Genomic DNA, 71,881 nt, shown 5'->3' with positions numbered 1-71,881 from the left:
TAGGTATTTAGGAACATAGGACTCAGGAATCTTAGGACGCCGTGAGATTGTGAAACCTACACATAACCTCCCCTCACTTTATCCCTCTCTAATATTAGGAACCCTTCCCACTTATATATCAAGATTAAAACACAAAATAACATCGACCTTTAATCGCCAGGAATGGCACCTAAGAGAAAAGTCAGGAGCACCGGGACACCCCTCTCAAGAAATCTTGACTCAGGCCCTACAACGCCTGACCCAAATTGCCCAGCACTAAGTACTATCGTACCCCAACCTCTGCCGACAGACGAGAACTTGGAAATCCACCACCAAGTCTCGGCACATCGACACCCACCCTCTCGGGAGACGAAGACCCACAACCCTCGAGGAATGGATTGAGACATTCGACAAGGTGTTCAGACGACCCAATGCCCCGAACGCCACCGGTCAGGATAGCCTCCTTCTATTTCAAGCACGAGGCCGACGACTGGTGGGCCCGCGAGGGGCCTAAGTACGAGCAAGACCCCGAATTCAACTGGGAGGACTTAAAGACGCGGTTACGAGAACAGTTCTACCCCAACCACCTGAAGGCCGCCATGTGCGAGGAATTCCTCAATCTAAGACAGGGGACGGCCCCGGTCTCAGAATACTACGACGATTCTGCCGACTGGCTCGCCTCGCCCCGAGATAGTACCCACCGAAGGGATCAAAGTCAGGAAGTTCCTAACGGGCCTTAAGCCCGAACATCAGAGGTCCTTGGCCGCCAAGAACCGAAGACCCTCGGAGAGGCCTATGCCAAGGCATGTCAGCTACAACAGGTAGCGGACCGCCTCCAGGGATGCAACTGGGGTATAAAAGGAAACCCGAAGGAAGTCGTCCTATTCTCGCCAAGGAAGCTAAGAACCCCAAAACCGCCCCACTTGACCAAACCATCACGCCGACTACCCGGGGAAAAATCCTCACCCTAAGCAAGGCCAGGATCGGAGATAGCAACGTAGTCTCCGGAACCTTCCTAGTGCACGCCACCCCAGCTGTCATATTATTCGACTCAGGGCTACCAACTCATTCATAGCAACCGAGTTCGCCGCCCAGCTCGGTCTTAACGCCACCACCAAGGTACGACTCCAAGTCAAGGTGGCCTCAGGCGAGGTCATAAAATGTGATCGCATGTACGAGCATGTAATGATCACCATTCAGGGAGTGGAATTTCCCGACCTGATCCAGTTTCAATTGGATGGGATGCAAGTAATCTTGGGCATGGATTGGCTAGGAAGTTCCAAGCGCAAATCCTGTGCGGAGAGCAGAAAGTGGTCCTACGAGGGCCAAACGGTAAGAGGGTGTCGTACCGCAGTGCCCGCCAGGATCCAGGGATCAAGCTGATAAACATGATGAAAATTAAGAAGTATCTGGGCCAAGGAAACGAGGCTTCTTATGCTCAGTCGAAGACCTCAACGCCAAAACGCCCGAACCACAAGCCATCCCAGTGGTGAACGAGTTCACCGACGTCTTCCCAGACGAGATTCCCGGGGCACCCCGACCAGAGAGGTCGAGTTCACCATAGACCTCATGCCGGGCGCCGCCCCGATCTCTAAACCACCCTACCGGCTAGCACCAAAGGAAATGAAGGAACTGAAAACACAACTCCAAGAACTGCTAGACAAGGGTTTACATCCGGCCCAGCACCTCCCATGGGAGCACGGTACTATTCATTAAGAAAAAGGATGGGAGCATGCGCTGGTGCATCGACTACCGGGAACTCAACCAAGTTACTATAAAGAACAGGTACCCCCTTCCCCGAATAGATGACTTATTTGACCAACTCAAAGGGGCAGGGGTATTCTCGAAGATCGACCTAAGATCCGGGTATCACCAGAATCCAAGTGGCCAAACCGGACATCCAGAAAACGGCCTTCCGGACACGCTACGGCCACTACGAGTTTACCGTAATGCCCTTTCGGCCTCACTAACGCGCCTGCCATATTCATGGACCTCATGAATCGAGTATTCCGACCTCACCTGATGACTTCGTCATCGTGTTCATTGACGACATCCTAGTCTACTCCCGAAATAAAGAAGAACATGAGAAGCACCTACGCATATCTCTGCAAACCTTAGGGAGAACCAACTCTACGCTAAATTCTCCAAGTGCGAATTCTGGCAAGACAGCGTAGCCTTCTTGGGCCACGTGATAACCAAGGAAGGGATTAGGTGGACCCCGCTAAGGTTCGCGCCGTTAAAGAATGGACCACGCCGAACTCACTCTCGGAAGTCCGAAGCTTCTTAGGTCTAGCGGCTACTACAGGAATTCGTACCCGACTTCACCAAGATAGCCCAACCCTCATTAAGCTCATGAAAAAGGAAACCCCCTTCCGTTGGGACAACGGCTGCATCTCGGCCTTCCAAGCATTAAAGGATAAACTAACCACTGCACCCGTGCTAGCCATACCCTCCGGATCGGAAGGGTTTGAAGTCTACAGCGACGCATCCAAGAAGGGGTTAGGATGCGTACTAATGCAAAATGGCAAGGTAATAGCTTACGCATCCAGGCAACTCAAAACCACGAAGAAAATTACCCCACCCATGACCTCGAGCTAGCCGCTATCGTATTCGCACTGAAATTTGGAGGCACTACCTGTATGGAGTACAATGCAAGATCTACACCGACCATAAGAGCCTGAGTACATTTTTACTCAAAAGGACTTAAACATGAGACAACGAAGATGGCTGGAACTCATAAAGGACTACGACCTAGACATTCAATACCACGAGGGAAAAGCCAACGTGGTGGCGGATGCCCTAAGCCGAAAGACAAATCATTCTCTTAACAACCACGTGGGTCCTACCCGACCATCTGTACAGGGACTTCCAAAGCTTACACTTGGAAATAATAGAGCAGGGACAAACTCGCCCCAATGCCTATCTACTCAACACACAGGCCGTGCCCACCCTCTTCGAGGAAATCAAATCAGGACAACAACAGGACCCGGAACTAGATAAAATCCGCCGCGACCTGACTCGAGGGAAAGAGGGCCCCTTCGAAGCACACCCAGACGGCAGCCTCCGCTACAAAGGGAGGTGGTGTGTACCCTCAACGCACCCCCACTTGAAACAGCAGATCTTGGGGGAAGGACACAACTCCCCTTACTCCGTCCACGCCAGGCGGTGACAAATTATACCAAGACATAAAGAAATCATTTTGGTGGCCGAATATGAAAAAGGAAGTCGCAGACTTTGTGGCCAAGTGCCTGAATTGCCAAAAGGTAAAGCCGAACGATGCAAACCCAAGGGACTCGTACACCCCTTGAAATACCACAAGGAAAATGGGATTCCATATCCATGGACTTCGGTCGGAGGACTACCCCCAACGAAAACCGGTAAGGGATAAAATCTGGGTCATAGTGGATCGACTCACCAAGACAGCGCGGTTCATTGCCATGAAAGAAACATGGACGATGACGCACTAGCCCAAGCTTACGTAAACCGGGTAGTGAAATACCACGGAGTTCCCCGGAACATTGTGTCCGACCGGAGGATTCCAGGTTCCTCTCGCAATTCTGGAAATCACTACAAGCGGCGTTGGGGACGCAACTAAAGCTAAGCACAGCCTTTCACCCCACCACAGACGGCCAAACCGAAAGAACCATCCAAACCCTCGAAGACATGCTAAGAGCCTGCGCGCTCGACTTCCGAGGGACGTGGAAGAACACCTAGACCTCATCGAGTTCTCGTACAACAACAGCTACCACGCGAGCATTCGCATGGCACCATATGAAGCACTGTATGGTCAGAGATGTAGAACCCCATTATGCTGGGAAGATATGGTCAACCCGGTAACACTGGGCCCCCAATACCTACAAGACACCATAGCTAAGGTCAACACATCCAGGAAAGGATGAAGGCCGCCCAAGACCGCCAGAAGTCGTACGCCGACCTAAAAAGGAAGCAAGCCGAATTCAGCCGCGGGGACAAGATCTGGCTAAGGATCTCGGCCCACACGAGGGGTAATGAGATTCGGGAGAAAAGGAAAACTCAGCCCCCGGTTCATCGGCCCGTACGAAATCGTGGAGAGAATCGGAGACTTGGCCTACCGTCTCGCCTTACCCGTCGAGCTAGAACGAGTACACAACGTGTTCCACGTATCTCAGCTAAAGAAATACATACACGATCCAAGCCACGTACTCCAACACGAGACCGTGGACCTCGACGAGTCACTAGTATACGAAGAGAAACCCGTAAGAATACTGGACACCAAAACAAGAAATACCCGGAACCGAGTCGTGGAAATGGTGAAGGTTCTCTGGACCAACCACGGGACCGGAGGAAGCCACATGGGAACTTAAGGACACAATGAAGGAGCGATACCCCGAGCTGTTCACTCCAGGTAACTAAGGGAAAACTTTCCTTTCTTTTTGTCACCAGGGCCAAGCTTCGGGGACGAAGCTTCCTGTTAAGGGGGGGAGAGTGTAACACCCCGTGTTACGGATCCTAAAACCAACTGATTAATTAATTAATTAATTAATAACCCAGGAGAAAGAATAAACTATAATGGTTAATTAGGGAAAAAGGCCACCATAGCCCATGGGCCCAATTATATAAACCCAACCCCTAAACCCAATAGGAATAAACTCTAAATAAACCCTTGGATCTATAAATAGGGAACTTAGGGAGCACCTAGAACCCCCTCCCACACGCCTAAACGCTCCATCGCCCCAGGAGAGCTCCAAGAATTCCCTTAGAAGAAATCAAGAAAGCAAGAAAGCTTAAAGAAAGATCCTTCATAGCCAAGGAATTAATTAAGGCTAAGAGGTAACCCATGTCTCAACAAAACCTATTTTCATAGCTATGATTTCCCCTTAGGGTTTCCCCCATATTGTTGTAAATGGCGATTGATGATGATTATTATTGATGTCGATCTAATGATTCCATGAGGAATCTTGATAATCTTGATATTGGGAGTTTCTTGATAATTATGATGTTCTTGATGATTAATTGGGGTTTTGATGATTATGTGTTGATCTTGATGATTATGATGCTTTTGATGATTAATTGGTATCCTTGATGATTATGTGTTGTTCCTACCGAATCTTGCAATTAGAAGACGAATTGTATCCTTGTTAATATAAAAGTGATTAGAACCCTAGGTTGTATCGTATGATATTATTCTTGGATTATCGGGTGGGGAAATCGCATGTTTGGGTGTTGATTATGTTTAGAAAAGCATGATAGGTTAGGTGTCGTTCGTTCCTCGTATTTGATCCGTTAATTGTCTACATGTTGTCGTTAATTGCGTTGTAAAGTGTCTAAGCATGGTTTCGGGTTCCACAACGGTTCCCGGGGCGAAAAGTGATGAAAAGAGTCAGTGGGGGGGTAGGTGGGGGTAGGGGACCCGCCACCTACCCGTGGCAACTCCGGGCAGTTCCGGCAGCGGGCAGCCGGCGGGCGGGCAGTTGCCCGCCGGGCACCCGCTGCCCGGAACAGTGATGGCCGGCGGGCAGCCGGCGGGTGGACCCCCACCCACCGGCTACCCGCTGGAATCTTCCCACCCTCGGGACCCCGGCTTCCCCGTTTGATGTTTCCCCGATCCCCATGGTGTCCCAACGGACCCCGTTTGTCGTGCCTATGTCTAGTTTGGTATTTCGGGTACCGTTCGTAGGTTTATGAGTCGATTATATTGCATGCTAGTTGAATTGGTATCCCGTTGACCTAGGTGGAAGAAGTATGAACCCCTTAGGACTATTCTTAGTTGGTGATGGTTCACGCATAGGTTTATTTATACGTTTATTCCCCTTCCCAATGTGTAATGTGGGTTGTATGTGCTTGCTATGTGTTATGTGTGCGTGTTGCCCCAATTCGGTTGCGATCGGATTGGTTATTCCTGAGCTGCGGTTCAGAAGCCGGCTACAGTCAGATGGGAATTCCTGGCTGCAGTCGGATGACGGTATCCTGGGTTGCGGTCCAGAAGCTGGTTGTAGTCAGATGGGAATTCCTGGCTGCAATCAGATGACATTTTCCCGAGCTGCGGTTCGGAGGCTGGCTGTAGTCAGATGGGAATTCCTGGCTACAGTCAGATTACACATTCTTATGAGCTGCGGTTCATCGGTCGGTTGCGATCGACCCCTCCGTGTTGCGATACGGGGCAGGGTGCTGCGGGGCCGTATATGCGCTGACCCTCATGTATGGGCATGCGATTGGTCCTGTGGCGCCAACAAAGTGTGTTATGTGTTGTGACATGGACGAGTTGTGATTACGAGTGTCTTGGGGGATGTGACTATGGGATTTATATTGGGGATTGTTCATGTTGGGTTATGATCATTGTTTATGCTTTGCCTTATCTGTTGTGAACTGCATATGCTCGTTATAACTGTTGCTTGTGTCTGGCCTTATCTGTCGAGTCGTTCCCGGTTTTAAAGCTAGAGTTCGTAGGATATATCTTCATGCTCAAAATGGTTTTCGTATATCTATATATATCTCTATATGTATTGTATTTCAACGCGTTGGAGTGGGTTACCAGCATCTCTCGCTGAACAGATATATTTGGCTTTCAAGCACAGAAGAATAAGTCACTGGAGAGCGCTAGTACTCGGAACGTAGAAGTAGTTAGTTCCCTTTCGGCCTGCGTGCCATATTATGCATTTACATTATTGAGGATATTAGTTAGTTAGCCTGTGCACCTGGGTTCTCCAGCTCAGGTGTGGCATAGCACCCCGTACACTTGTATTATGTTTTGGGATTTAATGAGATAATACCTTTATTTTATAAGTTTTAAATGTCTTGAAAATCTGGGGTGTTACAGAATACTTTTGTAATTTCAAGCTATTCTGTAAATTTATTCTACACTTAACAACTACACAACTCTTTAAGGGATTCTATTGTATTGAAATAAATTAAAGCATAACACTTAGCATCAACACAAACTTTTCAAGTAATGAATTATATTCCACTCAAATAAATTAAAGCATAACACTTAATCTCAGTATTCATAAACTTATTCAAGTATAGAATCTCATACTAACAAGTAGAGTTATAACACACTTAAACCTTTTTTACTTCTAAAATAATTACAGTTAAAAAAATTAAAATTTTTGTAGGCTTATTGTTTAGAAAAAAAATTAATATGACTACACTATAATTAAACAGTTTTTCCTTTGACTAAAGGAACTTATAATAAAAGTCCACAGAGAGTTTTTTGATTCAAATAAATAATTTGAAACAAATATTTCTAAACTAATTGTTTAGGCTTTAAAAAAATAATTTGAATTTTTTTCGCACAAAGAAAAATTTTATGACTGAGATTAATAGTGAAACTGTAAATTGAATAAGTAAAAAAAAAAAAAAAAGTAAACTTTGCAGTAAGAAAATGTCATAATTCTAAGGTCTACCTGCATCGAAATATATATGTAGGATCTGCTTGCTTGCATTGAAATATATATATATATATATATATATATATATATATATATATATATATGTATTCAAGAGGTATGTTCTGAACTTGCATGTAGATCCGTGAATTCATTGCTCAATGAATTGAAATTGTAAATCTCAAATCCATGCCTGACCAGGTCAAAATCCAGATCTGTTATTTTTTATCAAGACTCTTTATCGTGATTATTATCGCCATTAATGATACAAAATCGTGATATAAGCTATCATAAATCCAAAATGGAAATTTTAGTGGAAGAAATTAGGGTAGAAGCAAGTGTTGGACATAGTAGATCAGAGATCCGCATATCGTCACTGTCGAGAAAGAATATGAAGAGTCGGGTTGCTTTGGAAAGTTCTAAGGTTAGATAGGTTTATATATCACGATTATTGTGTCAGGTTTTGGGTCATGAATAATACACTACATTGGGCCTGAAATATTGTTTGATATCAGTTTTCAATTTTTGGGTCTAACAAATTATATAATGTAAATAATAGGCTTGAATATATATATATATATATATCTCTTATTATAATAAAGCAGTAACTTTCTGCTTAAAAAATTCTCCCGCCCACACAAAACGATGTCACTTTAGGTAAATAAATATCTGTGTACCAGGACTATGTGGTCCAATGGTACCCGGGTTGGACTTCCATTTGGAAGATTATGAGTTCGAGCCTCAGTGGAGGCGTTATTGGTTCTTTGTGTTTCAGTAGGTTGAGAAAGTATATGAACAGATACTACAATGTAATAGAGCCAGTAACTTTCAAAAAAAAAAATAAAAGTATCTGTGTAGAATTTATTGTGTTTACATGACTTTTCGGCCCTTTTCGGCTTCCAATACCCTATTTTCGGTTACCAAGTAAAATAATTAGATACAGATATACGCATACATAAAATGCTTCGAAAAAATAATCTTTTGAATGTAATCTTGGGTCTTTGAAACGTTTCCAGCAGCCTTCATAGTTCCAAGACAATATTCAAAATTGAAAAACAAATTTCAGCCTCTATATAAAGCTCCCTTCATATCAATATTCACTCACAAGTTCACATATCTCCAGTTCGAACAACCTGCAAATTAGAAACAAAGAACCAAAATCTGGGCAAAGATTAGAGAATGTTTGGTTATGATTGGCCTTCAGCATACTGACTCGGACTCAGATTTGGTAATAGTTGTTTATTTTTATCTTCTGTTATATTGATGTAATTTCTTTGTTTTTGTTTTTTATTTTGGATTTTATCATGTTTATAGGTAAAATAGAGTGAAATCTATCCAGTTAGTTCACTGCAATGCAGGAACTCTTAATAGATGGAAAGGAAGCATCAACCATGTTGAGTGAATGAGTAAAATCATTCTGCACCTGGTGTTGATCAAGAAAGGGATCCTATTTAAAAAATGATAGAAGAATCTGAAGATAATCAGACATGGTAATACTATAATCCTACCATGTATTAAATTTCCTGTGCATATTTCAAATGTATTATTTCTTATACCTTTTTATCTACAATTTTATATGAAATAAGTTTTGAAGAAAAACAGGATGTACACTGTTAAAAGCAAACAGGATGTACACTGTTAAAAGCAAACTTAGGATTTTGTCCTATTTTGATGCCTACTATTTTTGTTATATGTTTTGTTATGATATTTTTCTTTCTATTTTTCTATGTGTTTAACAATGGTTTCAGGATTGTAATGTTGTGATGGAGCAGTGAATTGTAACTCATAAGTCACTAATGTGAGTTAGAATGTATCTAGATGTATGTGACTCACATTCTATCTAATTAACTGATAAATATGAAACATATAACTCAGAAGCTAAAGACAACTATATCAAAAACTTAACAATCTTCAAAATCAAAATAGGAATTAACTTAGGTAAAAAAAAAACTTAGGAAATTCGAATCAACTTGATTGCAAAAATTGGAATCAAATGTTAAAGATGAGTAAAAAAATCAAAAGAATCAAACATAGAAAATTGGAATCAACTTGAGTGCAAAAAGTAGCAGATTTGAAGAATAATAAATCAAAGAAGGCATCACAAACTTAAACATCTTAAGAATCAATAGTAGGCATTAATTTAGGTACGGACAATTTAAAAAATATGTTAAAGATGAATAAATTGATCCTTTATATACTTCAAAAATTGATTTTAATCATCAAAGATTAGAAATAGGGCTACAGATTAAAAATGACATGCTATGTTGTCATGGAAGATGATGATTGATGAGGTTAACATAAGGATTTCAGCTTCTTTTTTTTTTTTTATAGAAAAAAAAAAAAAAAAAACTTTAGTTTCAATCAGTTGAGCATTGAGGTTGAAAAAATACATGTCTCACTTGCAAACAAATAAAAATCAACTTTGAGAAAACAAAATTATGAAATTACAGAGTGAACTATCAGGCACTCCTATAGACCAACAGCATAACACCAATACAAGCAACACTTATGCCTCTAAGGTAAAAGTAAATCACTGCTCTCCTTCTAATCCAATACTACAATTCAACATCCTATTTAAATATGCAGGTCTCAAGAGAAAAAAGGAATGTAACCAAGTAACAAAAGAAGCTATCAAACCCACAATTAAAATGGTAGGTTTCTAAGTCAAGATTTTCCCCACAAAAATGAAAAACAGGGAAAACAATTAGATTTACACTAATCTGATTGTATCTATACACAATTGATCCAGGAATCATTAATTAGTGATCCCCATTCCCCAGATTGATCTATCACTACCAGCTACTCCAAAAGTTGTATTGAAGCAGAGCCAGATTAGAAAAAAATACATGTGTCACTTGCAAACAAATAAAAATCAACTTTGAGAAAAAAAATTATTAAATTACAGATTGCATTTAGGCAATTAGTTAATTACCATTCAGTGTAATCTAAAGATCATTTTGAATAAAACAAACCAATTAAAGTATCAAAATGACATTAGAATACTATTTTCATCATATGCCAAAGCAAACACACTCAGTTAACATATCAAGAATTATCCATAGAAGGAATATCAAATGGTCAAGGAAATCCATCAAATGGTCAAGGAAAACGAACTGCAGTGCTAACAATGTTTGTATATAGCTACTAAGTTTGTATACAGCTACTGTGTTTGTATTCGAAATAAGACTGTATTAATACTGTGTATTCAAATTGTAAATTATTTATAGTCTATTGGAATAACACAGATTGAGGTTGTGCAGATAAACAAATAAAAAAATTGTCTATGGACAATACATTTAAGAAAACCAAAACCACACAAATGTACATAGTCTGATTGGATACAAAATAGCATATACAATATTGGATTAAAAAAAAAAAAAAAGATCATGTTATTTAAAGATCATGGCCTGATTTCACATTACAATTCAGGCTTCAAGTAGACACATATAATCTACCTAAACCTGAAAATTCAAAACAACACATTTCTTTAAACATATCTAACAATTTAGATTAAAATATAGAGATCATTTAGTATAATATATAGAGATTTGAAGCATATACTAAAATATAGAGATTTTAGTAACACAGATTCAAGTATATACAATAAATTAGTTAATAAATCAGCACAATAAAAAATGAATTACTAAAGCAAAATCTGTTTAACCTAATCATTCCAGCAAAATATTAGGTTTCATATAGTATATACACTATTGGATACACTATTCAATCGAGTATATACACTATTGGATAAAAATTTAAAAAATCAAGTATATACACTATTGGATAAAAATTTAAAAGATCCTGTTATTTAAAGATCATAGTCTGATTTCACAGAAAATTCAGACTTGACATACAAACATATAAGGCAACTAAACCTAAAAATTAACAACAACACATTTCTTTTCACATAAACAATTTGGATTCAAATATAGAGATCATTTACTAAAAAATTTACTCTGACTTTTGAGTGTACAATAAGGGCATCAGAAATAAAGCTTCTTCATTTGCCAAATGCTTAAAAAATGTGTTAGTCACAACTGTAACAATAAGTAAAACAAAAAAAAAAACAAAAAAAAAAATCAGGGGAACTTGTGTATTCAATTACAGAAAAAGTAGATTGCATTGTACCAAAAAAAAAAAAAAAAAAAAAAAAAAAAAAACTGAACGGTCATAATCATTATTTTTCATACTGTTAATTTCTGTAAAAAACATTGATGCAACCAATAAAACAGTAAGGTTATAGAAACTCTTCATACTCAAAATACAATCACAACACATAATTGAAAAATACAAAACTTCATATCACAAATGAGAAAATTACTTTCTTCTACAATAATAGGGAGCAAAAGGAAGCAAATAGTCGACAGCAAAGGTACCATAAACACATTACAAGATTAAATTTGAAGTTTACCTCATATCTTTTAATTCACTGCACAAATTTTTATTCGGTTTACGTAATCTGATGCATGTTTAGCTTCCACATTTTCTGTTTTCCGACTCAAACCTACGCTCGGCGAAATAAAACTTCACAGATCGGAAAACCTAACTTAGGGTTTTTAGTAGTGAAACATAGTGAATAAATAGCGTAGATCAACAGCTGTAGGATACATCCAGATCATATTGATCTGGAATTAAGAACGGACAACTGATTCAAGAACGTATACTATGAGATCGGACACACGAAGTTTAGGACAAAGTGGTAGAGGAGCTAAGAACAGGTAAGAACGTAAGAGCCGTGTAGTCTAAACAATGAGAGGACAAGAGGCTGAGGTCTGATCAATAGTTATGCTGTGCAACCGAATGCACCATGCGCATGGTGCATACAATGCAAAACGACGTCATTTTGACTAAAAACGCGCGTTCCACTTAAAAAAAAAAAAATTAGGTTCGATTCTCGGCAATAGCATTATTATGGATATATAGTTATGAATTTCTGGATATATAGTTATGAATTTATGGATATTTAGTTCATTCATTGTGGATATTTAGTTCATTCATTGTAGATATTTACTTCATTCATTCACTGTGGATATATAGTTATGAATTTATGGATATATAGTTATGAATTTATGGATATTTAGTTCAATCATTGTGAATATTTAGTTCATTCATTGTGGATTTTTACTTCATTCATTCACTGTGGATATATAGTTGTGGATTTTTACTTCATTCATTCACTGTGGATATATAGTTATGAATTTGTGGATATATAGTTATGAATTTATGGATATATAAAAATGCTATTGCCGGGAACCGAACCTGATTTTTCTTTAAGTGCGACGCGCGTTTTTTAACCAAAACGACGTCGTTTTGCATCGAATGCACCATGCGCATGGTGCATTCGGTTGCACAACATAATTTGCGAGGTCTGATTGAGAAGGATCTAGAGCATCCATTTGGGTCGGGTTTGGTATGTTGGCTGTTGCTGAACATTGGGCTTCTGCTAAAAATCTATCACTATAATTATAACATTAGCTAAAATAATCTATGGTCCATATAATTGTAACATTAGCTAAATTATAACATTAGCTAAAATTATAATATTAATAAATGTATTTCTTATTTATGGTCCATACAATTCTGTGGACCATCTTACATGCAATGACCTATCATCTTAATTATAATAAAGCCATATGATCTTGTGAAAATTAAATATTGATATTAATAGTTAAATGTTGATATTAACAACATTTAATTTTCACAAGACCATATGGTATGTGTGTGTGTGTCTGTATATATATATATATATATATATATATATATATATATATATATATATATATATATATATATATATATATATATATATATATATATATATATATATATATAGGGAAGGGTTCAGGTGCGGGTATAGCTTCCCGTGCGGTTGTGCGGTTAAATCTGAGCAGTTGATCAAATTTAGATCAACGGCTCAAATCAATGAAAATTAAAAAAAAAAAAAAAAACGTGTGCCTGGAACAAAGAAGTATAAGCTAAGGTGCACCTTAAGTGTTAGATCTAAATCATAAACTCACGCACTTTAAGTACAAAACCCACACACATTAAGCACAACCTCACGCACATTAAGCACAAAACCCACGCACTTTAAATATTAACTCACAGACTTTAAGTTTCAACAACTACTGACATTAAGTACAAAACTCACGCACATTAAGTACAAAACTCACGCACATTAATCACAAACATCACGCACATTAAGTACAAAACTCACGCACTTTAAGTATTCACTCACAGACTTTAAATTTTAACAACTATTCACGTTAAGCACATCCCCACGCACATTAAGCACAAACCTCACGCACATTAAGCACAAAACACACGCACATTAATCACAGATCCGCTCACCTTAATTTTGACCTAGATGCAAAAATTACAAAATTGCCACCGCATTTTTTTTTAAACTTTGATAATCCTGGACGTTGATTAAAGTGAGATGACTGGCTCAGATTAAACCGCACAACCGCACCTGAAGCCCTCACCCGCACGAGAACCTAAATATATATATATATTTACTTATTAATTTATGTTATTAATATTATTAATTATTATTATTAATTAATATTAATATTATTATTATTATTATTATTATTATTATTATTATTATTATTATTATTATTATTATTAGTATTAGTATTAGTGTTATTGTTATTATTGTAATACATATATGAATATGAATTGCAACTATGTTGATATTAGGTAATGTATTTTTTTAATAAATAATATTATTATAATGTTGTCTAATATTCATTCCGTGCATCGCATGGGTAGTATACTAGGAGTAGATATACTCAAGATCAAATATGTATACCACTAGCTGTGATTAATAATAGTAACTTTTTGTATCATACTATTTTCAATTATTAAATTAAATATTGTAAATATAATATCATAATTATTTTGTCATATACTACTTAATAAAAATGTAATTTTAAACAATTAAATTGTGGTTCATATTTTCTTCTTCTGTACTTCAAATACCATTATTAAAAACATTTTTTACCTATTCTAACATTACAAACAAATCTTTAATATTTAGTCCGTGCATCGCACGAGACAATACTAGTTATAATAATTCTTTAATTATGAGTTAATTTCTGGTGTGGAAAATGGTCCATATAATTGTGTGGACCATTGTCAATTACGTACATTTTTTAAATATTGAAAATTTTATTATTTGGTGACTAAAGGTACATGATTTTGGTACTAAATGTAAAATAGATTAAATTTAAATACTCTTGGTATATTAAAAATTAACTTGCACAAAATAACTTGCACAATATTTTGTGTTAGGAGGACGAACTCCCTTTTTATCCACTACAACAAGCGATATATTTAATGGTTAGTTATTTGTAATGGTCAAATTACATAATAATTTTTATTTCAGTTACAAATTTGAAACATTAGTCATTAATATTATACATCTAATTTAGGGCAGAAGTAAGCTTTGCGGAAAGAGTGGAGCATAGTTTGAAGAAATTTGGGTAGTAGCCAGGTGTTCAGACAGACTACATCAACATAGATCGAAGAATTGATCGTGGAATCAAAGTTCTTCGGACAAAATAGAGAAAGCAAACTGTGCATCGATGTCTAGAGAAAAGATGAAGCGTCGGCTAGATGAAGGGTAACTTGATGCTCGATCTATATCAAATGCGCAGATATGGATCGGGGTCGGCTAGATGAAGGGTAACCTAATATTGGGCCTTAAATAAATGAAATAAACAGTTCTTTAATCATTGGGCCTAATTACATCCCGCAATTATATTATGGCAATTAATTAAATAAGTATATTTAACATTATATAATCAGGCTGTAAATGTTAATATGTTATTATTATTTATTAAAATAATACATTATTTTATATATTATATAGCTAAATAATAATTTGATGAAGCTAATAAAGATAAAATTTGTATATAATAAATAAATTATGTGTTGCACATTTTATTTTAAGCCCTAATCATAATTAGTACTATTGCAGCAAATATACAAATTACTGTGTTGACCAATACTCAACATCAGCTTAAACATGGCGGGCCGATTAAATCTCGAAGACACTTCGTAGAAGGATATGAGAAATATTTTTCTATCTTGCACGTGAGTTTGCTTTGAGAAAGTCAGTCATTAATCATGGTTAAATGTACGTAGCACTTTGAAGAGTAAGTAATTTAAGGAGATTAAAAATTTTGATAGGTATGGATAATGGACTATCTATAACTACGACAAAAAATGTTGTATACAATTTTTTTTTAATAATGTGTAATACACTTTCAATGTTAATTGTTATTAAATAATTAACTGTATATAAATTTTCTTCATTTTTATTATTATTATATTATGTTATATTGTTTAATTATATTATTATTATTATTTACCTTCAAAAAAATTATTATTATTTATGACCGTGCACCGCACGGGTACAAATATTAGTATATATATATATATATATATATATATATATATATATATATATATATATAATTCACAATCTTATTCAATTATTATTATATCTTATCTTATATATAATTATATAATGATATATTTAACATTATATAATATTCTGAAAATATTAATATGTTATTGTGAGAATATTAACATACTTTAATGATACAAGGTTTATTGTTACAAAGTTGACTAATCATGTTTTGGAAGCTCAAATCATGTGTGGAACGAGTGTAGGAACAAAAGTTTTAATTCCTCGAATGTCGTTAACACCTTCTGATTCAAGATTTTTGTCTCAAGTTCCAAAGAAAGCAATTCCTTTTGATGCTATCATATGCCATGACAATAAATAAAAGTTAATGGCAAACATTATCACATGTGGATTTGTTTTTTTTTTAAAAAAGCCAATCTTTAATTATGGTGTATCATTTGCAGTCTCAAGAGTTAGTAATGCTAAGGGATTAAAAATTTTGATATGGAAATAATGTACCATCTGTAAGTACGACTAAAAATGTCGTATACAAAGAAGTTTTCACTAATGTGTAATACAATTATAATGTTCTTCATTTTCAATAATTAATTTATACTATTATAGTTTTTTTTTATCATTACTGTTAATCTTACTATTGTATCATATGTCTAAGCATCGCACGGGTGCAACTACTAGGTCGTCAGATTTACATATGAATCCAGAGGTATAACATATTTGAGTTGTGATTAAGTGTTTCCGATTCAAATGTTGAATTATTAAAAAAACATTTTGCTATTACATAGAATAAGAAGATTATACGATAATCTTAAATTATTAAGAGGTCATATTTAATGACCGTGCATCGCACAGTAAACTTACTAGTTATTATAATAATAGAATTAACACAAAACTGTAGGGATTAGGGAATAGGGAATACTTTAAATTGTATGATTTATGAATTAGGAATTAAGGATTAGGGATTAACACTTCGTTCTGTTTAACACTAAACTGTATGTGCTAATTGCTATCTCAGTCTCACTAAACTCACGGTCATCAATTCCTAATTCATAAATCATAATTGATAATTCATAAATTGATACACAAATTCCTATATTCAAGTATTCAAAAAAGCACATACATTAAATTAATTAAAATAAAATTAGAATAATTAAGAAACACAAGAGAAATTAGGGCAAAAATAAAAACCTGAGTACTGAGACTCTGAGAGGAGACGACTCATATGAGAGGTGGTGAGAGCCTGAGGGCTGAGGCGGTGTCGCCACCGCCCACCTGCCAGACGCAGGTGTTCTTGCTGGCTGACCGGTGTGAGATGAGTCGTCGAGAGTCAAAGAAGCGAGAGCTGTGAACGGTGAACCTGCGAATCTGCGATCTTTCTGGTAGAATAATAAAAATAATAAAAATAATAACAAAATTATATATATAATACAGCCCCAAAATGACGTCGTTTGTTGTATAATTTTTGACAGGGGGCAGCTGCCCCCCTCTTCCTCTGTCCCTATATATATATATATATATATATATATATATATATATATATATATATATATATATATATATATATATATATATATATATATACACACACACACACACACTAGTTTTTTACGCGCACTGCGCGATTGAGATAATGTCCAATGTTTTTTTTTTTTAAATAAGTACTTTAAAGTATATCAATTATATTGAAAATGTTCATGCATAGATAATTGAATGTTGAATTTCCATATTTAAATACTTTAAAGTATATCAAGACAAAATTATATTGAAAATGTTCATGCATAGATAATTGAATGTTGAATTTGCATATTTAAATAGGTAATTCTAAGTTTACAAATACAAGATAATGTAGTTAAGATTAATTATAATTGTCAATAAAATAATTGTATAGGTATGGTTGAAACCAAATACGGGACATAAGGGAGAGCAAATAAAAATTAGGGCATAAAATATTAAATATATATTAATATTGAAGAGCTAACTGTTGATTGCCAAACAAGGACATTGCGAGGTAGTTTCCTACTTTAATTTATTGTGTGATTTGAATACTCTTTTTGTCAATAAACCTCCCAAGTAATACAGTTAATATGATTGACTTAATTATTTTTTAAAATAATAATAATAATAATTATTATTATTATTATTATTATTAAATATATGTACTGTATACCCTTACGTTATTTTACATGTTAATCTAAACAACTAATTTTTTCAAATATCTTTTTATCACCCGTTAATATATATAATTCGTTGGTCAAATCCGATGATATAATCCGCTAACTACTGATTGTCAAAAAAGGACATTGTGAGGTAGTTCTCACTTCAATTTGTTGTGTGATTTGAATACTCTTTTTGTCAACAAATTCCTCAAGTACTTAATATGATTGACTTTATTAATTATATATTTTTTAACTTTTTCATGGTATTAAAAAAATACTTGGTAAATAAACATATAACATTATTTTGTATTATAACTTTGATATTTAATTAAAAAATAGTGCACAAAAAAGATAATAGACAATGTAGTGAATATAATTAATTGATGAATTTGAATGTAAAGAATTTTTACATTGGAGAAATATAAAGACAATATAACTAATAAAATTATTTATCTTAATGAATTTAATGATAATGAATAATTTTTTTTTTAATAAAGACATTTTAGAGACAATGTAGCGAATATAATCAATTGATGAATTCGAATGTAAATAATTTTTATATTGGAGAAAAATAAAGACAATATAACTAATGAAATTATTTCTCTTATTTAATTTATTGATAATGAATAATTTTTTTTTTGAATAAAGACATTGTAGACACATAATTCTAAATTAAAGAAATGCGATGTATTATTTTTTGTTGTAGCTACTAAATTATTCTTTTTAATTTAATAAGAGTAAAATAGAGTACTAATTATGCCAATTTTGATTAGGATGGGGTTCGAACCTAAGACCTTTCTTATTGAAATGAGTAAGTTAACAGTGAACTAACAGAAATTAACGAAAAAGATAATATTTAACGGATAATCATATTCATTAAGGATAAATTAGAAAATCTTAAGAAAAAATTAAAATCTGATCAATCTGAGCCATTCATTTGATTAAAAAAATTTGACCGCCATTTTTTATACTCATTATAGGTCTAACTCTCTTGGGCTCTTATTAGTATATATATATATATATATATATATATATATATATATATGTATATATATACTCCTCTTATTTTCTCTAAACCATATAATCGGATCAAAGGCTTTTAACCCGACCTTCTTTCACTTTTTATCAATTCTAAAAAAAAATAAAAATCGAAGAATTTCATGAATTATTTGCAGATGAAGGGATGTCAAAGGATATAATGTGATGACCCAAAAACTTAAAAGAATTAAACAATAGTAGCCTAAGTCAAAACCCACAATAGTTTGGCCCAAATCCGACCCACAAAACTATTCCTAAAATCAGTCTACCAGATCCGTCCTTCCGTCGTTATATCATCAATCGCGGTGCATGTGCACCGCGGTAAAAAACGGCGTCGTTTCCTTAATTAAAGAAACGGCCCGCCGTTATAGTTAACGGACTCCGCTTGTTTGGTGTATTAAACACCAACTGACACTACAGTATATCTAAATCGACACTGCAGTTATATCAAAATGATATTGTAGTTATAGTGAAATGAAACTGCAATGTATATAAAATGAAACTGAATAACATTTCACATATTTGAGTGTATATTGTACAATGAAGCTGTAATTATATCAAAATGATCATGTAATTGTGTTTTAATGAAACTATAGTGTATATAAAATAAAATTAAATAACATTTTCACATATTTGAGTCTATGAATATCGAATGAAACTATAGTTATATCGAAATGAAACTGTAGTTGTGTTAAACTGAAACTACAGTGTGTACAAAATGACACTGAAGAATAGGGTTACTTTTTGTAAAATGGTGCAAAACGGCGGAAAACAAACACGGTTTATTTTCATTTAAAAAAAAAAAAGACTGCGCGGTGCATGCACTAGGGGTGGGCTAAACCGAACCGAACCGATTCGATCCGAACTAGTAATAGAAAACCGAACGGTTCGGGATTTTGTAACCCTAATGGTTTAGTACCGAACCGAACCAAAACCGAACGATTTGGCAAAAACCGAACCGAACCGAATGCTATATAATTTTTTTAATAAATAATAATAATAATAATAATAATAATAATAATAATAATAATAATAATAATAAAATTAATAATAACAATAATAATAATAATAATAATAATAATAATAATAATAATAATAATAATAATAATAAAGAAGTAAATCCAAGTTCCTCGATGCCTGCTCCGCTGTTCAGTTCTCATTCTTACTAGTACCGAACCTTACATTTTTTATTTGATTTCTTTATAGCTTGTTTTCTACATTGTACTTTTGTTGTTTGTCGCAATTGTTCTTTACCTCACAATTATATCTAACTTGAGTTATATTTACAATATTCAGTATTTTCCTTAGTTTCATGTTTTTCTATAAATTTAATGTGCTTTACAGTCATTCTAATTTTGATTTCCAGTGCACTATAATTATTTTATAGTATTGGAATATATTTCGAGTGCACTAGCAATGATAGATTGTGTCAAAAATTAACTATATAGTAATTGACACTAGTTCTTTTAATATCAACTATACAGATAGATGATTATTCATCTTATCAATAAAAATATTTCAACTGAACCAACTGAAGAGTCAGTTGTGCAAAAACGTTAACTGATGTTTGATAATTAGTACTTAGTATTGTGTTTGAGCTTTGGATTGTTGTTATATAATGTTTAGAGTTTGAATTTGGATTATATGAATATGTATTGTTTGGTAGTATGTTCGAAAAATTAGAAAATATTGAAATTTGGGGAGCTTAAACCGAACCGAATTAAATTTGAACCAAAATCGAATTGTTTCAAACCGAACCAAAATCGAACCGAATCGAACCTTAATGTTAAACCGAATAGTTTAATTTTTTTAAAACCGAAAAATCAAAATCGAAAAAACCGAACCGAAACGCCCACCCTAGCATGGACAACCGTGGTGCATGATATAATTTGCCATCAGACCTTCGCCGCACCAGAGCTTTCGTCTTCTCTCTGTCGTTGTCACTCTCTCTCTCTAGATTTGTCGGAATGTTATTGTTGTAGCCTTATGTCTTAGTGCTTTAATTTCGATTCTGATGGACTCCTACCTGCAATCTGGGTTTTTTTTACACCCAATCGGCAAACAACCTAAGGTTGCAAATCGCTGAAACCCTAGCCTTTGTTCTTTGACAAAATCCCGTTCTTCTGGTCTCTAGCGTACTGTACGAATAGCAGTGTGCTAGGGTGAATCGCAGTGGTGTAGCCCGGTAGATGAAATTGGTGTTTTTGTACACCAAATCGACGATCTAAACAAAAGCTGTTGTCTACATCCTAGGTCTACTCCTTATCTAATTTCCTATCATTTTTTGTAAGTTTCTTCATAATACTCCAATGTGATAATGAACTGGGGCTGCCCTACTCTACCTGTGTTAAGGGGTGTTTATATTTGTATTTGCAGAATGTTATGTATTTAAATAGTTTTTTTTTTTTTTTTTTTTAAAAGACTGTATTTAAATAGGGGAAAAGTAAGAATTTGAATTGCAGTTTGATTAATATGCTTTTGTTTAAAAAAAAGACTGTGTTTGAATTGTTTTCTTTGACCATGCTTTATATCCAATATATTGAGATATAATATAAATAAGAATTTTGCCTAAGTAATTATAGCTGAAGTCATTAAACATTGCATATAAGTATTTAAAATGTGTGTTCTATCAATTTGAACTTGTATATCTCATATTTAAGCAAATCTGTTCAGTACTTATTAGTCAGGTCTCAAATGTTATGTTTTTATATAATACTCGATAGCCCACAATAAGCATAATTGAATTGAAGTGTTTTATTCTGTCAAGCTGAAATTTTCTCTCTGCCCTGTGCGGTGTACTCTCTTGACTAATCCAACAATGCTATAGTTATTCACACTCGTTGGAATGGCTTGGAGAAGCCAAGAGCTATGGAGACAAGGTGAGATTGTGTTGGGAACTATGATGGATGGTTGTCGATTCTACAGAACAAAACCTAAGGTGGTGGACTTGAAGAAGCTGAGACCGATGATTCTGAAGAGGATTGAGAACCGAGCCAAGGATTATCCAGTGAAGGACATGGTCCCTGTGGCTCGGGAGGTCCTCAAGGCCAAAGCTGCGCTCTATCATGGAGTATCCACCCTACTCCAACATTTACCTGTGTGGATATGCAAGTAATTTCATATCTCTCTCTTTCTCTCTATCTATCTTTATGCATATTGAATAATGGATGCTCCTTGAAATCAACAATTTTTTGTATGTTTCCAGTGGGAAAAGTTTAGGGATGTGTTCAATGTCTGGATTAGAAATGGTAGCATCGTTGAATGTTGAGAACATCACAATTTTTTTTTGGTGGATTGGAATAAATATAACTTATTCCAATCTATGAAACAATAAGCTTGTGATATTAAAAAGCATAAGATAATAAATGAATGAAACTGTAAGTTTGTGATCTTGAAAAGCTCAAGGTAGTGCATGAAGTCTAGTGTAATTGAAGTTATTTAACAATGTGGAGAACAGAGCTTGCTTTTCTCCCATGGAATCAGAAATTTTGATTCTTATATTAGTCTTTTATGGATTGAATTGTAGGTTTTATTTCTTTTTTATATTACTTGCTTTAAATTTTAGTTTTTTTTTTTTTTTTTTTTTTTTTTTTTTTTTATTTATTTATTTATAAATATATTAATAGGTTTAGCAGGTTTAAACGGGTTTCATGTCATATCGTGTCGACACGACCCGAAACCTGTAACAAAATGTTTCTATCGTGTCAACCCGTTTAACCCATTAACAAATCGTGTTCGTGTTAAAAATTTGAACCCGTTAACTTTAACGTGTCTTTTCCGTGTTTAGCCTTATCGTGTTTGTGTCGTTATCGTGTTGACCCGTTAACAAACCCGTATACACGAATTGCCAGGTCTAGTAATTTTAATTCCTACTTTATTCTCACCGAATTACAATTCCTTTCCCCCCTAATTCCTTCATTCCAACCAAACACCCCATAATGTTTTATGGCGATTTCCTTTCATCCTCTAATGATTGGAAAATGTGCACAGTAGAAGCTGTTATTACTCATTCATGGAGTACTATTTATCTTTGGTGTATGACTCCTGCAACATTTCTGTAAGAAAACTAGGGTCACTTTAATTTTCAGACTAGTTCTAATGGAATAGTTGGTTTTGTTTCACTGCAGATACTGTCCAGAAGTGTATGTTGGAGAAAATGGTCATTTAATTCGGACCTGTGGTGGTTATAGGCACCGTACAAAGAATCAACTTCATGTATGGATCAAAGGAAGCTTGGATAGTATTCTAATTCCTGTAGAAACGTTTCATCTGCACAATATGTTTCAAAATGTCATCAAACACCATGAAAGATTTGATTACAGTCGAATTTCAGCTGTTGTAGAGTTGTGCTTACAGGCAGGTGCTAATCCAAATGATGAAAGCATAGACGCAAGCAAAATGGAACATGAAAGCAATTCCAAAATTGTGCTTCCATTCGATCAGCAAATGCGGTTACTAGGGAACGAAACATTAAATGCATGGGAAACACTTAGATCTGGAGTGCATAAGCTGCTGTTGGTTTATCCAGTAAAGGTCTGCAAACACTGCTCAGAAGTTCATGTGGGACCTTCTGGGCATAAAGCTCGGCTTTGTGGGGTATTTAAGTATGAAAGTTGGCGTCGAATTCACTTCTGGGAGAAGGCAAGCGTGGATGATTTGGTTCCTCCAAATATAGTTTGGCACAGGAGACCTCAAGATCCTCCATTGCTACTCGATGAAGGCCGGAACTACTATGGGCACGCTCCAGCTGTTGTTGATCTGTGCACCAAGGCTGGTGCAATTGCACCATCCAAATATTTTTGCATGATGAAAGTTGATGGTTTATCAGCCCCTATTTCGGACAAACCTTAATGCCATATTGCCATCATCATTTACTGGAGTCATGTGGCGAGTTGGTTCGAAATGTGCTAAAGATCATATGTATGGCCTTCAGATTATCCTGCAACACAAGTAAGCAACCAAATACAATTTTTTATATCCTGAATAGAAGTATTCATAACTGATTTCTCTTGTTCAAGGTCAATTCATTTATATGTCAATGGTGAACTGTTAATTGCATGTAATTTACTTGTGTGGTAGGGTCACTACCAATATAATTAGCATGAAGAACTACACATTATACACACGCACAATGTAATTTACTTGTGTGCTTTAATGGCTGTTGATGATATTCAAGATGGCAAGGGATTGGTTTCTGGGAAGCTTCTATTGTCCTCCTCCGGGCTTCTCTCGGCTCTCATCAGTACTCACAAGAATTGGGTGTCCTGCTGATAAATTCTACTTTTAGGTACGAGTTTTGCTTTCTTTCTGAAATGTCTCTAGGGTTTTAGGAACAATTATAGATATTGCAATTTATTTGTGAAATGTCTACTTGATTTACTGTGACATGAATTAGAGCAGCTTTGTTTATTGATTTTGTGTCCTATAGGCAATTAATGTAAACTGGTTAATTAAAATTGTTTGCACTATCTCATTGATCTGTTTAGAAAATGGGCTTCATTGGCAATGTGGTGATTGGAGCCATAGCCACCATACCCAAGCTAGGGGTTGTTTCTATGTTTCAGAATTTATTATTTACTCTGCTTTTCCTTGGACCTCATTGCTCAATTTGAGTCTTCATCCTCAAACTTTAGGCCGTTACACTTTGCAGATTTGAAGAGTGCAAGGTATATAGAGCAATGAGGGTGCCAGATGTTTTTAGCATATAAGTATTATATATTTTTTTGAAATTTGTTTCTAACCACCCCAGCAAAGAGTGACTATCACCGTACACAATGCTATCCCAGCAGCTTCTAGCCAATGGACATCTCATGAACAAATGAAAGCAGATTACATAACTGACATAAGGGTGGTACCTGAACACGCTTTGTCCTTAAAAGATCAACAGTTGGGAGAGTGGCTGAACAAAGTTGCCTCCTCGGGGGTAGTCACACTTTTCAAATCTGTTTCACATCCTCTGGTAGAAAGAAATCTTTCAGCAGATCCATCTCATGTTCAGCAAGGCCTCCACTTTAGTGTCCCTTAGCCCTTAGGTAATCTGCCATGGGTGTTTGAACAAAAGGGAGATCGTTATTAGAAGCTCCATCTCCTATTCTCCATCTATACCCACTCTTCAGAACATTCGGCACCTCAAGGATGCTATGCCAAATAAAGGATGGGTTTCCTCATAAATTAGCTTTAAAAAAAGAATTTCTTGGAAAGTATCTAGCTTTATAAACTTTGGATTATCCTCCATGCTTGTTTACCCAATAAAGCCACATTAAAATCCCGAATCCTTCTATAACTCATCCCACCCCATTGTTTAGGAACACATAGTGCTTCCCACCCTTTCCATTTAATGCCCCTACTCCTATCACCCTCACAACCCCACCAAAAACCATTCATGGCCTGCTCAATCTCTCTCCCCATTTCCAAAGGAATTAAGAATACACTCATAGCATACGTTGGTATGGCTTGGATGACATTTGTAAGAAGAATTTCCCTCCCCGCTCTAGAAATGAATTTGTTTGTCCAACTTTTGATTCTTCCCAACACTTTGTCCTTTATAAAACCCAATATCTCCCTCTTATTCCTACCAATCAAGGAAGGCAATCCAATATAATTCCCACTCATATTTCCCTCCCTCATTCCAAAGCCTCACGAACAGCCCATCTAATGTCCCCAACAACTTTTTTACTAAAAGTAAGTCTGGATTTTGAGTAATTCACAGTCTGCCCCGAAGCCTCTGCGTAAGTATCAATAACATTTCTAAGCACAAGACTTTCAGAAGTAGAAGCTCAACAAAACATATAACAATCATCCGCAAAGAAGAGGTTTGTAATCACAGGGGCTCCCCTAGCAATAGAAACACCATGAATCATTCCCTTTCTTACTTTCCTCTGAATCATAGAATGAAAGGCTTCCAACACAAGGATAAAAAGATAAGGAGAAATTGGATCCCCATGACGTAGCCCTCTCCCCGGAGAGATAGACCCAACTTCCCTCCCTTGCAAAATAATTCTATACTCAATAGTAGAAACCAACTCCCAGATTAACTTAATCACATGCCCAGAAAAAAACCCATTCTGCTAAGCACGACTCTCAGAAACTCTCAGTTGACCCTTCATATGCCTTGCTAATATCTAGTTTGACCCTCACAAACCTGATGTTCCCCTGTCTCTTCTTATTCAAATAATGATTAATTTCATACGCAACCAAACATTATCAGTTAAGTTATCAATCTACTAGGGACAAAGGCAGTTTGGGATTCAGACACAAGATGATTAAGAAGAGGCTTAATCCGGTTGGCAAGAATTTTAGAGACAAGTTTATACACGATATTACACAACCTCTTGGTTTGAGCCGGTCAGCTATGGGCAACCTAGGCTGGTTTATCTTCTTGTGATCCTTTGCCGGCTAGAGTCACAAGGCAGAGTTTACCCAGTGCACACCCCTCGGGTCATGGCTGCGGGTTCCCCTCGTCACCCCAAAAGTATAGCTGTTGTAAATTTTGGTTCATAGGGCAGGATTGATGCATGTTTCGGTCTATGGTTTTTTACCTAAAATCCTGGAGCCTTTAGTGTGCTACTGTGCTTAGAATAGATCTTCTGTTTCTCTATTAATTTCTGCATTTTGGTTTTTAAGCAGGGCTATTATCTAATATACTTGTTGAAACTGATAGGTGTTGCTGATTTGGTGTAGAGCAGATGGCAAGCGAGGTCTGGTTTTTTTGTAGCATGTAAGAAGACAGCATATTGGTCTGTGTACCAATGAAAATTGAAGAACCTGTAAAAACTGGTACTCTTAAATGGGAATGAAGCACATCCATCCAAACAAATCTGAGTTGCCATGAAGGTCATCCTAAAGGGAAATTCATAGGTTTTTTTTTTTTTTTTTGTTTTTTTTTTTTTTTTTTTTGTTTTTTTTTTTTTTTTTTATTTTTATTTTTTTGTTTTGTTTTGTTTTGTTTTGTTTTTTTGTTTTTTTGTTTTTTTTTTTTGTTTTTGTTTTTGTTTTTGTTTTTGTTTTTTTTTGTTTTTGTTTTTTTTTTTTTTTTTTTTTTTGTTTTTTTGTTTTTTTTTTGGTTTTTATTTATTTTTTGTTTTTGGCGTCTGTTATCTACCTACACTATAATAATCATTCATGCTCTCATGTAATATTGACAAAGTTCTTATACGCAAGTGTAGAAAAACAAGAATATTATGATTTATTTAGATGTTGCAGCCTATACATTGTGGCTGTTGAAGTCCAGCAATTTCTCCTGTTCATTTTATTCCACTCAATTTCTAACATGCAGGACAAATGAGGTTTGCTGAACTTGAAATTGGCACTGAAGCAACTATACATGGTAGCAGATTAAATTAGATATTAGTCATATTTAAATAAATAATCGAATGTGACAAAGTTTACTAAATATAATTAAATGTTTTTTAGTATAAATTTTAAGGTGTTTTGGGTTTATCTCTGTCCGATTTTATGGATTGAGAGAGTTATTTTTGAAATTGTCCCTATAAAGAAGCTCAGTTTTCATTTGAACTACATTTTTTTATTAAACATAATCAAATGTGACAATCAAGAAGCTCATTTCCTAATTGAGTTATTGAGAAAATTTCAATTTTGATCCACTGACTATTGGAGTTGTGGTAATTGTAACACTAGTACCTTGACTATGTAATTTCTATAAATTTTGATCACGCCGATCAAATTGCCGGCTAAATCTCACCGAAAAATTTTAATAGGTCAAATAATGAGCATTTTACTATCTTTTCTTTCTTCCCCGATGACTCTCTCCACTTCCGGCGACGATTTCTTCAATTCTTCTGCCAGGATTTGTTGAAATCCACTAGATTCTTAGTTCCTTCCGGAAGAAAGGACCGAACAGATAGCAGGATCTCAGCTTCCGTTAAAGCAAATCCAGAAAGGAATTTTCTAAATCAGTAGCTTTCGTCGTAACGTACGTGAAAGAAATTTGGCATTGCTCAGTTGCAGAAAGTCATCTCTCTCCGTACACGATAAAGTTTTCTTCTTTCCATCTCTTTCACAGCAATGTGAAGAAACAAATCCATGTTGGGCATTGAATTTATCCAGGAAATTCAACAAAATTTGTTGAATACGTAATTAAAATTTGGGGAAAAACAGTAACTTGTTCAAGCGATTAAGAGTTGCTTTCCGATGGATTTGTGTGATCATAATTCATAAGAAGTGGAAAAGCTCATCGGAAAAGAAATCGTCGTAGGAAATGGAGAGAAGTTATCGGATAAGAAAGAAAAGATGAGTAAAATGACTAAAATACCTTCATTATTTGACCTATTAAATTTTTCCGGTGAGATTTAGCCGGTAATTTGGTTGGCGTGACCAAAATTCATAGAAATTACATAGTCAAGGTATTAAATTAACATTTTTGAAATTAAGTGTTGCAATTAACACAACTCCAACAATTAGTTGACCAAAATTGAAATTTTCTCTTGAGTTACTCTTTTTAGTTAAAATAATTAAGTGTGACAATGAATCAAATGACTAAATATGAAATTTGTCCTAAACTAATTACTAAGACATTTTAATTTTTAACTAAATGCCACACAATATAAATACGATTAATGGTATATATATAATATTCAACTATTATTTTAAAGTATGTAATATTTAACAAACATATAAATATATCATTACATGTAATTTCGATCTTTTTTAAAGTTAATAAATTGATTATGAAAGAGTCAATACCACAAAAGGTCCTCTGACTATTGAGTTAATACTTCTTTTAGTCCTTATGGGGACCGTGTTCTGTGACCTCTAAACCTGGGTTCAAGTATTTTGTTATATCCGTTGATGATTTTTCTCGTATGACGTGGTTATATTTGATGAAGAGTCATTTTGAATTGTTTGGTTTGTTTCGTGGGTTTTGTGCTGAAATTGAAACCCAGTTTGGAGTGCTTGTTAAAATCTTACGCAGTGATAATGCTAAGGAATATTTTTCGTCCCCTTTTGCCTCTTATATGCTTCAGAAGGGTATGCTACATCAGTCCTCTTGTGTCGACACACCTTCCCAAAATGGGGTGACTGAGCGCAAAAATAGGCATCTACTCGAGACTGCAAGGGCCTTGCTATTTCAAGTGGGGTTCCCAAGCAGTTTAGGGTTGATGCTGTTTCCACAGCCTGTTTCTTAATCAATCGCATGCCCTCTACAGTCTTGAATGGGAAAACACCATTCCATTGTCTCTATCTATCAAGTCTTTGTTCCATATTGACCCACGTATATTTGGTTGTGTATGTTTTGTTCGGGATGTTCGTCCCACTATCACCAAGTTAGATCCAAAGTCTTTAAAATGTGTCTTTCTTAGTTATTCTCGTGTGCAAAAGGGGTACACATGTTACTCTCCTGAGCTTGGTATCTTGTGTCCATTGATGCGACTTTTCACGAGGACATTCCTTTTTTCTCTTCCTCTCCAGATGCTATCCGTCATGGGGAGGATAATGACGTTTTGATGTATACGGTCACATCCTATGTTCCTACCCTTTCTACCCCTCCTGTCTTACAGGTATATTCTTGTAGACCTCGTCAGAATGGCCATGTTCCAGATCTGCCTCCTGTTACTCCCCTTGACTCGATGCCTGCACAATTCCCTGAAACCACCTCTTCGTCATTAGATCTAGTCTCGGACAGTAACCTTCCGATTGCTCTCCGAAAAGGTAAACGCAGTTGTACTTATCCTATGTCTTCCTTTGTGTCATATGGTCGTGTGTCACCAACTTCTTGTTCTTTCATGGCTTCTCTTAATTCTATTTCTGTTCCTAAAACTGTTAAAGAGGCTTTGTCCCATCCTGGGTGGCGAAATGCTATGATTGAAGAGATGAATGCTCGGGATCGTAATGGTACTTGGGAATTGGTTAACCTGCCTGCTGATAAGAGGCCTATTGCTTGTAAATGGGTGTTTGTTGTCATAGTAAATTCTGATGGGTCTGTTGCTCGACTGAAAGCTCGTCTTGTAGCTAAGGGATATGCCCAAACTTATGGAATTGATTATTTTGATACTTTTTCTCCTGTGGCTAAGCTTACTTGTGTTAGGTTACTCATTCGATGACTGTCATTCATGATTGGCCTCTACATCAGCTTATGTCAATAATGTTTTTTTTTTTTTTTTTTTTTTTTTTTTTTTTTTTTTTTTGCATGGGGATCTTCATGAAGAAGTGTACATGGAGCAACCTTCTGGGTTTGTTGCTCAGGGGGAGTCAGGGAGAGTATGCCGACTTCTTCAGTCGTTATATGGGTTGAAACAAAGTCCTCGTACCTGGTTTGAGAAATTTAGTCAAGCTGTTGAGAGCTTTGGGATGGTGAAAGGAAAATCAGATCACTCCATGTTTTACAAGTGGTCTAAAACAGGCATTATTTGGTTAGTAGTCTACGTGGATGACATTGTCATTACAGGGAGTGACACCGAAGGGATCTCATCTCTCAAGACATTTCTTCATAGTCAATTTCAAACAAAAGATTTGGGGCCACTGAAGTACTTCTTGGGTATTGAAGTTATAGGAGTAAAATAGGTATATTACTTTCTCAACGGAAAATATGTACTTGACTTACTTTCTGAAACAGGAAAACTGGGTGCTAAACCATGCAATACTACCATGATACCGAACACACAATTGTCAAAAGAGGGGGAATTGTTTAAAGATCCCAAGAGGTACAAGAGATTAGTTGGAAAGCTGAACTATTTGACAGTGACTCGTCCAGATATTGCATACTCTGTTAGTGTTGTGAGTCAGTATATGGCATCCCCAACTGTTGATCATTGGGAAGCTGTAGAGCACATCTTGAGTTACTTGAAGGGAGCCCTTGTACATGGAATTTTGTATAAGAATCATGGTCACACTCAAATTGAGTGTTTTATTGATGCTGATTGGGCAGGATCAAAAGAGGATCGAAGATCAATTGGCTATTGTGTTTTCATTAGAGGTAATCTGGTTTCGTGGAAGAGCAAAAAGCAGAATGTGGTTTCTCGTTCATGTGAAGTGATGTGGATAAACAACCTCCTGAATGAATCTGGTTTCAAAGCTCCATTCCCTGCAAAACTATGGTGTGATAATCAAGCTGCTCTTCATATTGCATCCAACCCGGTATTCCATGAACAAACCAAGCACATAGAGATCGACTGTCACTTCATCCATGAAAAGATACAGCAAGGTTTAATATCTACAGGATTTGTGAAGACTAGAGAACAATTAGGGGACCTATTCACAAAAGCCCTTAACGGCACTCGAGTTAGTTATTTATGTATCAATATATATATATATATATATATATATATATATATATATATATATATATATATATATATATATATATATATTAGGCAGTCTAGTCTTTTGGAAATTTGTTTCCTTGTTTGGTGTCTTCTAGCTTGTATATAAGGGTTGTGTTGTGTATTCTCTTAAGTGAGGATGTACAGGAAATAATACATTCTTATATTTCATAACAGTTTCTAAATGTCATCAAACACCATGAAAGATTTGATTATAGTCGAATTTTAGCTGTTGTAGAATTGTGCTTACAGGCAGGTGTTAATCCAAATGATGAAAGCATAGACACAAGCAAAATGGAACATGAAAGCAATTCCAAAATTGTGCTTCTATTCGATCAGCAAATGAGGTTACTAGGGAAAGAAACATTAAATGTGTGGGAAACACTTAGCTGCTGTTGGTTTATCTATTAAAGGTCTTCAAACACTGCTCAGATGTTCACGTGGGACCTTATGGACATAAAGCTCGGCTTTGTGGGGTATTTAAGTACGAAAGTTGGCGTCGAACTCACTTCTGGAAGAAGGAAGCGGTGGATGATTTGGTTCCTCCAAATATAGTTTGGCACAGGCAACCTCAAGATCCTCCATTGCTACTCGATGAAGGCTGGAACTGCTATGGGCACGCTCCAGCTGTTGTTGATCTGTACACCAAGGCTGGTGCAATTGCACCATCCAAATATTTTTGCATGATGAAAGTTGATGGTTTATCAGCCCCTATTTCGGACAATCCTCAATGCCATATTGCCATCATCATTTACTGGAGTCATGTGGCGAGTTGGTTTGAAATGTGCTAAAGATCATATGTATGGCCTTCAGATCATGTTATAATAATAATAATATTATTATTGTTGTTATTATTATTAGTTAGTAATATTAAACCAAGTATTAATTTGTTAGGAATAATGCATGGATGCAGTACGTGGGTTATGCATGGTGTCACTACATGGACTGTGGCCTTAATTGTAGCTTTACATGGAGCATTAGTCCTAACCTTTAGCTTTATTAGTGGTTACCCTTTAGTATAAATAGGTTGCTATTGTTCATTCATTAATCATCAAGTAAAACATTTTATTCTATTCACCCCTCTCTTTCTCTCAATATATATAAATATAATATATAGATATATTATATTTAATATATCTTATAGATACATTATATTATATTTAATATATATATATATATATATATATATATATATATATATATATATTATTAAATATATTATATTTAATATATCTTACATTTGGTATCAGAGCCAAGTTAATCTTTCAACCCCGAGATATTTCCCGTAGTGAAATATGACAGCAAATTTCAATATTGTATGGTCGGGTCCCAAATTGGACGGGAAACTCGATTACAATTATTGGCAAATTATGATGTCCACACATTTGAAAGCTCAAAATCTTTGGAGCTTTGTTGATCCCGGTCTACTCGAAGGTGCTGATGCAGCCGCTACCCGGCGAGATCAATTGGTCTTGGGACAGATTCACCAAGGTGTTCATTACTCCATTTTTGGGCAATTAGCTCGTGCTCAAACAGCAAAGCAAGCTTGGGACATCTTAAAGGTATCAAACAAAGGAGTTGATCGGGCACAAAAGTCTAAGTTGCAGTCGTTGAGAAGGGTGTATGATAATTATGAGATGACCTCTACAGAAACAGTAGATGCGTATTTCACTCGTCTTATTGATATGGTGAATAAGATGAGGTTATACGGAGATACGATTGAAGATGGTGCAGTGGTTGAAAAAGGTCTTCGAACTATGCCGATGAAGTATGACCATGTGGTGGCTTCGATCACAGTGTCACACAAAACTGAGCTCTTATCAATTGCAGAGCTGAAAGGTGTGGTAGAAAGTCATATTGACAGAATTGCGTCAAAATCGGAACCACTAGCAGAAGAAGCTTTGAAGAGACAAGTCACCCTTAATGTGACTGGCACTAATCAAAGAGGTGGAGGATCTGGTAGAGGTCGTGGAAGAGGAAGAGGAGGATCTAGTGGAAGAGGTCATGGTAACTTCAACCAAGGAGGAGGACGTGGTAACTCCAACTAAGGAAGAGGTGGAGATAATACCAAACAAGGTGAATTTCCATTTCATTGCTACAATTGTGGCAAGTATGGGCGCAAGATTGCAGATTGCTGGTATAATGAAGATAATCGTGGAAATCAAGCAAATATTGCTGAAAACACTGTTGAAAAGTCTGATGAGAGTTCTGAAACCTTACTTTTGGCCAGCGATAGTTTTTCTGCAGATAAGAACATATGGTTCTTGGATACTGAGTGTAGTAACCATATGTGTGGGAAGAAAGAATTGTTTTCTAAACTGGATAAATCAATCCGGTCTGAAGTGACATTTGGCAATAAGTCGAAGGTGCCAATTTTGGGAAAAGGTAAAATTTCTATTCAGTTGAAGGATGATACTCACAATTTTATATCCGATGTGTTCTATGTTTCTGAACTACATCAAAATTTGTTGAGTATGTGACAGTTGTCAGAAAAAGGGTAGAAGATAAATATTGCTCAGGGGTGTTGTACCATTGCAGATGCTAAAGGAGTTTTGATTGCAAAGGTAAATATGTCTCAAAATCGACTATTTCCTTTGAAAATTAAGTATACACTTCTTGCTTGCTTTAATTCTGAAGTTTGTGATGATAATTGGTTATCGCATATGCGGTTTGGGCATTTCCATTTCTCTGGATTACAATATCTTGCGAGAAAAGAACTTGTTTCTGATTTACATGTTGTGAATGTCCCTGATCGTATCTGTGAGATTTGTGTGATTGGGAAGAAGCATAGAGATCCCTTTCGCGTGGGCAAGTCAAAGAGAGCCACAAAACAGTTGGAGATTGTTCACTCAGACCTGTGTTCGTTGGAGGTTCCCTCACATGGAGGTTGTAAGTATTACTTTCATAGTTTCATTGATGATTTCCGTAGGAAAACATGGGTTTACTTTATGAAGCAAAAGTTTGAAGCATGTGATGTTTTCAAACAATTTAAGGCTTTTGTTAAAAAGCAAAGTGGTTATGAAATTAAAATCTTGAGAACTGATAGAGGTACATAATACATTGCTTGTGATAATTTCTGAAAGAGAATGGTATTCAGCACCAGATGACAGCTAGATACACTTCACAACAAAACGGAGTGGCTGAGAGGAAGAATAGATCTATCATGGATGTGGTGAGGTGCATGTTGAAATATAAGAATCTGCCTAAGCCTTTTTGGGTAGAAGCTGTTGCTTGTGCTGTCTATGTGTTGAATAGGTGTCCAACTAAAAGTGCCCGTGATAAGACACCCGAAGAAGCTGGAGTGGGAACAAACCCTCTATCAGATATCTCAAGGTTTTTGGATGTTTGGCATATGCACATGTGCCGGATCCATTGAGAAAGAAGTTGGATGATAAAGGTGAGAAGTGCATATTCATTGGTTACAGTGGCGCTTCAAAGGCTTATAAACTATACAATCCTGAAACTAAAAAGGTTGTTATAAGTCGTGATGTCACTTTTGATGAATATGGTGCCTGGGATTGGTTAGCTAAAGATGAAAGTTCAGTTGTTATTCCTGTTGTTGAAAATATTATTGATGAGCAACCGATTCCAGGTAATGTCCAGTTTCCTTCACAGCCAGAGTCGTCAGTTTGACGATCTCAGCGCGAGCGCCACTTACCAACTCGCTTGCAATATTATGTTTTGGGTCATGATAATGACCTGTCTGATGAAGAGATTGTTCAATTTGCTCTCTTTGCAGATTGTGATCCTTTATCTTTTGAGGAGGCTGCTACAGAAACTCATTGGCTTAAGGAAATAGATGAGGAGATACGTGCCATTGAAAAGAATGGTACCTGGGAGTTAGCAGATTTACCTCCTGGAAAGAAGCCAATTATAGCAAAGTGGGTTTACAGGACGAAGTACAAGTCAAATGGAGAAATTGACCGTTTTAAGGCACGGTTAGTAGCAAAAGGTTACAAGCAGAAACCAGGTATTGATTATTTTGAGGTTTTTGCTCCTGTAAGTAGACTTGATACAGTTCGAATGGTTATTTCTCTTGCTGCTCAAAATGATTAGAAATTGCATCAAATGGATGTCAAGTCTGCTTTTTTGAATGGTTTTCTTGAAGAAGAAATATATGTTGAGCAACATGCAGGATTTCTGAAGAAAGGGGAGGAAAATAAAGTGTACAGGTTGAGAAAAGCCTTATATGGCTTAAAGCAAGCGCCTAGGGCGTGGTATGGTTGCATTGACTCATATTTTGTTGAAAGTGGTTTTGTAAGATGTCCTCATGAACATACTTTGTATGTCAAATGCACGGATTCTGGTGATATTGTTATAATCTGTCTGTATGTTGATAATTTGGTTTTTACTGGAAACAATTTGAAGCTAATTTCAGTGAGGCACTCATTGATAGATTTGAAATGACTGATATGGGCTTTATGACTTACTTTCTTGGCCTTGAAGTTGTTCAGATGGATGGTGGAATCTTTATTTCACAGAAGAAGTATGCTGCTGATATTTTGAAAAAGTTCAAAATGGAAAACTTCAAGCTAGTTTCAACTCCGGTAGCTGAAAAGTTAAAGGTGTCGAAAGATGAGTGTGGTAAGAATGTGAATGTTACGGCTTATAAAAGCTTAATTGGGAGTTTGAGGTATCTGGTGGCAACAAGGCCAGATGTTTCTTTTGGAGTTGGAATACTTAGCAAATTCATGGAACCAAAAGAATCACATTGGGCTGCGGCAAAGCGAATTCTGAGATATGTCAAAGGTACGAGTAGTGATGAAATTTTTTACTCTACTAATGAAGTTGTGAAGCTTGATGGGTACACAGACAATGATAGGGCTGGAGATATTGAGACCAGAAAAAGCACATCAGGATATGCCTTCTATCTTGGTTCAGCTATATTTTCTTGGTCTTCAAAGAAGCAACAGATTGTAGCACTTTCAACCGCAGAAGCAGAATATATTGCAGCAGCAAATTGTGCTACTCAAGCAGTTTGGCTGAGGAGAATTTTGGAGTTCTTACAACACAAGCAAGAAGCACCTACAACTATTTTTTGTGACAACAAGTCAGCAATTTCGTTGTCCAAGAATCCTGTCTTTCATGGTCGCAGCAAACATATTGATATTAAGTATCACAAAATCAGAGAGTTGGTTACTGAAAAATAAATCAACATTGAGTATTGTTCAAGTGAATGTCAAGTTGCAGATATTTTTACGAAGCCGTTGAAGACGGAGACATTTTTTAAATTGAAGAAGGAAATTAGAATGACCAATATATCCAACTTGGTTTAAAGGAGGCAATGTAATAATAATAATAATAATAATAATAATAATAATAATAATAATAATAATAATAATAATAATAATGTTATTGTTATTATTATTAGTTAGTAATATTAAACCAAGTATTAATTTGTTAGGAATAATGCATAGATGCAGTGCGTGGGTTATGCATGGTGTCATTACATGGATTGTGGCATTAATTGTAGCTTTACCTGAAGCATTAGTCCTAATTTTTAGTTTTATTAGTGGTTATCCTTTAGTATAAATAGGTTGCTATTGTTCATTCATTAATCATCAAGTAAAACATTTTATTCTATTCCCCTCTCTCTCTTTCTCTCAATATATATAAATATAATATATAGATATATTATATTTAATATATCTTATAGATATATTATATTATATTTAATATATATATTATATTAAATATATTATATTTAACATATCTTACAGATCATCCTGCAACACAAGTAAGCAACCAAATACAATTTTTTATATCCTGAATAGAAGTATTCATAACTGATTTCTCTTGTTCAAGGTCAATTCATTTATATGTCAAAGGTGAACTGTTAACTGCATGTAATTTACTTGTGTGGTAGGGTCACTACCAATGTAATTAGCATGAAGGACTACACATTATAGACACACAAAATAAACAAATGTATTACAGTACAAAGTATAAACAGCTCCAAACATAAATCCACTTACATAATGTAAATATGGATAATTACTTTAAGACTAACAAGAACACATGGTTCTACTCTAAAGACAACAAGAGTTTACATAGTCTATAGGAATTGACTTAGACTCAGCTTTCTTGAACTCTTCTGTGTCTCCAAAAATCGGACGGTAGCCATGACCTCTGATTCCTTGCCGTCTCTTGAACTGTAGATTGAACTCCCATAGAACCGAAGTTGCAGAGTATATGCATATAAATAGTAGTAGCAGTAGTATGGATAAGAAAACTAGAGTTACAAACATGGCTGCTACAAGAAGCTAGGTTTAGTACTGAGCATCTATGTCAAAGTGAAGAAGAGAGAGTGTGACTATATGCTGTATATATAAGTATAATAGCAGATTCTTTGATGGCTTTGTTTTAATTTCAGATATCATTTTAATTACTAGTAATAAAAATCAAGAAAATGCTGCCGGCTGGTGAGGTGGAGATAATGATCAATTACAGGGACGGAGCTAGAAATTGGATTGGGGGGGGGGGGGGGGGGGGGGCGAAGAAGTAGGACGGATTCAGAAATTTTTTGTATATATATATTCATTTCGTTTTCTAATATTCCATTTCCTTTTGAATATGTTCATTTCTTTTTTCCTTCATACAAAGAATAAATATTGATTGCCATATTTTTTTCCTCCATAATTTTTTTCTAATATTTTATTTGTTGGTTACTAATTTTTTGGTAGGAAAAACTGTGTTATATTTCCAGTAAAATATTAATATATTCATTTTGTTTTCCCTAGTATTTTATTTCCTTTTGAATATATTCATTTCCTTTTTCCTTCCAAAAAAAATTAAAATTGATTTTCATTCCTTTTTCCTTCATAATTTTTTCTTAATATTTCATTTGGTGGTTACTAATAACATATTCCCGTGTGTAATATTTATTTATTTTTTCGTTCATAAAAAGTATTAATATTTATTTTCATATAACTAAAAAATAATATAATTATAAAAATATAATTACTGATTATGCCTCCAGTGAAATATTAATATATTCATTTCCTTTTTCCTTCATAAATAATTAATATAATTATAATAATATAATTGGCTGATTATATTTTCAATGAAATATGAATATATTCATTTCATATTTTCTTCATTCTTTTTTCTTTCATAATTTTTTCATAATACTTCATTTGGTAGTTACTAATTTTTTTTGAAGGGAAAACTTGTATTATATTTTTAATGAATTTTTAATATTAATTTCATTTTTCATTTGGCCTGATTCCCATACCAATTATTAACAGAATACTAAAAATAGATTCCCGTGTGTAATATTCATTTTTTTCATTCATAAAACGAATTAATATTCATTTTCATATAATTTAAAAGAAATTGGATTGGGGGGGGGGGGGGGGGGGGGGGGGGCGAAGAAGTAGGACGGATTCAGAAATTTTTTGTATATATATATTCATTTCGTTTTCTAATATTCCATTTCCTTTTGAATATGTTCATTTCTTTTTTCCTTCATACAAAGAATAAATATTGATTGCCATATTTTTTTCCTCCATAATTTTTTTCTAATATTTTATTTGTTGGTTACTAATTTTTTGGTAGGAAAAACTGTGTTATATTTCCAGTAAAATATTAATATATTCATTTTGTTTTCCCTAGTATTTTATTTCCTTTTGAATATATTCATTTCCTTTTTCCTTCCAAAAAAAATTAAAATTGATTTTCATTCCTTTTTCCTTCATAATTTTTTCTTAATATTTCATTTGGTGGTTACTAATAACATATTCCCGTGTGTAATATTTATTTATTTTTTCGTTCATAAAAAGTATTAATATTTATTTTCATATAACTAAAAAATAATATAATTATAAAAATATAATTACTGATTATGCCTCCAGTGAAATATTAATATATTCATTTCCTTTTTCCTTCATAAATAATTAATATAATTATAATAATATAATTGGCTGATTATATTTTCAATGAAATATGAATATATTCATTTCATATTTTCTTCATTCTTTTTTCTTTCATAATTTTTTCATAATACTTCATTTGGTAGTTACTAATTTTTTTTGAAGGGAAAACTTGTATTATATTTTTAATGAATTTTTAATATTAATTTCATTTTTCATTTGGCCTGATTCCCATACCAATTATTAACAGAATACTAAAAATAGATTCCCGTGTGTAATATTCATTTTTTTCATTCATAAAACGAATTAATATTCATTTTCATATAATTTAAAAGAAATTGGATTGGGGGGGGGGGGGGGGGGGGGGGGCGAAGAAGTAGGACGGATTCAGAAATTTTTTGTATATATATATTCATTTCGTTTTCTAATATTCCATTTCCTTTTGAATATGTTCATTTCTTTTTTCCTTCATACAAAGAATAAATATTGATTGCCATATTTTTTTCCTCCATAATTTTTTTCTAATATTTTATTTGTTGGTTACTAATTTTTTGGTAGGAAAAACTGTGTTATATTTCCAGTAAAATATTAATATATTCATTTTGTTTTCCCTAGTATTTTATTTCCTTTTGAATATATTCATTTCCTTTTTCCTTCCAAAAAAAATTAAAATTGATTTTCATTCCTTTTTCCTTCATAATTTTTTCTTAATATTTCATTTGGTGGTTACTAATAACATATTCCCGTGTGTAATATTTATTTATTTTTTCGTTCATAAAAAGTATTAATATTTATTTTCATATAACTAAAAAATAATATAATTATAAAAATATAATTACTGATTATGCCTCCAGTGAAATATTAATATATTCATTTCCTTTTTCCTTCATAAATAATTAATATAATTATAATAATATAATTGGCTGATTATATTTTCAATGAAATATGAATATATTCATTTCATATTTTCTTCATTCTTTTTTCTTTCATAATTTTTTCATAATACTTCATTTGGTAGTTACTAATTTTTTTTGAAGGGAAAACTTGTATTATATTTTTAATGAATTTTTAATATTAATTTCATTTTTCATTTGGCCTGATTCCCATACCAATTATTAACAGAATACTAAAAATAGATTCCCGTGTGTAATATTCATTTTTTTCATTCATAAAACGAATTAATATTCATTTTCATATAATTTAAAAGTAATATACTTATGAAAACATAATTGGCGATTATATTTTCAAAGAAATATTAATATATTCATTTCCATGGCGTAAAATTTAAATAACTTTATTCTACAAAATGTTTAAAAAAATTATAAAATCAAATAATAATCATCACAACATACTATTACCATATATTATAAGGCATTGTGTTATTAAATATTACATGAGATTTAAAAAGTTTACAAATCAGATTTATAGATTATTAAAAAAAAATATAAAATATTTAATTAATTTAGGAGAAAAGTTTAGACGGGAAAAAGACTATAGGAGAATTTTGTTTATATATATATATATATATATATATATATATATATATATATATATATATATATATATATATATATATATATATATATATATATATTAATTCATGATATTTATTAAATTATATTTTTAAATATAAATTTTCTCATGTTTAGGGATTAAAAAATATTTTTAAAATATTTTTTATTAGTAAGTATTTTTATTTGTAAAATATTTTTCAGCAACCCAAAGACTCACTTAGTTTTTAATAAAAAACTACAAAATAAAAGTCATTTCATTAAGAAAATTTAAACTAATTAAAATAAATTTAATAATGCTATATTTATTTGTAACTGTATATTAATTTCATTTTGAAATCATTGGTTCATATCTTTGAAATATTTATTTTTTTCTTTAACTATTATAAACAAAAATTATGATATTTATCAAATTGTATTTTAAAAAAAAATATAACATTTACACACGTTATGAGGGGTTAAAAATATTTTAAAAGGTTTTTATTAGTATGTATTTTTATTTTAAAATATTTTCCAGCAATCCAAACACCCCCTTAGCCTCCCATAAAAAACTGATAAAGAAAAGTAATTTCATTAAGGAAATTGAAACTAATTAAAGTAAATCTAATCATGCTATATTTATGTGTAACTATATATTAATTTCATTTTGAAATCACTGGTTCACATATTTGAATTTTTTTAATTATTATAATTTATAAACAAAAATGATATTGTACTAATTAATTAATTTATGATATTTATCAAATTGTATTTTTTAAAAAATATAAGAGTTACACATGTTATGAGTGGTTAAAAAATATTTTAAAATTATTTTTTATTCGTAAGTATTTAAAAAATAATAATCTCCAGCAACTCAAACACTCCCTTAGTTTCCCATAAAAAACTGATAATAAGGGAATTAAAACTAAATAAAGTAAATGTAATCATACTATATTTATTTGTAATTGTATATTAATTTCTTTTTGAAATCATTGGTTCACATATTTGAATTATTTATTTATTTTTATTTAATTATTATGAACATAAATGATAGTGTACTAATTAATTTATGATATTTGTCAAATTGTATTTTTTAAAATATAGTGTTTTACCCATGACATTTTTTTTTGTTATTATGGATTTAAAATTAAAATAGAAAAAAATAAAAAGATGTTAAAATGTACAATATAATAATATAGTTGGACTTTTATATACTTTCTCAAGTATCTATTTTCATAACATACAAAATTAAAATTAAAATTTTGTATGGTTAATATAATCTCTAGTCATTTACATATTTAGATAAATTTATAACAAAAATTCATATAATTAAGTTGATTTATTCCAAATTGTATTTCATATATATTATAATGCTAAAAATATGAATAATAATAATAACTTAGTTAATCGTACTTAGAAATCAATAAAATTATAAATTCTAAATTTTGTATGAATATATATAAACTCTAATCGGACACATATCCTTATATGATTGTATAATACATTGTATATACAAATATTGTGGCAATTACTATAATGTCATTAATTATATTAATTATAACATTTGTTCTCTTCCAATATTTAAATACATTACCATAAAATTACCATAATAAATACACAAAAGAATGAAAGAAAAATTATTAGAATAATTACCTTTAATAAAAATTAAGAAATTATATTAAAAATAATCTATATAATAAGGTAAATATAATTTATTTTGTGCCAATAATATTATATATTAAGTATAAAAATATATATGTATATAAATTACCATAATAATTACACCAAAAAAGGCACAAATATATACGGAAGAAATCTTATTGCTATAGAATTAACATTGTTTATGGTAAAAAGGCACAAACATAGTACGGAACAAATTAGGTAGAATTTTATGGTAAAAAGGCACAAATAAAATTAGTACTGAAAAAGGCACAAATATATATGGAACAAATTACTATGTTAATAATTACGGAAGAAATCTTATTGCTATAAAATTGTCACAAATATATACGGGAGAAATCTTATTGTCACAAATAGTAATTTTATTGCCTAATAGAATTTGTCAATTATTAAACATTGTTTATGGTAATTATTGTATGACATTTAATACTAAAATTATCAGGTAGAATTTATATAATTAAGGTATAATATTATTAAATCAAATTTATTAAAAATAATGTGTTCACAATATAAAATAAATTATACTTGTCTCAATAATTATTTATTAATATAAATATACAATTATAAATTTGTATAAGAAAAACACATTAACTTCTAGTTAAAAAAAAATCTCTCCATTTCTTTTTTTCTCTTTCCTCAGCATCACATTCCCAATCTCTCTAGAAAAAGGCAAAGTAGGATGAGAAAAGACCTTCATCTAACCGTCCTCACCCCTCAATTTGATTTAACTTTTGTTTGATTGCTGTTTTGCCCAGCGAACCACATAAACCCATAACACTACTTGTTGAAGTAGAGCCTCCTTAAGTATCTTTAAACTCATACCAGACGATATAAACTGCAAAACATATTGAAGTACGGGGGAATATAGTTAGAAAAAAGTAGAAAATTCATACGAAAAGAAAGCAGAGGGATAAGTCTGGGATTCTTTGATTGATGAGACAACGAAACGGCAAGGCAACTCTAGTATTTGTTTCTCAGAATTGAAATGATGGTTTAGTACTTTGATCAACAGATCAGAACATCTCTTAATTAATGTTTATAAATGGAAGATTCCTCAGTTTCGGGAGGACGAACCATAGGGGGCCTAAGTGGTCTCTTATAACAAAAATAGACCTCATGAAGATGGTCACAATAGCAAGCACTCAAAGGATCTTTTGCTTCACAATCCTTATTTGTCTTGCATGGCAAATCATTATTCTTCTTTGCTTCACCACCACTCTAAATACCTGCAATCATTATATCAACTCACAATATTTGTGTCTTCACACATCTAATAAGCATATATGTTTTCTCTTATATTTTTAATGTAGACTCTTAGAATATATCATTGTGAAGTTGAAAATCTGATTTTACCAGAGAAATCAATTTAATGTCGGTATATAATATATCCATAGTAAAATATTTTATGGGTGTAAGCTATAAAAGATGAATGGACTTACATGAAGCAACCACCAACCGAAGGAAGAGACTTGAAAAGAGTTTGGAAGACATGGAGAAGATGATATTGGTCTAAAGAGATTGATAGTGATGATAATATATATTGGTTAATATTTTGACTTAATTGGTAAAAATGATATATTTTTGGTAACAACTTAATTGGAGGAATTTATTATTATTATTATTATTATTATTATTATTATTATTATTATTATTATTATTATTATTATTATTATTATTAATTAATTAATTAATTAATTAAATTTGGATATTACATAAATGCCCCTAAGTTTTGAGGGGAAAATTTGTGAAGGAGGATTTTACTTTTATATATATATATATATCTATATATATATATATATATATATATATATATATATATATATATATATATATATATATATATACTATACTAATAAGAGCCCAAGAGAGTTAGTCCTATAATGGGTAGAAAAAATGGCGATCACAGATTTTAATCAACTGAATGGCTCAGATTGATTAAAAGATTGATAAGATTTAAATTTTACATTAAAATTTCCTAAAATACCCACACATCGTTACTAATTCCGTTAAAATTTTAAGAATTGCCGTTAGTTCACCGTTAACTTACTCATTGATTTCAATAAGAAAAGGTCTTAGGTTCGAACCTTATCCCAAACAAAGTTGGCATAATTAGTACTCTATTTTACTCTTATTAAATTATATAAATAATAATTTAGTAGCTACAACAAAAAATTATAGATATGCATTTCTTTAATTTAGAATTATGTGTCCACAATGCCTTTATTCAAAAAAAAAATATTCATTATCAATAAATTAAATAAGAGAAATAATTTTATTAGTTATATTGTCTTTATTTTTCTACAATATAAAAATTCTTTATATTCAAATTTATTAATTGATTATAGTCGCTACATTGTCCTTACAATGTCTTATTTCAGTGAAAAAAATTATTCATTATCAACAAATTAATTAAGATAAATATTTTCATTAATTATATTGTCCTTATTTTTCTCAAATGTAAAAATTTTCACATTCAAATTCATCAATTGATTATATTCACTACATTGTCTATTATCTTTTTTGTGCACTATTTTTCTAATTAAATATCAAAGTTATAATACAAAATAATGCTATATATTTATTTACCAAGTATTTTATTTATACCATGAAAAAATTAAAAAAAATATAATTAATAAAGCCAACCATATTAACTAGAGAGATTTTGTGACAAAGAGAGTATTCAAATCACACAACAAATTGAAGTGAGAACTGCCTTACAATGTCCTTGTTTGACAATCAGCAGTTAGCGGTTAGCGTTAGAGGATTATATTAGCGGATTTGACCAACGAATTTATTTAATTATTAACATTGGGTAGAAAAAATGACCGCCAAATTATTAAATCAAATGAATGGTTCAGATTGTTCAGGTTTTAATTTTTTTCTTTTAAGTTTTTCTAATTTATCCTTAATTATATGATTATCCATTTAACTTTTCCGTTAAATACCGTTAATTCACCGTTAGTCTAATTCTAATATTAAAGTTTAATATAGAATTATAACTACACCATCAATCTAATTCTAATATTAAAGTCTTAATAAAACTTAACCACAAATCCTAATGTCGAAATCTCCTCAAACAATATTAGTATATATTTAATATTTTATGCCCTAATTTTTATTTGTTCTCCCTTATGTCCCGTATTTGGTTTCAACCATACCTATACAATTATTTTATTGACAATTATAATCAATCTTGACTATATTATCTTGCATTTGTAAACTTAGAATTACCTATTTAACCTGCACGTGCTTAGCTCAATGGTTAATTTAGTGGGCAGTATTTGGGAGAAGAGACCAAGGTTTGAACCTCGGCGGCGACAGTGCGGGAATTATATCCAAAGTGGGCAGATTGTTTGTGCGCACCGGCATTTGGTCCTGTCTGCTAAATCATTGAGTCACCGTGATTTACAACTTCCCACAATGCTCTGTCGGGTCGGAGTGTGGGGACCCTTGGGGTTGGGGACTCAACCTTTGGGAGAAGAATTACCTATTTAAATACGCAAATTCAACCTTCAATTATCTATGCATGAACAATTTCAATATAATCTTGCCTTAATATACTTTAAAGTACTTATTTTTTTTAAAAAAAAACAAAAATTGGGCATTATCCCAATCGCGCAATGCGCGTAAAAAACTAGTATATGTATATATATATATATATATATATATATATATATATATATATATATATATATATATATATATATATATATATAGATAATAAGAGAGTGTGACTATTTTAGAAAGTGAGAGAATATTGCAGGGATGTAGAATAAATAGTAGATAATTTATAAATTTGATGATGTGGAAGTGGGACCCATTTTAGAAAGTGAGAGAAAATTGCTGGGATAAGGATAGCCTAAGAGTTCTTTTGAGTAAACTAACCTCTATCACATCTTTATCCATTTGATAAGATCCTAGTATACAAATTTGCAGTAAATCGCCAATAAAACTTATCTTTAGGACATTTTACAATAGAATTATCTCTCTTAGAACCCTTGATTACTAATAAATCAATCATTTTCGAATCAAGTCCATCCAAATTTCTTGGATAAAAAATATTAAGCAAAGGAAAAGTTTTACATGAATAATCTTGGCCAACATCACAATTATCAGTTTCATGTAAAACATCACCATCATTGTTGATTGAATTATTCCAATTGTCATTCTCTACTTGATCAATATTTTCAATATCAAAATGCACATTATCACCATTTTCAACATTAGAATCATGATTATTCACATTGTTATCATTCTCAAAATCAACACCAACATTTGGATTTTCAGAAGAAATTTGTGGTGTTTTAAATACAAACTTATCTAATGCTCCTCTTTGTAATCGTTTTACCTCTTCATTTTTTTTTTTGTTTCTTACGTTTTTCATTTCCAAATTTACATTTTCTAATGACGGGAGCCATAATAATGATAATATGCAATTAAAATCAAAATTACCGAACAACAATACACAAGTACGGTACAGACTACGGAGCAAACACATTACACATGTAAAATTAAAGATTTAAAGTGAAAAAGGATTGAAACAATATGATCGGAAAGCCCTTATTCCTTGAATCCTTGTTGATTTGCTTGGTCTACTATAGAAATGGGCGAAAGTGAGAAACCTTCGTCCATCAGCAGCGCTCCTCGAGGCTCGAACTTGATCCGCTCTTCACTTCTTCAGTCTGCTACTCTTCCCCTCATACTTCCGCGGCTCCGTCCGTAAGCGCTCCTGGCCTCCTCTAAAATTATACGGAAATCAGTCAAATCACTTCTTCCTCTAAAATTATAAATATTTGATTCCTATGTCTACTAATTATAGTGTTCTACTGCTCTCAGACGTCTCAGTGCTCTGCGCCTCTGCCAATTGCCAAAGAAGATTAGAAGATGAAGAAACAGGAAAAGAAAAACTAAAACGTTTTTTTTGTTTGTTTGTTTGTTTCTTCTAATCTTCTCAGCAAATATGAATATTGTATTTTGTATAGCGTATTGGTAGTGAATGGTACAAAATGTTGGGGAAACAGAACAGTTTTGCATGGTCAATTAATTACGTCTAAACTCTTAATTATTAGGAGAGAGGTGATTTGGAGAACGGAAAATTGATGAGTTTTTGACTTTTAGCCTTTTAGGATTAATTGCAATTTTTGTTTTAAATTTCTTAACTAGGTGGTAAAAATTAAATATTAGGCTCCCTAAAAATTGAGGCCCTGTGTTGTTGGACTGCTTGCATAGCCCAAAATTCGGTCCTGTTAATGACGATTTGTTCTCAATTATATGAAATTTATTGAGTTGATTCTATTGCAGGCCAACAACATGAGGACATTAAAGATATAATGGAAACAAATGTAAACTTATAAATAATTAGTAGTTATTATTAATATATTGATGTCATTAAATACTTATGTATATTTTATATATATGTCTAATATTTGTAGGTGTGTGAAGACAACAAATATATTGAGTGGAAAGAAACCATGTCGTCACCGAAATGGATTATATATTCGGTAAGTATTTCATACACTTGTAAAACTACATATATCTTATTGTTTTTTATTAAAAGATTCTTAATTGTATTGTAATTTTCAAATATAGTGTGGCAAACAAGTTGGAACTACTGACTGCTGATATTATGTGATGAAATTCATGTTAGAAATCATTTCTACGAATTCGTTGAAAGGTAGGGATAAGACAAGTAATTTAATAAAATATTTTTCTCCTTCAAATTTTGAAAAATACTAGCTTATTGATTATTTGTTTTTTTTTTTTTTTTCAACTTTGTAGAGTTTGGAGAGATTTGATAGATTGAGCTACAATCAACATGAGATTGATGAAGTTAAACGCACATCATGCCCCAAGTTTCTTATTAATGAATGGGTTAATACTGTTAAAAGGAAAAACAGAATAGAGAGATAAGGGAGGAAAGGGAGAATCTCTTATTTATTCATCTACCATTACATATTACAACAATACATATATATAATATACATTTGTAACGGAAGGTAATAATGGTAGACATAAATGCGACCGTTACATCAGCATAATCAACTCATAATGTCCACACTTAACTATATTTATAACACTCCCCCTTGGACATTATAACACCACGATCTTGCCTCGTCAAAAACTTGTTAGGAAAACCCTGTGGGAAAAACCTAGACAAGAAAATAGTACAATAGAAAATATATTCATGTCTCATTAAAAACTTCACTAGGAAAACCACGTGGAAAAAACCTAGTTGAAGAAAAGAGTACATGATATATGTAAAAACATATATTGTATTGGTCGCCTCATTAAAAACCTTAACTTAAGAAAACCATGTGGGAAAAACTTAGTTAAGGGAAAAAGAGTACAACCATAAGCCTTCAGGGCGCAATCTGCATAATCTTCAGGATTTTGGGGTTTGTCCATTTAAGAAATTATTTGCAACTTTTCCCCATTGTCATTACTATATCATACTCATGCCTCATTAAAAACCACACTAGAAAAACCCAATGGGAGAAAACTAGTGAGGAAAAGAGTACATGATATTTATGTATTTATGTGTTGCAAATAGTGCGCAACTGTTAGTCTTTTATGACTTAATCTTTAGGATTTTACATCCAATCTTCTGGATTGATTCGAGTAAATGTACTTCCCCCCCCCCCCCTGAAAATAACAATCTTCAAGTTCTACATATATTTCAAAATTTGAAGGAATGGATTGGACAAAGCTTCTGGATTGTCACTAGAGTAAATATCTTGTACAATAATTTTATGGCTCTTTTAGAGCTCATATAACATTTTTGCAACACAAGTGTTATTGTCATCATTTTGAACCTTTAGGGAAATTCATTGTATAACCAGTTTGGACTTGGCATTGCGGGGATCAAACAAAATAGCCAGTACCCAAGTAGCCTATTAAAACCATATCATAGTTTCTTACATAAATGTCATGTCTTTGTATCTCGAAGATACCGGAGGATATGTTAATCATTATTCAAGTACTTCATTCGTAGGAGGAACACTAGATTTTGCTAGCAATTTCATCGCAAATATCATGCATGTTGCGAATATGGAACTTCTGGTTCGAAAATGGTGCTCCAACGATAATGAAGTAAGGGACTTCGAGTCCAAACGGTTCCTTATCTACTTCAAGAGATTATTAGGCAACCTTTAGTTTGATAAAAACATGACACTTATGCATATAGACATGTGAAAAAGCAATTTTAGATGTAGGCTGACTGGTGTATAAAAAAATTCTTCAAGGAAAAACTCGATCTTCAAGTCAAGATAATACTTATAACTTTCACAAGCTTTTTATTTCAAAAATCTCAGTCTTTAACCATGAACTGACATCATCAAGCTCTTTATATATTTCATTGATGTTTACACCATCAATATTGACTGAAATAATAAATAAGTCCAATATCAACTCTTTTATTGAGCATATAATGGTACATATTATTTATTCTACATGAGGATAATAACCCCATTCGCAACTCTTTAAATAGTAAATAATGGTACATAGATACATATTCCTTCTTCGGGAAGAAAAAACTCAGCCAATTCTTAATTATTCAGGTCATATAAAGACCTTAATATTTTAATGTTGCGATTTTCAATTTTTCTCACTTTGAGAACTTAAAATCCTTCAGGGACTTTAGTTGCATATCTAAGTTTGTTATCTTGCCAATAATATTATGTAGCGGAACTTAATGTCATTTACTGTGGGACAGTTTATTTGATTAGATCAAACAAGGGTATATGCGTGAACCCGTAAAGCTACAAACTCGCTTCATATCATATCACCTCATTATTCTTTTTCTCTTTTATGCACACACCCATTTGTAACCTTCAGGGTTAACGCTCAATGGTGTATTGTTATAAAGAGAATTTTTGTGACACCCCGAAAATCATATCCTTTAAATAGATTAATTAGATAATTAATCCTAAGTCATCTTTGTGGACTTTCTAATCAAATTCTTAAATTTATAGTCGGAGGACCTAAATTGACCAACTCCTAGGTCAATTGATTTAAGTAAAAAAGGGGGACGTTTAGCTTTAATGGTTGTACCCAACTCTTTGGGTTCTTCCTAAGCTTTTCTAGGGAAAGAAAGGGCATTATGGTCTTTTCCCACTTGCTTGGTCATGAAGCCTTACCCTATCAAGCCTAAATCTCATTTCCCCACTTTGGCAAGAAAGCTTTTCTCCACCTTCTCTCTAAGAAAACTTGGCTTCTTCCCCAAGCCAAGAAGAATCTCCTTCATCCTTGATAGGAATCATTCCAAGATTCCACCTTTCCATCTCCCAAGCTTAAGGAAGGGTAAGATCTAGGATTAGTTGGCGTTTTTAATTAGTTTTACCTAGTCTTTATCTAAGATTAGTGTTTTCTTGTGGTTTTGATTGTGTAAGAAGTCTTTATTGAAGATGAGCTTCAAGGAGAAGCTTAGGAGGGTAGAAAGGAAGAGCTTTTTGGTCTACAAAGGTAACTCATGCTATACAAAACCTATTTTGTACTTGCTATTGATGATTCTTGACTTCTATTGATGATTCTTGATGTTGTGAGTGATTTGATGCATGATCTTGTGATATGCATGTTTAGAGCTTGTATCTAGGTTTCTTGAATGCTATCTTTTGATCTACTCTTGGGTTCAAGTCATTTCCTTGTTGTATGTGAGATTTGGGGTGTTTTGGACTTGAACTTGACCTTGGAGATGAAATTCCCCGAAGGGAATTAATGATTGTACAGGTGGTTCCCCGCGGGCGGAACGGCGGGCGGTTGTCCACCCGCCGCCCCACCCGCGGGAGATGGCTTGGTACCCGACGGGTAGGATCGCGGGCAGGTACCCACCCACGGGGTACATGTATTGGGTGTGACGGTTAGTTGTTTTCACGTGGTTCTACCCTTTGGTTTGTGATGTTTTGGCCTCCTTTTTGTTGGATTGTTGAGCTTTTGGATGTCTCCTTGATGTTTCGTATGTCTAGAACGATGTCCTAAGTATCTATGTTAGGATTTGGTGTCTTGAATCGTGCTGATGGTCCAACTTTCTGATTCGTTGGATTTATGTGTGTCTTTGAGGTTCGTTGGAACCATTTTGGTTTACCCGTTTGATGTGCATGCTAGTTATGATGTCGTTGATGCTAGTATATGTTGTTTGTCCATTCCCTTGAGGATTGGAAACTTGTGTTGCCAATCATGTTGATATTGGATTGAAGTCCATTGTTGTTGTTGAGTATTGTTACATGTCTATCATTGAATCCTCTTGATTGATTCCTATGATGTAATCTTACATTTGTTGTATTCGTTGTTGATGCTTGATTGGGCTATTGATGAGCCTCAATCCTCTTGATGATGACTATGTGTGATTATGAATGAGATTGGTGGTATTGTACTTGAGCTTTGCTCATGAGTTTGGCGGTATGTCACTATGATATTTAATAGTACCCTCGTGTACTGAGAGATTGGCGGTATTGTTTAGCGGCAGATTGGCGGGTGACGACGGTCCTAGGAGGGATAAGGTTGGACTCAGAAGTACAGGGTGGCACTCAGAGGTATAGGTTGGAACTGAGATAAGGCTGGGGGTAGCCATAAGGGTAGCATAGGGTATAAGGTTGGAACTTGGAACTTGTTACTTGATATTGTCATTATGTGATTTGTTGTATTCATTGCTTATGAGCATGTCTATCGGGAACTCTACCATGATGATGGTAGGTTGCGTCTATTGTGAGTATGTTGCTTGTTGTCCTTATTGACTTGTGGATTGTTGTTGATGATGGTAGGTTTCGTCTATTGTGAGTATGTTGCTTGTTGTCCTTATTGACTTGTGGATTGTTGTTGATGATTGGTCTTTGTTGAGAGCATGATGTTGTGTCTCTTGATGTTTCCTCTCTTGGTTTTAAAATGATATATACTTTATCCTTCTGTCTCAAATGGTTTTAATATATCTATATATTATGATACTTAACGCGTATTGGTGGGTAACCAGCATCTTTCGCTGACTGGTGTTATCCCTATTTTTTTACAGGTTATGATTAGCTTGGAGAGCGCGCTACTGTACCCTTGTTAGCGTAGTTCTTATGCTTCCCGTTGTTTAGACTTATGGGCCTGTGTGCCTTGTTTCTTATGACTCTATTTATGGATAGTTTGTTAGACTTAGCATGTGCACCTATAGTTGTATAGGTGCGGCATAACATCTCCCGTTTTGATGTTGACTAGCTTCCGCTTCGTTTATAATTAATGCTTAGATATTATCTCTTATTTAAGCTTTTAAATTTTGGTAAAATCGGGGGTGTTACAGTTGGTATCAGAGCCTAGGTTTGAGCCTAGGATGTTAAGAGTTGAACTTTAAGAAGTTAAGTTGGAATTGAGACTCTAAGTGACTACCGGACTTAAGACTCTTAGGACACGCGGTGAGATGTGAGTTTCCTTTATTGCTTGTTGTGTTTGCTTTGTTTGTTCTTGCCTAGTCTTAGCTCTCTCGCTTTAAGCATCGGGTAAGGGTGCAAGTCTCTTCGTTTCCTTGCCGTAACCGTGCTATTTCTGTAGAATCTTGTGATGGAACCTCCTCGCTATTGTGCCCGGACTCCGGATACTCCCACAAATGAACAGCTAGCTCAGAACCATCAACACCTCACTCAGACTATGCAGACGCTGAGCAATGCCCTCCTGCACAACAACAACAACCCTCCGCCACCACCAACGGGAAACAGCGAAGTTGGCCGGCAAGTTTCGAGTCACCGACCTCCTGTTTTCGCTGGGGAAGAAGACCCTGTCCTCCTAGAAGAGTGGATCCGTTTCTTGGAAAAAATATTCGCAGTGGTAGGATGCCCTGAAGACCGTCGCGTGGAGCTAGCGATGTTTTACTTCAGCCACGAGGCGGACCTATGGTGGGTCCATGAAGGTCCGGCATGCCTTGAGGAACCGGGGTTTGATTGGCCAGCGTTGAAAGACAAGCTCCGGGAAAGGTTTTATCCAGCTCATGTAAGGGCGGCTATGTATGAGGAGTTCCTCCACTTGAAGCAAGGGACCCTGTCCGTAGTGGAGTATCACAAGCGCTTTCTTGAGTTAGCCCGGTTCGCACGTGTGTTGTTTCCTACCGAGGCTGCTAAGGTGGATAAGTTTGTGGCAGGGCTCAACTATGAGGCGAGGAAGGCCTTGACGGTGAGCAAACCGAGGACGTTCAATGAGGCTTACCTAAGCACGGCAGACTTGTATCGGGTTCAGTAGTTGCAAAGAGGGTCTTTTAACTCGGTCAGGAGAAGAGGTGAAGGTAGTGGGAAACAGAACTTCAAGAGGCCAAGACACAACTTTATGAGTGGGCCAACCTCCCCTCCGACTCAAGGGACGGCTAAGATGGACAATAGCGAGAAGGGAAAGCCTTTTGGATGCCGGAGATGTGGTAGGAACCACATTGGAAAGGACTGCCGAGGGAATCCGTTGCTTTGTTACAAGTGTGGGAAGAGAGGTCACAAGGCCTTCGAGTGCAACGTCCAGTCGGATCAAGGAGCTCTACAGTCTAGTGCGAGACACGCACCGTCAGGACAGACAAGGAACGGATTCAACCATGGTTCCGGGAATGTGTCCTCGGGAGGAGCAAGGTCCCAAGGCAAGGTGTACGTGATGAGCCAATGGCAGGCTGAAGCTGAGGGTTTGGCCGAGGATGAAGCTGCAGGTACCGTTCTCAACCCAACCTCTTTGTTGTTAAGTTGTACCCTTTTTCATGTTCTTTCTTTGAACCTTTCTTTTTTGGATAGAATTAATTAGAAGAGTTAGTTTCTCCGTTGAATTTGTCAAATCTTAGTTTAAAAATCCAAGAGTTAAAAAAACTTATTTTTTTTAAGTGTACCCTAAAGTCTAGACTTGGTTAATTTTAGGAAAATCCTTAAGTGTAGAGCTCAAAATCTTAAGAAACCTTAATTTGTAGTTAGGGAGTTTCAAACTCGCATGTTAAAGTTTTCCAACCTAACCCTTAAACCATCCAGACTAGTTATAATCCTTAAACTTTTCTTGCACCTAAAATCCTTTTAATCTATTTCCCTAAACCCTAACTAAAATCCCCAAATAAAAAAACCCTTTTCTCCACCTTTTCCCAAAAACCTTTTCCATCTTCTTTCTTTTCCCCCACCCGTAGCAGCCGAGAAAGCCCCCCCACTCGCAGCCTTCCTCTACCCCGACCGCCGCCCGTCACTGCCAACCACGTCGGAGATCGTCCACCGTGGCCAGCCGCTCCCGCCGCAGCTTCGCCGGAAAAGCAGCCAGAGAAAAGGGAAAAAGAAAAAGAGAAAAAGAAGAAGAAAGGAGGGAGTTTTGGGTTCTACTTCACCTTGGGTTTCTTGCACCATGCCTAGAAGGTCAAAAACCATAAAGAGGGTGGAATGGGTGGATGCCCATTACTCAATTTTGGAAGGTAAAATCTTTGAACCCGAATATTTTTTAAGTTCCATTTTGGATTTGTTGAAGTTTCAAGATTTGTTGGACGGGTTTTTGTTGGTCAAAAGTGAGACATACCCGGATTTGGTAAAAGAATTTTATCGTCACATGAATGTGACCAAGGATGGGAGAAAATTGGAAATCACCTCTAAGGTGAGGGGTGTTAAGATTTCTTTGAATGAAAACCGGTTGGCTAAACTCTTGAATTTGACCACCACTGGGGTCTCGGAGTATTGCAGAGATAATTGGGTTATTACCGAAGAGTTGGGTTACCAAGATTACTTGGAGTATCTTTTGGGGAGAACTAGTGGTTTCACCCAAGCGTCGAGGCTGGAAAAGAAGTGGTTAACCGGGGAGCAAAAGATTTTAGTAATGCTTGTCACGGATTGTCTGTTACCCAACAACAACAAATGCAATCTTTTGGGAAATTTGGAATGTGCCTTTGCTTATTTTCTAAAGCACAAAGTAAAATTCAATCTGCCAGCTCTCATGCTTCAACACTATGTAGATCATAACCGTAAGAGCCTACCCTACAGTATGATTTGAAGTTGGATTTTAAAGAAGAAAGGGGTGAAAGTTGAAGGGTCTTTTTCCAAGGCCGTTTGCAAAATGGTGTTGGATGCTGTGAATTTTCGAAGCTGTAATCTGTTTCAGGTGGAGGATAATGAATACATCACCTTGGAGGAGGTAGCAAAGAAATCCCCATCGAGAGGAACCTTTTTACAGACCAACTAGGGTTTCATGTCAAGAAGTTGAAGCAGATTGTTCAGGATTTGGGAGGAGATGAGGAAGAGGAAGATAAGGAGGAAAGCGACTCCGAGAGTGAGGAGAGTCATTGAAGGAAGGAAGTGAGGACCAAGAAGGAAAACGACTCCATGACACATGAGGAACGTGTGGTAGCCCTCCTACGGCAGCAGAACCGGATGATTGAAGAGGGTTTTTGGTTTATGAAGGCTCAGTTTGTGACCGTGAATCAGAGTTTGACCGCGCTGGAAGCCAGTTCTAGCATGTATGGAGCCAGGGAAGAATTAGAGTCTGATGAAGAAGCTGAAGAGGACTCGGAGGACGACTCGTCCCAAGCCGAAGAGTGAGGTAATCCTTTCTAGCCTTGCTTGCCTTTTGTGTTATCTCTAGCGGTAGCTTGTTGGTAGCTATGAGTGTGGAGTAGGTTAGTTGTTGGTGTGCTAAGTTTGGTTGTTAGTTTAGGCCTTAGTTCCGTGAGTGTGCTTTAGATTTTGTATGAGTTGCTTGATGGGAGCTTTGTTGCATTTAAGTCTTGTTTATCATTCACTAATAATCTTGTCATACTTTGTTCACCATTATCCTTTTTGACAAACCTTGCTGCACCCAAGCTTCGGGAACAAAGCTTATTGTTAGGGGGACAAAATGTGACACCCCGAAAATCCTATCCTTTAAATAAGATTGATTAGATAATTAATCCTAAGTCATCTTTGTGGACTTTCTAATCAATTTCCTAAATTGATAGTCGGAGGACCTAAATTGACCAACTCCTTGGTCAATTGATTTAAGTAAAAAAGGGGGACCTTTAGCTTTAATGGTTGTACCCAACTCTTTGGGGTCTTCCTAAGCTTTTCTAGGGAAAGTAAGGGCATTATGGTCTTTTCCCACTTGCTTGGTCATGAAGCCTTACCCTATCAAGCCTAAACCTCATTTCTCCATTTTGGCAAGAAAGCTTTTCTCCACCTTCTCTCAAAGAAAACTTGGCTTCTTCCCCAAGCCAAGAAGAATCTCCTTCATCCTTGCTAGGAATCATTCCAAGATTCCACCTTTCCATCTCCCAAGCTTAAGGAAGAGTATGATCTAGGATTAGTTCATGTTTTTAATTGGTTTTACCTAGTTTTATCTAAGATTAGTGTTTTCTTGTGGTTTTGGTTGTCTAAGAAGTGTTTGTTGAATAGGAGCTTCAAGGAGAAGCTTAGGATGGTAGAAAGGAAGAGCTTTTTGGTCTACAAAGGTAACCCATGCAATACAAAACCTATTTTCTACTTGTTATGGATGATTCTTGACTTCTATTGATGATTCTTGATGTTGTGAGTGATTTGATGCATGATCTTGTGATAATGCATGTTTAGAGCTTGTATCTAGCTTTCTTGAATGCTATCTTTTGATCTATTCTTGGGTTCAAGTCATTTTCTTGTTGTTTGTGAGATTTGGGGTGTTTTGGACTTGAACTTGACCTTGGAGATGAAATTCCCCGAAGGGAATTAATGTGTGTACAGGTGGTTCCCCGCGGGCGGAATGGCGGGCGGTTGTCCACCCGCCGCCCCACCCGCGAGAGATGGCTTGGTACCCGGCGGGTAGGACCGCAGGCAGGTACCCACCCGCGGTTCCACCCGCGGGGTACATATATTGGGTGTGACGGTTGGTTGTTTTCCCGTGGTTCCACCCTTTGGTTTGTGATATTTTGGCCTCCTTTCGTTGGATTGTTGAGCTTTTGGATGTCTCATTGATGTTTCGTATGTCTAGAACAATGTCCTAGGTATCTATGTTAGGATTTGGTGTCTTGAATCGTGCTTATGGTCCAACTTTGTGATTCGTTGGATTTATGTGTGTCTTTGAGGTTCACTGGAACCATTTTGGTTTACCCGTTTGATGTGCATGCTAGTTATGATGTCGTTGATGCTAGTATGTGTTGTTTGTCCATTCCCTTGAGGATTGGCAACTTGTGTTGCCAATCATGTTGATATTGGATTGAAGTCCATTGTTGTTGAGTATTGTTTCATGTCTATCATTGAATCCTCTTGATTGATTCCTATGATGTGATCTTGTACATTTGTTGTACTCGTTATTGATGCTTGATTGGGCTATTGATGAGCCTCAATCCTCTTGATGATGACTATGTGTGATTATGAATGAGATTGGTGGTATTGTGACTTGAGCTTTGCTAATGAGTTCGGCGGTATGTTACTATGATATTTAATGGTACCCTCGTGTACTGAGAGATCGGCAGTATTGTTTGGCGGCAGATTGGCGGGGGACGACGGTCCCAGGAGGGATAAGGTTGGACTCAGAAGTACAGGGTGACACTCGGAGGTACAGGTTGGAACTGAGATAATGCTGGGGGTAGCTAAGGGTGGCACAGGGGTATAAGGTTGGAACTTGGAACTTGTTACTTGATATTGTCATTATGTGATTTGTTGTATTCATTCCTTATTGACTTGTAGATTGTTGTTGATGAAATGATGATTGCTCTTTGTTGAGAGCGTGATGTTGTGTCTCTTGATGTTCCCTCTCTTGGTTTTAAAATGATATATACGTTATCCCTCTGTCTGAAATGGTTTTAATATATCTATATATTATGATACTTAACGCGTATTGGTGGGTTACCAGCATCTTTCACTGACGGGTGTTATCCCTATGTTTTTACCGGTTATGAGTAGCTTGGAGAGCGCGCTAGTGGACCCTAGTTAGCGTAGTTCTTATGCTTCCCGTTGTTTAGACTTATAGCCTGTGTGCCTTGTTTCTTATGACTCTGTTTATGGATAGTTTGTTAGACTTAGCCTTTGCACCTATAGTTGTATAGGTTTGTCATAACATCTCCCGTTTTGCAGTTGACTAGCTTCCGCTTTGTTTATGATTAATGCTCAGATATTATCTCTTATTTAAGCTTTTAAATTTTGGTAAAATCGGGGGTGTTACAATTTTACATTTTAGCGAGTCGAGCTATGCCTTAATTGCTCTTTTATACGTTAAATAGTCATGGCACTTCCGGTGCCTAACTCTGGATCCAGATTATCATATAACGAGTAATTTGTAATGACAATTGTGTTGTGGACAACTATAACCTTTTTGTAAAACTCCCATATTTGTAAAAGTAATGGCAAATTCTAAAATAACCAGATTCTAGACATTTCCCAAACATATTTTGATCTGGTCGTTCCGCATCCTAGTATTACGTTTGTTTGGTGCACCTATAAATTTTACTCGGGTTTTTCGTCATCTGGACGAACTTAACGTTTGCAGGACATAATTGTTCATTGCTATTTCAAGAGTGACAATGTTTCTTTACTAGATTATGATTCATATCTCTTTCACCCATAGATCTCCTACACTTCTAGTGTCAAGGAGTATTCAGTAGATATGTTTGGTCCAAGTTTGGGGAAGGGATATGAGACCTAGTTACTCTTTTATGATCATTATGGTCAATAGGTATGTTTGGCAGATTATTTGCTAAAATTGCAAATAGATTATCTTTTGAACTTCTAGTTCAGTCTAACTAGTACACGGATTTATATAATGAAGATGTTTTGATTCTATGAAATTTCCTGGCATTCCATTAAAAGTTAGTATATTATCTCCCCCTAATGCCGAGAAACAATCTTCACTCGGAATGCAGTCAACGTACCCAATTATATGTATTGATCCCCTATCATAGGCTTTCGGTATTTAATCGATAGACGGAGGTTTCTTTGATAGCCCTTTTAGAGGTACATTGTGGTGGTGATATATAAAAATAGACTGCACACTAAAAATAACGCAGATAGGGAAATGTTACTTCTGAAACCACGTACTAGGTGAAAAAAAGGGGGTATAGCAATCCTTGAGGATTGATTTGTGATATGCATTGAGTTAGACTTGGGTAAAAAAAACTTGACTCATACTAACGTTATAGGAATCCTTTGGGGATTGATGGGATAGGTGGACCATTTTTGGTCAAGAATTCATCGTCAAGGTTCATCCTAAAGGGTGACTTAGAGAATTAAAGTCCTTAATATACCTTTCGGGAAAATAAATATACAAAAATGAGGACTATAAATTTAAATAACATATACCCAAATCTCATATCAAAGAGTTTCTATAGCAGAAACTAGCACTGTAAACAGGTCATAACCTCTAATTGTTATCACATGCAAGCTAAGGTTTAGCAACGACATGTGCAACCTAACCATATTGAAAATTCATGCTATTGTCTCACTTATAAGTTGTGTGATGAATTTCAATAGCTATGGCCTATAGCAAATCATAAATTGCCAACAAGAGAAATAACAAAATCTCTTATATGAACATAATCAAGAGATTATATGCTAAATGTTGTCAATTAAAGAGAAACACATGCAATATGTGATATAATTGTCCCTTTTGTCTTGGACACCAAAATCTCAATTGAGTTAGGCACATCCATTAAATAAAGAGTATCATATTTGGTACACACAAGGCATGACATGACAAGAGATATTCTTATTAATTCATAAATTAAAAAAATGAGAGAAGTACCGTTCGCCGAAGAATAATGAGCACATGTTTGCTGCCTGGCCTATTCCTTCCTATTTCGGGAAGTAAAAAATAGTAATTTTCCAAGCAAGCTCTCATTTTATCTCACAGTTTCATACAAGCATGAAAACATCACAAAATAGCAAGATATACAAGCTGAAAACGGCATAAAATTTTCAGAATTTTGACCTAGATTGAAGAATTTTCTGGGGAAAACGGTAACACATTTTGACACAAAATTTTTCAGATATGTAGTTCAGCAAGTCTAAAAATTTTTGTGTCAATCCAAGGTGTGGAAGTATTTTTTCTGAAATTTTTCCCAACATTGCTCCAGGCAGAAAATAATTGACAGCACACTACCAAAACTTTACAAATTTTTCTGGAATAACCAAAACATATTTTTAACAAAATCTTTTTACAAACATCAAATATCACGAGTCTAGGTTCTCCAGAAAACATTTCCTGCCAAAAGGAGTTCAAGAAGTATTTTTCACGAATTTAATTTTTAAACTGCGCCGGTCAGAATTTTCAAGCAGTGATTACTATATAAAAAAATTCACAATTTTTTTGCTTCAGTCAAACCAGCATGAAGTGAGTCAATTTTGACTTTTGTAGAGTAGCATAGCATTAGAAATAGAAATTGCAAATTTCATTCATGAACCGTTAGGCACCTTAAAGATCAATCCCATTTGAGGTCTTCCATATTAGGACTATATTATCCATATTAGACTAGGACTATATTATTCCTGTTAGACTAGGATTCTATCTAGCATCTCTATATATTCGCTCCCTGTGACCAAAACGTTTACAAATTTGACAAGGATCATCATAGTGCCAAAAACAATTGGCTCCTGTGTGACCAAAACATTTACAAAATTGACACGAATCATCAATGCCACGTCATTGTCTGGACCGCTTCTCATACGGTGTATCTTGGTTCGATGCCATCGGCTACTGTTACGAAGTGAGGTGATGTCGTGTCTTTAAAAGAAATTAGTTTGGTATGTGCTTCACATTATTTTGGCCCTCATAATAACTCTAGCTAACTGATACCAGATGAGAATATAATTGTGTTGTTTGTGGATGCGGTTGGGGCATCCTCATTCTCGAGTCTTACGTGAAATTTTAACGTCTTCGTCTATTGGTACATTTAATTCTAGTGATCTTCCCAATGTCTGTTCCTATTGTCAATTGGAAAAATCCTCTCGTTTTCCTTTGACTCGTGTCGAAACTACTAGTACGCATCCTTTGGAGTTAATTTATTCAGATATTTGGGGCCCGGCGCCATTACTTTCTGCGTCTGGCTATAAATATTTTGTGTTGTTTATGGATGATTACACTCGTTATATATGGTATTATCCCATGCGTGCTAAATCTGATTTGTATGCTATATTTGATAAGTTTCGGTCACTCGTTGAACGTTCTTTTTCTCGCAAGATTATTTCCTTTCAATCTGATTTAGGGGGAGAATATATAAAGCTTGGTTCCACTCTTGCTTCGCTGGGTATTTGCCACAGGCAATCCTGTGCGTATACTCACGAGCAAAATGGTTGAGTGGAACGTAGACATCGTCATGTTGTTGAGACAGGACTGTCTTTAATGGCTCAAGCATCTGTCCCGTCTCATTTTTGGGACTATGCTTTTGAAACATCTGTGTATCTAATTAATAAAATGCTTACTCGTGTTGTGCCTTGAGCATTGTAAGGAGTTCCCTTGTTCCTTACACCTTTCCATGTTAGTAAGGGTATTCTTGACCTTTCACCTTGTGTTAGTATTGTAACCTAACCTAGTAAGAACACCTCATTTCTATCCTTACACTTTCCAAATCCTAGCTCCATCTTCTCTCTAAAAAGGTGGGTAGCTTTTCTTCCAAGCCAAGTTGAAGCTTTGTCAAGACTTCAAGAGTTGTCTCCAAGATTCTACCTTTCATACATTTGGGCATCTAGGAGGGTAAGATCAATGTTCATCTTGTGTTTTTAGTGTTTTCTTAGGTGTCTTTTCTTAAAGATAGGATCATTATGATCTTTTGGTATGTTCTTGAAGTGGGTTTGGAAGGTGAGCTTTGATAGGAGCTTGGTGTGGTGTTAAGTGAAGGTTTTTGTTCTACAAGAGGTAACCCATGCTCTACAAAATCTATTTTGCTTACCTATGAGAATATTTCTTGGATTCTACATGTGTTTTGCTAAGAAATGTGCATGTTTATGCATTGTCTTGTGAAAACGCATATCTAGAGCTTGTGTTTAGGGTTCTTGTATGCCGTTGCTTGGCTATTCCTTTGATTCAAGTCATTTTGTTGTATTTGGTGAGTTTTGGCATGTTTTGGACTTGAATTTGAGCTTGGAGTTGAAAATCCCCGAAGGGATTATTTTGGTATAGGTTGGGTACCCGTGGGCGGAACGGCGGGCAGAGCCCTACCCGCTCCCCTACCCGCGGGGAGAGATGCTTGTGGGTGTATGTACCCGCGGGTAGGACCACGGGTAGGGGCTTACCCGTGGGTCCACCCGCGGGGTACACTTTGGTGTTTGGCGGGGATTTGTTCCCCGTGATTCTTTTGACTCGGTATTTGGTCTTTTGACTTCCCGATGTTCTTTTGTGGAAGTATTTGAGTGTCTTCTTGATGTTTCGTATGTCTCTAACTATATGGTAGGAATCCATGTAGGTTTTGGTGTCTTGAATCGTGCTAAGTGTTCAACATTGTGTTTCGTTGAACCGTGATGAGTCTTGTGTGTTGTTCGGAACTACGTTTGGTTTACCCGTTTGATAAGCCTGCTAGTTCGGTGTTTAAATGCTAGCGTGTGTGTTGTTTGTACCTTCCTATTGGTTGATGATAACTTGTGTTATTCATCGTTGTTGTTGTTGGGTTGTGACCCATTCCTTGATTGAGTATGGTTTCATATCTTCGTTGTGATCTGTTGATTGATTCCTGTTGTGGTGTGATGTGTGTGTGGCTTTACCTGGATTGCACGATTAGTGGTATGGGACACTAGTCACCAAGGTATTGCAGTGGTCCTCGTGGTGGCCATGACGTGATTATAGAGTTGTGACCTGTGTGTCAGGTTCACGTGTTTCGGGTAAGGCGTGTGTCGCCGTGTGTGTGAACGGTACCCTCGTGTACTATGAAATCGGTGGTCTTGTTGGTGGTTGTTGGTGGGGGACGACGGTCCCTGGAGGGAAAAGGATGGACTAAGATGTAGAGGGGTCCTGGATGTAATGGTTGGAAGAAGATATAAGGTTGGGGTTAGCCATAAGGTTGGAACCGGGCATAAGGAAGGCATATCAACTCGTGATGGGTGATGTCACGAGGGCTTGTGTAACCGTTGTTGTGAGTTCTCTTCTTGTGACGTATGTAGTCACAAAGGCATGTATTGCCTTGGCATGTGTTGCCGTTTGTCGTGTCTTATTCCTTTGAGTTATGTATGTCGGGTGTTGGTCTATTGTGTGATGATAGACCATACCTTGAGACTTCTTGTGAGTCGTTGTTGTTCCTTGTGGTCTTGGGATGTGTTCCCGTATTCTAGTTGAGAGTGTTGAGTCTTGTGTTGACTATTACTCTTGCTTTTAGACTTATATATATGTATTCTGTTTCGAAAATGGCTTTATAAACTTATATCTTACCTATGTATGATATTTCACATGTATTGGCGGGTTACCAGCATTATTCGCTAACCGAGCGTCGTCCTATGTTTCATATGCTTCTTTCAGGTGATGCTTAGAGGAATGCGCGGTCTAGTGCCTGCTAGCATAGTTTCCCCTTTGTGTTTTGTGGCCTGTGAGCCAATATAGACGTAGAACTCTGTTGGATGGTTGTAGATTTAAACAATGCAGATTTAGCCTGTGCGTTCACCCTTGGGTGAGCGTGGCATAGCACCCCGTTTCCTCGTTTTATATATATCTTATCTTTCAGTCTTCCGCTGTGTTTGGTGTTTTGGTTTAAGTTATCTGCACGTTTTAAGGCTTTAAATAGCTTGGTTTTAGGGGGTGTTACAGTTGGCTCTGCCCGCCGCTCCACCCGCGGGGAGAGAGGCTTGTGGGTGTATGTACCCGCAGGCAGGATCACGGGTAGGGGCCTACCTGTGGGTCCACCCGCGGGGTACACTTTGGTGTTTGGCGGGGATTTGTTCCCCGTGATTCTTTTGACTCGGTATTTGGTCTTTTGACTTCCCGATGTTTTTTTGTGGAACTATTTGAGTGTCTTCTTGATGTTTCGTATGTCTAGAACTATATGGTAGGATTCCATGTAGGCTTTGGTGTCTTGAATCGTGCTAAGTGTTCAACATTGTGTTTCGTTGAATCGTGATTGGTCTTGTGTGTTCTTCGTAACTACGTTTGGTTTACCCGTTTGATAGGAATGCTAGTTCGGTGTTTAAATGCAAGCGTGTGTGTTGTTTGTACCTTCTTATTGGTTGATGATAACTTGTGTTATTCATCGTTGTTGTTGTTGGGCTGTGACCCATTCCTTGATTTAGTATGGTTTCATATCTTCGTTGTGATCCGTTGATTGATTCCTGTTGTGGTGTGATGTGTGTGTGGCTTTACCTGGATTGCACGATTAGTGGTATGGGACATTAGTCACCAAGGTATTGCAGTGGTCCTCGTGGTGGCCATGGCGTGATTATGGAGTTGTGACCTGTGTGTCAGGTTCACGTGTTTTGGGTAAGGCGTGTGTCGCCGTGTGTGTGAACGGTATCCTCGTGTACAATAAAATCGGTGGTCTCGTTGGTGGTCGTTGGTGGGGGACGACGGTCCCAGGAGGGAAAAGGTTGGACTAAGAAGTACAGGGCTCCTGGAGGTAATGGTTGGAAGAAGATACAAGGTTGGGGGTAGCCATAAGGTTGGAACCGGGCATAAGGAAGGCATATCAACTCGTGATGTGTGATGCCACGAGGGCTTGTGTAGCCGTTGTTGTGAGTTCTCTTCTTGTGACGTATGTAGTCGCAAAGGCATGTGTTGCCTTGGCATGTGGTGCCGTTTGTCGTGTCTGCTGGTCCCAAAAGAGGTAAGGTGAAAGTCTAGAGGGGGGGGGGGGGGTGGAGAATAGACTTTCAAACTTTTTTCGCACAGCACAACAATTGCTAAACCAGAGATAAACCAAAACTCTTAACTAGATTGTTAGAGTATGGTGCACAACGGAATTAAATAAAGATAAAGTGTGTGTGAGATTGTGTGAGTATATATCTCGTGTAGAGCAAGTAAAGTGTAGTAAGTGAAGAAAACAGTAAAGAACACAAGACAATTATAGTGGTTCGCGAGGTGGTGTAATCCTCCTACTCCACTTGCTCTTCTCTCCAAGAGCAATTCACTATATCTACCACTTCTTGGTTCCAAGATACAATGAATTTCCGTGATCTAGTGCTTTGATCACAAAGCCCGCACTAATCACGCCCAGTGACACCGCACTGCTGTTTCGGGTTTCACGTCGCCGCGCTACTATCCCAGGATTTCACGACTCCGCGTTACTTTCCCCCCGTCTTCCACACTCCGGTAGAAACATATCCCGTGATCTAGTGCTTTGATCACAAAGCCCGCACTAATCACGCCCAGTGCCTCTGACACTGCTGCTTCGAATCTCACAGCTCCATGTGACGATCCAGGATTTCACAACTCCGTGCTACTTTCCTCCCTTCTCTTGTTTTGCTCCAAAACAAGTGTTGTCTTGCTTCCAACTTCTGAGACTCTGTAGATGATCTTCAATGATGCGCAGGTCTCTTTGATGAAGATGAAACACTCTGGAATGATTTCTCTTGAACGCTCTGAGTGTTTTCTCTCTTTGAGTGTATCAAGTAAAGCACTTGATTTTTATGCTCTGTTTTGCTCTGTTTAAGAAATCTCAGAATATTTTTCTTTGAAGCTCTCTGAGTTCTTTTTCTTTTCTCACTTCTCACTTGAAGATTTCTTTTGGTATGCTCTGTACCAAATGAGATTTTTGCTCTTTGCTTGTATATTCTGATCTTTTCTCTTGCTCTGTGCTCTCTTAGTTCCCCTTTTTCTTCAAGTCTTCATATCTTCATCATTTTATAGCTGGTAATGAGAATCTGCCCGTTGGAAAGAGACGATCTCATTTTTGAATTCTGTATCTTTTTTATCAGAGATCTTATCTTATCTTCTGGCAAATTGTTAGAAGAGATAAGCTAGCCATTGATAGAGCTTCATCTCCATGTAAATGAGTTCCCAACTTCATATGATATTCCTCTGGTTTTCTCACGTTTAGTGGAAATATCTGAGTCTCTGTTTTGGTGTAGAATGACTTCTCTGATCAGCTCTGAAGTGGTCCTTGTATCTTTGGGATTTAAAAATATTCTTCAATTTAATCCCATACTAGTTAGACTAGTATTTTTTCTTGTGAGAATATTTTTACTGTAAGTTTTTTTCATCTTCTTCATTCTCACGTCTAGGTGTTCTGATGTTTCAAACTAGCTTTGAACTTCCTCCCAATTTCAATTTCTCCTTTGTAATTGACACCCAATTTCAATTGACTTGTAATTGGCACCCAATTTGAATTTCTCCATTGTAATTGGCTCCCAAACTTCTCCTGTTGCTTCAATTACTTCCAATTTTGAATTATGTTGACCTTGACTTCGAAATTGGCTCCCAGACTTCTCTTGGTATTGAATTTCATCTCAATTCAATTGCTTCTCAATGTCTTCTTTTAATTTTGAAATTGCATCCCATACTACAACTTGAATTGGCTCCCAATTTCAATTTTACACTGGCTCCCAACTTGATTTTACACTGGCTCTGATGCGGCCCAACATAATGAAGATCCATTAAGATTACAAATTGGGCCAATCACAAGATCCGAGGCCCAAATCAGCTTTATTATTTGTGGTCATCATTTATTTTAAATTGTTTAGAATTAAAGAGAAAACACTAGTTGTATTAAGAAAGGATTCCTTAAATCCTTTTCTAAATAAAACTCTATTTACTTGTTTTCTAGATTATGTTTAGGACTCTTTTTCCCATTGTATTTAGATTACAATACTGCCCTATACCTATAAATAGGGCACATCCATATCAGTTTTGAGGAGGCTTTAATTCAATAAAATTCTTAAGTTTTTCTTTACACTTGTGTAAGAAACCTTATGGCTAATTGTGGACTCAATTAGTGGCTAGTCGTGGACTCGACTAGCAAATTGATTCGTGGACTCGAATCAATCTTACTTTCTTCAACCTTAGATTTAGGTTCGTGGACTCGTTCTTGAATCGAAGGAAACTAGATCCGACTCTAGTTGATTGAAGATTGCAACATCGAGGTACTTGAAGCTACATGGGATTCTTCTAAGTCTTTGAGGATTCGAGACAAAGGGTTTCTCGTGAGGTTTAAGGTATTTTGATCCATCTCTATCTTTACATTGAGAGCAATCTTGGGGCAATACTCCATCTTATTTGAATCTTGGACTAGATTCATATCAATTTGGTATTCAGAGCCTAGGTTTGTCTCATTATCATTGGAAATTTGGTTTCTTTGGTTCCCTAGGTTTATCTCGTTCTTATCTTACATACTACTTTTTTCGTGTCTTTTTCATTAAAAAAAAACCCCAAAAAAATTTTCTTTTGCATTCTTGATTGTGTTCTTGAATCTTGATACATGTTCTCCAGTTTCTTGAAAAACAATCCCGAAAGTGTTTTCCCTATTTCCCGTCTAATATCAACGAGACCTCACACCTCCTAAGCGCCATATTACCACATATTCTGTCAAGAAAACAACCCCATCTCACCCTTACCTATATCCAAAGCGCATTTACGCGCAATCACGTCTCAATCACACCCTGTCCAGATTTCTGCGAGCTGTGACCAGTTTCAAAGAATTACCTATATCTCGAGATCCACTAGTTAGTTTTATCTGAAATTTGGATATGTTGTAGATCTCGTCTAGGGCGTTTGTTTGATATATTATACACTGTCTAATACCTTCTGGTTAGTGAGATATTGATCTTCAAAGTCAGGGAATTGTTTCTGTTTTTCTAGGCGATTCTTGAAATTTTTGATTCTGTTTTGAAGGGGTTGTGTGGATCCTCTTGGTCCAAAATTTTTGTTGATATTTACAGTAGTTATTTGGAGGTTACTTATCAAAAAAATCATAAAAAAAAATTCATGAAAGTTGAAAAAAAAAGGAGAATGCAATAAAGAAGAAGAATAAGGTTGGGGAAAGAATTTGGCTGGTAGGAGAATTTTGGAGGGACAAGGAAGGGTAAAAGTATAAGGTTGGAAGGAGTTCTTGATAGATTCCTAATTGGTTGTGGTACACGTGAACCCCTTTTATATTCTATTTGTCTCTATCTTTTGATATTGGTCTTGTATATCTTTCTGCCATACTTCCTTCTTTGGTTTCCTTTTTCTTTCAAATCTTGTTTAGTTTCTTTGCTTGTATTGTCCTTTTTCTTTGCTTCTTGCTCTCAATTTTATTACCTACCTCGCGATACACCCTTACTCTCAAAGGCTTGTGAAGTCTTCCAAGGTACGTTTTCTTGAACTTTGAGGTTGAATCCATATCAACTGCAGTACCGGACTAGAATTTTCCTTTTTGGAAAAAGGCTTGTGAGAGTATCTGCCACCTTGAGCGATACACGAGTGGAGTGTGTGTTTGTAAGAGTGTGTAGTGCACTCCCGAAAAGCCATATAATCCACCTCTTACTTGCGAGCTGAGAATAGTGAGGGAGCGAGCCAACTTTTTGGTTTCACTAACGTGACTACTCACACATCTTCTTGTTTTTAGATATTTTTTTTCGTTTACAGATGGCTCAACAAGTTCCAAACTTGCCAGAGAAATTAGAACAAAAAATAGACGGGTTACTCAAACGAATGAATAATTTGGAGCAACGCTCACAACAAGTGCAACCACCACACAATGATGAGCGACACCTGCCACCAGTAGGAAGAGTGGATCCTAGATATCAAAGAATCCAACAGCGTAATACGGAGTTAGGAAACATTAAACATGAAATTCCTAACTTCACCGGTGAGAAAGGACCTACCGAATACATAGAATGAGAGAATGCTGTTGAAACTCTTTTTTATTTAAAGCAATATTCTGATCTTACAAAAATTAGGCTAGTTTCTACATCTTTTAAGGGGTATGCATTATCTTGGTGGTGAAAAAAAAAATAGAGAGAGAGTTGCTAATTTTATTCCCTATGAATCTTGGGTTCAAGTGAGGGAAGATATGCGTCTAACCGTTCGTCCTAAATCATTTTTGTATGTTCTTGAAAGAAAATTGCAGGGAACGGTGCAAGGAACAAAGTCAGTTGATGAGTACAACCAAACTATAAATATTTTGCTTAAACAGAGAGACATACATGAAGAAGAGACAAAAACTGTTGCTCGTTTCGTACATGGATTGAACTTAGAAATTCGATGTGGAATGAGTTTTCAGAGATATGACACCCTTTATGATGCCTTGTATGCTGCACGTGAATCTGAGGCAAAAATCAAAGAGATGAAAAGGTACAAGTCCAACAATGGTGCATCAGGATGGAACAACACTTGTTCCACCCCTCAAAGGCATGATGAACATCCTCCTCCAAGAGATGATTCACGAGACAAAGGTAAGGAAAAAGTAAGTGAGGTAGTGAGGCCTCAACATTATAAAGAATTGATTTGTTATAGATGTAATGGGGGAGGCCACATAGCTCGTGATTGCCCTATCAAGAGGGTAGTTAAGATAACAACACAATCTGAAAATTTTACTTCTTGTCTTGAATATAAATATGAGGAAGAGGTTTGTGACCATTTTGAAACCCCCAATGAACATGTTGAGGGGGAACCATTTATACCTTTAAAATCTGATTCTAAGTATGCTGATAGTGAGTCTAGTCATACTGTTGTTGTTAAGGAGGTTTTGAATGTTCACCCTTTAAAAGAAGATGAGTCTCAAAGAGAAAATATATTTTTTTGCTAAAGGTTCAATTAAAGGGAATGCTTGTACTGTGGTAATAGATTCTGGAAGTTGCACAAATGTGGGTAGTGCAGCTATGGTTAAATTTCCCCAATTACCTTTGCTTAATCATCCAAATCCTTATTGGTTGCAATGGTTAACTGATGTAGGAGAAGCTAGAGTAACCAAACAGGATCTTATTCCTTTATCTATTAACAGTTACTCTGATGAAATCTTGTGTGATAATATTCGAATGCAGGCTGCTCATATCTTGTTAGGTAGACCATGGCAATTTGACAGAAAAATAAGTTCTTATGGAATGAGGAACACTTGTGTGTTTCACATGAATGAGTTACATATGTCTTGCCTCGTTTGTATCCTGAACAAGTAGAAGAAATTCAATTGACATTGATGCAAGCTCTCAAACTAGCCTCAATGAAGGTAGAAATCAAAGAGAGAAAAGTGGAACCTCCATGTTTAGAATTGGAGTCACCACTCCAGTCCTCTAACTTAGATTGTAGACAAACAAAGGAACCGCTATCAGTGGTACAGTGGAAAGAACCAGCCAGAGCTATCAAAGTGCAGCCTCGCTTGCTAACAAAAAAGGATAATAAGCAAGAGAAAAGAAGGGGAGTAACTATTTACTCACTTTTATTTCAAAAGCATGCATTAAAATCCTCTAGATTTATTTGCCATGTTTCTATTAATGACCTACTTGCTAGATGTGTTAGAAATTTGTTTGCCTCCATACATCCAAGATTCCTTAATTTTGATTTTACTAAAACTTTATTTGATAGAGATAAGGAATCACTTGGAAGTTATAAGGCACTTTTGAAAACTTCTTATGGCAAATACTACTTGCACAAGGGGTTTTGGTTCAAAATCAATGGGATTGGCACTTTTTGCTTTATTTTGGACAATGATTTAATTGTTGATTCACATAAGGGACATTTTGATTTTCCAAAGACTGATGATGTTTTGCATGGATATTTTCATTGGCCAAAGAAGAAAAAAGATGTAGAATCTTATGTTCGAATTGTGCTACTTACCACCATAATACATCTAAATCATTAATTGATATTTCCATGAATTTTCTATTTGATTTTACCTTAAGCTCTAGGAGGAAAGATTTTATGCTTGTTGACAATTCAAACAAGATGCATAAATTTAATATGTCTCATTTTGTTGAATTATTACCATCTAGAATGTTTAAATTCCCTGATGTGTCATTAGACTTAATTGCCTTACTTGTTGATTGTAGGATGATGATTGGAGCGACTCGTGTCAAGCATCCCAAGAAAAAGTTCCATGAGCGTGATAAAACAGAAAGTGAGCTTGCTACTTTGTCTTTCACTGAAGATTTGGATTCGAGGACGAATCCTTTTCAAGAATGGGAGAATAATAGGAGCTAGTACACATGGAATCCAGTAAGGGTAAATAGTGGGCTCATCACAAGGCCCATAACTACGACCTTAAAACATCATTGGTGGAAGAAACAACAAAGACCAATAATAAGTCCATTCGATAGAGGAAAATATTATAGTGGTCAATTTCAAGTGATATCATGGATCGAAGACAATGCTTACAAGATTCGAGGTCGAATCATTTTCAAGAAGGGGAGGATGATGCGGCCCAACATATGAAGATCCATTAAGAGTACTAATTGGGCCAATCACAAGGCCCAAGTCCAAACAATTAAGGCAACTCTTCATTGGTGATGTTCAAAGATGGTGGAAATCCAAGTCAAGCCCATTTGCAAAATATGAAGAAGAACTCAAGGCTTTTTTATAATTGTTTAAGTGCTGATTTTGGTGATTAAATTAGGCCCAAATCAGCCCTATTATTTTTGGTCATCATTAATTTAAATTGTTTGGAATTAAAGAGAAAACACTAGTTGTATTTAGAAAGGATTCCTTAAATCCTTTTCTAAATAAAACTCTATTTACTTGTTTTCTAGATTAGGTTTAGGACTTTTTTTTCCATTGTATTTAGAATTATAATGCTGCCCCTATACCTATAAATAAGGCACATCCATATCAGTTTCAGGGAGGCTTTAATTCAATAAAATTCTTAAGTTTTTCTTTAC

At 35.3% G+C, this 71,881-nt stretch overlaps 1 protein-coding gene and 1 long non-coding RNA gene across 9 annotated transcripts; both read left to right on the top strand.

Moving 5' to 3' along the window:
* Positions 1-14,619: 14,619 nt before the first annotated feature.
* Positions 14,620-29,329, top strand: LOC109193762. Its single transcript, XR_002056341.1, has 3 exons — positions 14,620-14,631; positions 24,950-24,960; positions 29,178-29,329. It is a non-coding gene; the product is annotated as an uncharacterized LOC109193762 (long non-coding RNA).
* On the top strand, positions 20,891-37,512 carry LOC109193761 (APO protein 4, mitochondrial-like). 8 transcript variants are annotated; one of them, XR_002056337.1, is made up of 4 exons: positions 20,891-21,221; positions 21,796-22,079; positions 23,096-23,918; positions 24,048-24,418. XR_002056337.1 is itself a non-coding variant. In XM_019344577.1 (2 exons), exons 1-2 carry the CDS (start codon positions 21,814-21,816, stop codon positions 23,817-23,819), a joined length of 990 nt encoding a protein of 329 aa, XP_019200122.1. In that variant the 5' UTR covers positions 21,610-21,813; the 3' UTR covers positions 23,820-23,991. The 8 variants fall into 8 exon arrangements, 1 of the variants encoding a protein (XP_019200122.1); XR_002056339.1 differs by having other exon boundaries at positions 20,891-21,254; XR_002056338.1 differs by lacking the exon at positions 20,891-21,221 and adding an exon at positions 26,654-26,840 and having other exon boundaries at positions 21,610-22,079; positions 24,048-24,255.
* Positions 37,513-71,881: the final 34,369 nt, after the last annotated feature.

Source organism: Ipomoea nil, unplaced genomic scaffold (genome assembly GCF_001879475.1).
Source record: "Ipomoea nil cultivar Tokyo-kokei standard unplaced genomic scaffold, Asagao_1.1 scaffold1919, whole genome shotgun sequence".
NCBI lineage: Eukaryota > Viridiplantae > Streptophyta > Magnoliopsida > Solanales > Convolvulaceae > Ipomoea > Ipomoea nil.
The sequence above is the reverse complement of the archived record's forward strand: the minus strand, read 5'-3'. Positions and strand labels throughout refer to the sequence as shown.

Coding starts and splice junctions, on each gene's coding strand:
- LOC109193761 (XM_019344577.1), top strand. CDS start 21,814: ATGGCTTGGAGAAGCCAAGAGCTATGGAGACAAGGTGAGATTGTGTTG. Junction 22,080..23,095: donor TTACCTGTGTGGATATGCAA/GTAATTTCATAT, acceptor GTTTCACTGCAG/ATACTGTCCAGAAGTGTATG.